The sequence below is a fragment of the Budorcas taxicolor genome, chromosome 17 (assembly GCF_023091745.1).
Source record: "Budorcas taxicolor isolate Tak-1 chromosome 17, Takin1.1, whole genome shotgun sequence".
Taxonomy (NCBI): Eukaryota; Metazoa; Chordata; class Mammalia; order Artiodactyla; family Bovidae; genus Budorcas; species Budorcas taxicolor.
The window spans coordinates 67,364,639-67,434,807 of record NC_068926.1 but is presented as its reverse complement, the minus strand read 5'-3'; the positions used below and the strand labels follow the sequence as shown (position 1 = coordinate 67,434,807).

General features: G+C 53.6%; 1 protein-coding gene across 1 annotated transcript; it reads left to right on the top strand.

The window, feature by feature from the left end:
- Positions 1-10,652: 10,652 nt before the first annotated feature.
- MN1 (MN1 proto-oncogene, transcriptional regulator) lies at positions 10,653-59,800 on the top strand. Its single transcript, XM_052655162.1, has 2 exons — positions 10,653-15,688; positions 56,840-59,800. The coding sequence occupies exons 1-2, from the start codon at positions 11,932-11,934 to the stop codon at positions 57,019-57,021; spliced, it is 3,939 nt and encodes a 1,312-aa protein (XP_052511122.1). The 5' UTR covers positions 10,653-11,931; the 3' UTR covers positions 57,022-59,800.
- The last annotated feature ends 10,369 nt before the right edge of the window (positions 59,801-70,169 follow it).

Here is a 70,169-nt window from a genome sequence, read left to right as displayed (position 1 = left end):
ATGGCTAATATTCCATTGCATGCATATACCACACTTCCTAAATGACTTATAATCTGTGGATTGATCACAGTCTGCAGTTTGAGAAACACTAAGTTGGGTCTTGCCGAGTGAATAGGAGTTTATTGGGCCCGGATGGGCAAGTAACAGTGAGACCAGACAAAAAGGCCCCAGAGTGGGTGGGACTGAACAGGGAAATCTAAACATCAGTGGTCCTTATTGGCCAGCAAGACTGTTGGGTTTGATTCTAATAAGTCTTAGAAATGCTGCTGTGGACCCCCAACCTTGCTGCTTTCTCGTAACTGGTGCAGTGCCTTCATTCAGCAAATGTCCATCGAGTTCCTATGTGTGCTCAATCCCCCAGTCACGTCTGACTCTTTGCGATCCCACGGACGGGAGCCCGCCAGGTTCCTCTGTCCTTGAAATTTTCCAGCCAAGAATACTGGAGCGAGTTGCCATAGCCTACTCCTGGGTATCTTTCCAACCCAGGGATCGAACCCATATCTCTTGCATTTCCTGCACTGGCAGGTAGGTTTTTTACCACTAACTCCACCTGGGAAGTCCTGAGTTCCTACATGGTACCTGCAAACAGCAAGGACCCAGAAGCAGGCAGATGCTCACTTTTGAGTGGGGTGGACAGAAATTCATTAAAGAGGTAATGCTACTTACTGGATGTCACACTATCTGGTCCTTGGGCTGGGAGAGCATCCTGGGAGGGGCTGGGGAAGACTTCTCTAAGAATGTGGCAGCCGAGCAGCGGGATGGCCGTGCCTTCTCAACTGGGCGAAGGGAGTGCGGGCAGGAAGGAGCCCTTCAGCCTTGGGCACAGCATCTGCCAAGTCCCGGAAGGGGGAAAGCAAGGACAGACTTGGGGCCAGTGTGGGCTCCACTGGGGAGACTGGGGTGGGCACAGCGAGGTCTCCAGGGCCCGGGCACAGAGGGTACGGGGAGAAACTTGATCTGTATTTTCAAACGGTGAGATCCACTGGCACATTTTAAGGATGTAGGTGTCGGGACAGGAGGAGGGTTGAGTGTGACTGAATTTGATGAGATTTAGATCCTGGCTGTTGTCAGGGCTGGGGAGGGGCGGGGCAGGACCAGGGAAGGGATGGAGCCAGGAGAGATTTCAACAGGACCTGGGGAGGGACAGGATGTGTGTGCATGCGTGTGTGTGTGCTTGTGTGTATGTGTGCAGGTCCACACATTCTTCCATGAGTGTCCACTTCGGGCAAACACCTTCAGGCTTCCCTGCCTCCCCTGGAGACTCCTCGAGGGGGAGAAGCTATGACCAATGAGAGGAGGAGGTCCAGTGCCCAGTGTGCCGCCCCTCCCTCTCAGCCCCGTCTCTGGAGCATCCCTGGGTCTCGGCCGCCACCCCCCACCCCCGCCCCCGGAGCCCCTGTCCTCTGCCGGCTCCCTGTGATTTAAGAGGCATTTTCCTTTCGGGTGATATAGATTCCCAAATGCCGCATCCATCTCCTGGGGCCTGGTGAAGCCCGCCTGTCTGAGTTATAGCACACTGCTTTCTGCATGTTCGAGGGGGGCGGGGGGTGGCGTTGCACTCTTCTGCTCGCTGGGCCTGGAACATTTGAGCAAACATTCCTGGCTGCTTCGGATGTTACCAAACCCAGATGAGCTCACCCGAGCCAGAAGTGGGGGGTGGTGGGGGAGGGGGTTGGAGCTGGCGCCTGGAGCCCACCCGGAGCTCACCAGGTGGCCCGGTGGCCAGTGTCAGAGGCTGCTGGGCCTCCAGTGGCAAGGCGGCGGCTCCCGGGAGGGTGGGCCTCGCACAGCTGGGGCCTGGCCGGGAGAACCCGAGGTGGGTGAGGTAGAGGGGGTGTCGCCCCTCCGGGAGCTGGCAGAGCATTGGCATCGTGAGGACTCTGGATGCAAGCTGGGAGCCTCGGGACCTCACAGCTGGGGTTGGGGAGGGAGCAAACGTGTGACACAGCCACCTCATCAATCCTTTTTGGGCAGCCCTGTGGGAGCTGGGCCCGCCCTGCAGGGGCCTGCTCCTGCAGCAGTAGCACTGCTGTTTATTGAGTGTTAACTATGTGCTAAGTGCTCTGTGCCGGGTGCCCCCTCACAGACAACCCTCGGAAATATCATTCTCCCCATTGAACAGATGGGGAGACTGAGGCTATGAGCGGGAAAGCCGCTCTAAGCGGCCAAGCCTGAGGCCGCTGTCCGCATTCACCCCTAGGCCACGCTGTCCTGCACGTTACAGACAACAGAAACAACGTTCAGAGGAAGATCTGTTTGTACTGTCATGGGCCAAACAGTGATAATTTGTGAACGTTTCCAAGGATCTGACTCAAATAAGCACATTACTCTCCCTGGGCTCTATCTCTTTGTCAGAGTGGGAGGGCATTCAAAGCCCAACAGCCCCGAGCCCACTTCACAGCCTGAGTGCAAGGCGTGGTGGGGGGGAGTTGGAGTAGGGGGAGTCTGAGCCTTCCCTGGGGAAGTTCTGTATGACTCCTGCCAGGATGCTTTGGGCGAACTGCATGGGCTCTGGTTTCAGAGGAACTCTCCCCATGCTCTCTCCCAAACTGATATGCAGTACTCTACATTCCCTTCTGCAAAATGGGCACATGCCTAGGACCCCTGTTGCAGGGTTGCTATGGCAATTGTTATAGGAGAAATAGCCCATGACAAAGACCCAGATGGAGCCCAGCACACCGTGATGCCTCAAGGCTGGAGACTGCTTCCCTCTTACTGTGAGTTGCTGGGGGAGGGTTGCATTTCCTACACAGGAGTTCACATTTCCAGAAAGTCCTCTAGAGGATGCCTCTGTGTCCTTATAACACCCCCTGCCCCACCCCACTTATCTCCTAGGGGAAGTGTGAGCCTGTTACACTTAATCCATCCTCCCAGGTGCCCGATGAGGAAAATGAGGCACAGGGAAGGGGATGACCTGGTCACAGCCCTCAGATCTACGTGGTGCTCTGAGTCACACCAGCCCACTCCTCTGTGACGGAAAGCAAAGAGGGATGGGTTAGAGTTGAGCAAACAGGGACCTACCTGATCACCCTTGCCCCTGCAGCTGCTGCTGATTGATACCTGGAGAGGTTCCCTCCTGGGAGACAAGTCTGTGACCCCAGGCACTGTGGGACCAAGTCTGGGTGACCTTCCCCTTGCCTTGGGGGTGATGCTACTAGCCCCCATCCCTGCCCCATGGAGACACCACTGAACAGCAGTCTTCCCCAGCAGGGGAGGGGTGGGGATGGGGGGAGCCACAGAGATGTGACTTGAAAAGCTTTGGCTAATGACTGGCTGGTCCAGAGTTTTCCCATCATGCATGCTTGTTTGGTTCCGTTTATGAAGCTGCTTTGCCAGATAGATTCTCTGTGGTAATGAGCCCGCATAGCTGATTGCTGCAGGGAGAGAAAACTGAAGAAGTGGGGGTGGGGGGGGATCATGCTAAATAGGTTTGTTGAATAATTATGAACGCTCCCGAACTTTCCCATTTTCTGACTAATTGTGTGGTGCGTGATGCGTGATGTATGATGCCTGTTTTTTTTTTTTTTTTTTTTTTTTGCTGAATGGGAACTTTTTCAAGGGGAGGCTGGACTGGGCTCTGGAGTCGCCGGGGCCTCAGTTCCAGCTCGTGGGGCTGGTTTGAGTTATTTTGGGACCAGGGCCTGGGTTCAGTGCACTCCGCTTAGAGAATGGAAAATAGAAGCTCATAGCTGGATGCTGTCTGCGGAAGAGAAATCGTCATAGATGGAGAAGTTTGCTGAATAGCCTCAGGACCCTGTGGACCCGGGCTTGGGCCTGGGCCCTGCCACGGACAAGCCTCGTGGCCGCCAGCAAGTTCCCAAGGGTGAAAGTGACACCATCTTCCTGGGAGTGTCTTCGAGATGAAACAAGATCGCAGAGAACTTCCATGCTCAGAAAAAGGGGAAGCTCTTATCGAAGTTGCTGTTCACACTTCCAGGCAGTGGTCCCAATCTCTGATCAGCCAGGATGTTGCCCTGCTATTTGGATGTCTGAACTGGTTCTGAGCTAGATCCTGAAAAAAGAGTGTGTCAGAGGGAAGACTGGGTTGCCAGGGAGGGTTCGATGCTGGGAAGCCGAAATGCCTCATGGAGGCCAGAGCTCTTTTCCTGTGCCCGCGGCCCTTCCCGGCCAGGTGAGCTGGGAAACAGCCACTTTCGATCCAGCTATTGTTCATGGGAAAGGGCAATGGCTTCGCCATACTGAGACCCTGTGTCAGGTTCCGGGGCGGGGTAGGGGGCCTCCTGGAAGCAGGAAGGTGCAGGAAGGAGCAGAGAGGGAGGAGACCCCACCTTAGGCTGGGTGTGTCCAGGGGAGTTTCTCAGGCCCTGCCCGTGTCCCTCCCCAGCCCCTGCCTCTGAGATTCAGACCTGGCCCACATTTGTTCAGACTGTGGACTGGTTTGCAGGCCAATAGTGGGGGTCACTGCAGGTCTGATGTGAGTCCCACTCTGCCTCTCGTTTGCCAGATGACCCCCGGTCAAGTCCCTTCATCTCTCTGTACTTTAGCTTCCTCCTTTATAGAATGGGAAAACTAACAGAACCTGCTTCCCTGGAGGCTCAGATGGTAAAGAACCTGCCTGCCAAGCAGGAAATGTGGTTCGATCCCTGGGTCAGGAAGATCCCCTGGAGGAGGAAATGTTAACCCACTATAGGATTATTGCCTGGAAATCCCATGGACAGAGGAACCTGGTGGGGCTATAGTCCATGGGCTGCAAAAGAGTCAGACACAACTTAGCGACTACACGACAGAACCTACCTCACAGGGTGTGAGGGTGCGTGTGTGTTAGTCGCTCGGTCAAGTCCGACTCTTTCGCAGCCCCATGGACTATAGCCCACCAGGCTCCTTTGTCCACGGAATTCTCCAAGCAAGAATACTGGAGTGGGTTGCCATTCCTTTCTCCAGGGGATCTTCCTGATGCAGGGATCAAACCTGGGTCTCCTCCATTGCAGGCAGATTCTTTACTGTCTGAGCCTCCAGGGAAGCCTATACAGTACAATAATAGAATCTATGATAGACTGTGGTAATATCTAGTCTATATAAAAAAGGTTATAGAGTGTAGGCGGGGTATTTTCCCACACTTTTAGCCCCAAGACACCCCAGGACACTGGTAAATCCAGAAAGAGGAGCTCCAGTCCAGGTCTTGCTCACAGTCATGTGGTTAAGGTGTGGTAAGCTGGGCTTTGAACCTAGGATGCCTCTTTTGTAAATGCTCCCTGGCCTCCCCTCCCCCGGCTGAGGGTGGGAAGTCTTACTCACTGGGAAGCTGCATCTCTCTCTCCTCGATGCTGGGGCCCAAGGAGACCCTTGTTCACTCAACCAACCCTGGGGTGGGAGAGTCAGCCTGTGTTGCCTTGATCTGTGCTGTTCCTTGGGGACAAACTTGGAACTTTCCATCTCCCAGACCTTGTTTCCAGGGAAACCAGTGAAGATGGCTTCTGGAGTCACCTTGAAAGGCAAAGAAGAGGGAGACCCTGAGGTCTCCAAGGTCCTTTTAAAACTCACCTCTATGTCACTTGGCTTTGCTTAAAACCCTTTCATGGCTGGTTCCCCAGAACAATGTCCAAAATTCCCCATCTGCTTATGTGGCCCTCCTGATCTTGGGTCCTGCTGACCTCTTGAGCTTCAGATCCTGCCCCTCCCTCTTCCGCTCTCAACAAAGTGCTGCCTGAAACTTTTGACATGCCTTCTAATCTAATTCCTCTGCTTGGGAAGTCTTTGCACCCTGGTTGGATTGTTAAACTCCTATTCTACCTTCAAAACCCATCTCTGGGAACACTTCTGGATTATCCCTCTCTCTTAGGACAGTTATTTTATTTCTTATAGTGTGTGAAATAGTCCCTTTTGCATAGAATACTAGGTTCCCTTTGATCTGGCTTGAAGGTTGGGGCTAGATCTCCCACTGTTTTCTTCTGAGTTCCTAGACTGAACCCTGATATTCAGGAGGCACTCAATATGTATTTATTCAATGGCGAAGAGACCCCCAAAGATAGCAGGCGTCAAAAATAGAGGGGGGGGGGGATGCTGTTGCCTAGCACCTGGCAGCCCATGGTTACATGGAGGTCTCATCCCTTCCAACCTCTAGCCAGCTACTGAATCCTGGGTTCCAGCCATAGCCAGACCTACCCCAAAGACTTCAGCCCTGGGTGCTCCTTGAACAGAAGCTGGGCCTGCACCCACTTTACACCAGCACAGTTGGGGGTGCGAGAGTTTGATGTGAGTACCTAAGACAGTCATCCTTTTTCTCACAGACAGGCTGTTGAGGCAGAACTGATTTGTCAAATAAACCCAGTTTCTCTGGCATCCTTGTACTGCTTTCTACGTCCCTGGACCCCAATACAGAAGAAATGATAATGTTACTAATGGTAATAAGAGGCTACCTTCTAATGAGTGCCCGCCATCTGCCACCCTCTGTGCCACTTTTGAAACATTGTCTCCAATCCTTATGCTCCATACGTACTGGCTATGAGTCCCCCTCCCAACAGGGGAAACTGAGGCTCAGAGGAGGAAAGTATTTTGTCCAAGGTCACACAGATCAGCAGTGGTGAAACCAAGATCTGAATTAGGGTGTGCAATGCCAAGGCCCACATACATTCTGCCACTAACTCAGGAGAAAGAGGTGACCGCCCTCAGGAGAAAGACCTGCCCTCCAGGTGTCCTGGGGGACTTTGTCTGCAAGAGAGGCCAGATCCACTCTGATCCTTGTGAGTTTCCAGCTCTAAAGGGCATGGAGGTTAGTGAGGAGAGTGCTGAGGATAAAATAATGTGTATGTGTGTGCACACACACTAATTTGAGAATGGTACTAATCATAATCACAATAATATTAATGATGATCACAATGGCAATAGTGATAAAAGTAGTCAATATTTCTTGGCACTTACTGCGTTTTCTGTGCTGTACTGATCACTTTACCTGAACGAGTACAGACACGTAGAGCAGGTAGTGGTTAAGAGCCAGGCCTCAGGGTAGGGCAGATGGATTTGGAATCCCAGCTCTGCCACTCTGCTGACAGCCATTTGATTAGTCTGAGGCTCCATGACCTCATCTGTAAAACGGGTTCAGAATCCTAACTTCGAGGAGTTGCTACAAAGGATGAAATGGGACTCTGGATGAAAAAGCCGCAGGCCCCACACACAGGAGCCGTCAGTAGCCTGCAGCCGGTGTGCAGATGCATCCCCTGTGGAGGTGTGCGTGTCTGTAACTGTGAGTGTGTGTGTCTGTATTAGTTTTGGGGGGGCCTGCCTGGTTTTGGCGAGGGTGACGGTTGTGTGTCTACTGCAGAAAGGGTGTTGAGGGTCGATTGCTTTGTGTTTTCATGGAGTGGGGGTGCTCACTAGTTTGGGACTGGAGTTCCTGGGGGCCATTCCGAGCAGCTCCCCACTTGTCAGCAGCAGAGAGCATCCATCTTCAGATCTGGGGCCCGCCGTCCAGCTGTCTCTCCTCCTTTCCTTGCCCGGGAGGCCCCCTCTGACCCAGTGCCCCTCTCCAGGGAAAGACTGAAAGAAGGGGAAGAGGAGGGAAAGAGCCCGAGGAGGTTGGATCCTGCCGCTCCTGTTGCTTGGGGCTGTGTGCCGCCAGCGGGCGGGGACTTGGAATTCATCTGAGCGCTAGGGGGCAGTGTGTCTGTTCCAAAGAAGCCGCCGGGCCGGTGCAGGCTAAGCGCACACACAGACCCGCGCAGGGGCGCCCACACCGCGGAGGCGTACGCACCAGCACATCCACGGGCACAGATGGGCACAGAAAGGGGCACAGGCTCTCACACTAGTGGGGAAAACAAGACCCACGTGAGCAGAGATACAGGCACACAAGATGCAAGGCCCACAGCCATGGACACACACACAGGTATACAAACACAGAGGCATCCACAGAGAGAAGCAAGGGGCTGGGGGACAGACAGGGCCCCTCACAGAGCCACAGCAACGCGGGCACACGCAGATGTGGACACAGACACGCTCGGATGCCGGGCACCCGCACCTGGGCGGAGACATGAACGCAGGCGCATGCCTGCACACCCGCATGCCTGCACACCCGCACAACATTCTTCAGTGTTAAGAAAAGGTGACCCAGACACACATCCTGCACAGAAACGCAGCCCGGCCCAAACATACCCTGCTTTCAGACACTCACACACCTTGTAGACTTAACTCTTGGAAACAGCCCCAGAAAAATAACTCCCACACCACCGCCCCCTCCTCCCTGTAACGCACAGAATTATTCCACAGGAAACCTGCCCAGGTGTTCAGGGGACCCCCGCCCAGCCCTGCGTGAAGTCATGCCTCAGCAGAGAGCACAGTCCAAGCAGGGTCTCCCCAGAGTGCAGGGCTGTGGGCCATTCTTCCCACTGCCTGCCCTGCCCACCCAGGGCTCCCGTCAGGCCCGGACTCTCTATATTCCCTCCAGACACCCTGAGATGTAAGGATCCTCACAAGGGGGCTTCCTGAGGCACCCAGAGCCCAGGGTATGTGGCCAGGTGTCATGGGTTTTGCACAGGTCTTTGCCCATGCAGGGTCCTCTTTCTGGCAGCCATTCCTTCTTCAGTTCCCCTTCCTTGCTCAGGGGTCCCTTCCCCTGATCTGGCCTGGGGCCCCAGGGTGGGGATTCTGGGGGTGGTCCCTGGAGGCCTACCCAGGCCCTTTATTTCTTTGTGCCGAAATCAGCCAAGCCTCAGTCTTTTCTCCGGCCCTCACTTTCCTGTCACTTTGCTAAGTAATAATTTCCATGTCCAATTCCATTTCTTTTCTAGTTCTGAAACCTCTAAGCTATCAGCAAGAGGATAGTTCACATGAAAACTAATTACACAAAATCAATATTTAATCACAGACCAACAACCTGATCCTGCAGAAAAATCCTTTTAAAACTCCACCGCCCTGTACAAATACTTCTTCCTGGATGCTTATTTATGGACCCCATTTTTTGGTGGGGGTAATTTTCATTTTTAATTTCAAAAAGAAAAAAAAAATCTGCAGACATCCACTACAGGGAGGTCCCACGAAGGGCCTGGGATCTGAGCTGGCTTCTGCTCTCTGACTTTTAAAGTTGCACGTTTTTATCATTTGCTTTTATTTTTTATTCTTATTGGGTGGTGGGGGGAAGGTGTTATTTTCTTCCAGAGTCTGCGAAGACCCTGCTTCCTGACTCCCCTCGCCCTAAATTGAGCCCATTTTCTTGGCATTTTTAGCTCTAGAACACCCAGACTTCCCACCAGTAACTCCGGGGAGCAATGAATCTGCTCAGCTCCTCCTGGTAACTTTTTAACTCCCCGCCTGCGACAGTGGAGTGCTTAATCTGAGGTTTTTAAATAAAAAGGGCTCAGGGGTTGGTTTTATTATAACGTTTATTTCATTTCAGATTTCATGCGCAATTTAGCAAACGCTAGACAGACTTGGGCGATAAACACTTTCTTTTGTGGGGGGAAAAGGCATTTTTATACACCATGCTTAATTTTATTTAGATTTAATAGCGATTTCAGGGGCACTTCGAAGAAGTTCCTTCCCCCCACCCCCTTCTCCTAAGAATGCTGGCCTGCTAGCAAAATCACCTCGTGCTATTTTATGGCAAGGAAAATTGAAGGCCTTCTCCCCTTTCCTCCCCTACAAACGCTTTAGGGAGGAAAACACACACACATACACACACACACACACACACAAACACACGCAGGCACACAGAATAAACACTTCCTCTACCCTCCATCGCCTCTAACTCCCAACTTCTAATTGCAAGATAGATTGCAGCCTCAGTGGGGATCAGGAAGATCTAAACATTTTAACTAAGATTATTGGGATAAATATTTCATAAAGAGCAGGGCAGATATTAAATTACTCCCATTGATTTTAGTATCACAACCCAATTCCGTTCCTTGGCCTCTTCAGTTTAATTGATCTCTTAAGGAGGCCAACCTCGCGCCGGAAGAGGGCCTGGGCCTTGACCAGAGTGCCTGAACTAGGGTGCGCTGGCCGGCCAGGGTGGCCCTCGGCGCGTTGGTCTTCTCGGGGCTCCTCGCTGCCTCGCCGCTCTGGCGCTGAGCTCATCCGAAACGCGCCCCCATAAAGTGGCAGAGTGGTTATGGAAGCCGGTCACTGAGAACCGGGAACCCTGGACAGCGAGGATAGGGAACAATTGTGCGCGCCCTATGAGGGAGGAGCGAGTCAAGCACCCCTATCTCTCGAGGAGATCCCTAACTTCGGGGTTCCCTGTCTGTTTTCACCTCCAGGAAAATCCAAGGGTCGGTTAACTTGGGTGCCACAAGTAAGCAGACAACGGTGGAGAGCCGAAGGTTCGCTCCAGTGCTGAAGTGCAGTCGACACCAAGCGACTTTCCGCGGTGAGTCCAGGATCTTTGCCTGGCGACCCCATTGTCTGAGCGCCCCGCACCGCTAACCGCCGGCCTCCCCGCCCCCTAGCCACCCCGCAGGTCTCGCTTCAGCTGGGGGTGGGGAGTTGGGAACTGTGGTGAATGGGAAGCGGGGTGAACAAAGCCAAGCTCCCGCCATTCTCCGCCTGCGCCCTCTCTAGCCGGGTGCGCGGGGAGGCCAGGGCGCGCCCGCAACGCGCTGGCACCGGACCCCGAGGTTAACCGGTGCGGGGGACCCCGGAGCAGGCGAAGTGAGGGTTCGTGGCGGGGGCCTCAGCAGTCAGCACCCAGGACCACCTTAAGAGCGAGCCCCGCCCCGGGCCCGGAGCTCGGGCTGCGCTGATTGGTGCAAATGTAATGGCTGAAATTGATTGCTGAAATGCAAAACTTGTTGCTGCTTCTCCCGGCTCTAGGCGAGAGGCAGACACAGAGAGGGGAGCCGAGACCCTCGGAACGCCCCACGCAGGGCCCCCCCGCCAGCCAGGAGAGGGGTGCGCGGACCCCCCAGAGCTGCCCCCGCCCCCTCCCATTCCGGGCTCCGAAAGCGCACCCGGAACGCCTTAGCCTGCTAGCCCAGCGTGGCCCCCCAACCCGCATACGCCCCCCTCCCCGGGTCCGAGGGCGACTTGCGAAGCACCTCGGCGCGGAGGCAGGGAACCTAGCCTTGGAGCGTCCTAACTCCTCGTCTGCTGCCCGCCCGCGCCTGGAACGGGGCTCGAAGATCCCCGAGAACTCAGAGACCGAACAGCAGAGGACAGAAGCGGCAGGCAGCGGACGTGGCCGCGAAGCGGCGCGCCGGGGTGCAGCGCACCCGCCGCGGAATAGGGGAGCCGCGCCTTCCACCAACCCTCGGTTTCAACCTCGGGCGCCCGCCGCTCCTCCTCAGCCCGGCTGAGCTCCCGGCTCGGGGGCGGGCACCAGTGATGCCGAGCGGAGCTTCCAGTCCTCCGACCCGCTGAAGAAGCAGTAGCCGCTTGCTGGGGCCGACGGGGACTGTGCGAGCCGATCGTGCTTGGCTGAGGCTCCGGCTGCGGAGCGCGGGGACTCCGGGGGGAGGGGGGAGGGACTGCTCGGTCTGTGCCCCGGCGCCAGCCACGGTTTTGAAGGGTCTCCCTGCCTGGCCCTTTAGCAGCTCCGCCACGGACTCCGGGAGGCTTCAGGCAGCGTCCAGGGGCTCCCCATCCAACCCGATCGGACTTAAGAAGGTGATTGCTCTGCTTTCCCTCCCTCCTTCCCGCCTCCTTCCCCCCACTTAACTTTTTGTCTTCAGTCACCCGCAGCTCCGTCCCCTCCCCGCAAACCCACCCGCGGCTGTACCAACCGCCCGGGGCATGGGCCCCCCAACACGGCTCCTGGAGGCCCCGAGGCGCCGCAAGATGTGAGAGGCCCGCGTCGGGCAGAACGAGAGCTTCGGGAGAGGAGCTGATAGCCCCAAGCCTTCACAAGCCAGGCGAGGTGGCGGTCCGCGCTGCGCCCCGGCGGAGCTGAGCGCCCAAGCCAGGGCCGGAACGAGTAGCTGGCCCGAGGCGCGCCGCGGAGAGCAGGCTGTCATGCCCTATTGATCCCCCCGCCCCCCGCCAAGTATGTTTGGGCTGGACCAATTCGAGCCCCAGATCAACAGCAGGAACGCTGGCCAGGGCGAGAGGAACTTTAACGAGGCCGGACTAAGCATGAACGCCCACTTTAAGGCCCCGGCTTTCCACGCGGGGGGACCCCCTGGCCCCGTGGACCCTGCCATGAGCGGGCTGGGCGAACCCCCGATCTTGGGCATGAACATGGAGCCTTACGGCTTTCACGCGCGCAGCCACTCGGAGTTGCACGCGGGGGGGCTGCAGGCGCAGCCGGTGCACGGATTCTTTGGAGGCCAACAGCCGCACCACGGCCACCCGGGAGGCCACCACCCCCACCAGCATCACCCCCACTTTGGGGGCAACTTTGGCGGACCGGATCCAGGGGCCTCGTGCCTGCACGGGGGTCGCCTGCTCGGCTACGGCGGCGCGGCCGGCGGCTTGGGCAGCCAGCCGCCCTTCACCGAGGGTTACGATCATATGGCTGAGAGCCAGGGGCCGGAGAGCTTCGGCCCGCAGCGACCCGGGAACCTGCCGGACTTCCACAGTTCGGGCGCCTCGGGCCATGCCGTGCCTGCCCCATGCTTGCCGCTGGACCAGAGTCCTAACCGAGCCGCCTCCTTCCACGGCCTGCCCGCCTCCGGTGGCTCCGATTCCCATAGTCTGGAGCCCCGGAGGGTGGCGAACCAAGGAGCCGTCGACTCGCTGGAATACAATTACCCGGGCGAGCCGCCCTCGGGACACTTCGACATGTTTTCCCCCTCTGATTCCGAGGGGCAGCTGCCTCATTACGCAGCGGGTCGTCAGGTTCCCGGGGGCTCTTTCCCGGGTGCCTCGGCCATGCCCAGAGCTGCAGGCATGGTGGGCTTGTCGAAAATGCACGCCCAGCAACAGCAACAGCAGCAGCAGCAGCAGCAGCAGCAGCAACAGCAGCAGCAGCAGCACGGCGTGTTCTTCGAGAGGTTCGGCGGGACCCGCAAGATGCCCGTGGGGCTGGAGCCTGGAGTCGGCTCCAGGCACCCGTTGATGCAGCCTCCCCAGCAGGCCCCGCAGCCCCCGCAGCAGCCGCCCCCGCAGCAGGCCCCGCCGCCCCCGCAGCAGCCGCCCCCGCAGCAGCCGCCGCCGCCGCCGCCTGGGCTTCTAGTCCGACAAAATTCGTGTCCGCCCGCGCTCCCGCGTCCCCAGCAGGGCGAGGCGGGCACGCCCAGCGGCGGCCTGCAGGACGGGGGGCCCATGCTGCCCAACCAACACGCGCAGTTCGAGTACCCCATCCACCGGCTGGAGAACCGCAGCATGCACCCTTATTCCGAGCCTGTATTCAACATGCAGCAGGCGCCCAACCAGCGGCTGCAGCATTTCGACGCACCCCCCTACATGAACGTGGCCAAGAGGCCGCGCTTTGACTTCCCGGGCAGCGCGGGAGTGGATCGCTGCGCTTCGTGGAACGGCAGCATGCACAATGGCGCTCTGGACAACCACCTCTCGCCCTCTGCCTATTCTGGCCTGCCCGGCGAGTTCACGCCGCCTGTGCCCGACAGCTTCCCCTCGGGGCCACCTCTGCAGCATCCGGCCCCGGACCACCCGTCCCTACAGCAGCAGCAGCAGCAGCAGCAACAGCAGCAGCAGCAACGCCAAAACGCGGCCCTCATGATCAAGCAGATGGCGTCGCGGAATCAGCAGCAGCGGCTGCGCCAGCCCAACCTGGCCCAGCTAGGCCACCCCGGGGACGTGGGCCAGGGCGGCCTGGTACACAGCGGCCCAGTGGGCGGCTTGGCCCAGCCGAACTTTGAGCGCGACAGCGGCGGCGCGGGCGCCGGGCGCCTGGGCACGTTCGAGCCGCAGGCGCAGCACTTGGCGCAGGAGAGCGCGTGGTTCCCAGGTCCGCATCCGCCTCCCGGCGACCTGCTGCCCCGCAGGATGGGAGGTTCAGGCTTGCCCTCCGACTGCGGCCCGCACGACCCAGGACTGGCGCCGCCCCCTCCGCCAGGTGGCTCGGGGGTGCTGTTCCGGGGCTCTCTGCAGGAGCCGCTGAGGATGCCCGGAGAGGGCCACGTGCCCGGGCTGCCCTCCCCTGGTCTGCAGTTCGGGGGCAGCCTGGCCAGCCTGGGCCAGCTGCAGTCGCCCGGGGCTGGGGTGGGGATGCCCAGCGCTCCCTCCGAGCGCCGGCCCCAGCCACCTGATTTCACGACGCCCGCGCTCGGGGGCCAGCCTGGCTTCCCGTTCGGCGCAGCGAACCGGCAGGCCACGCCGCACAGCGGCCCAGGCGTGAACTCGCCCCCGAGCACGGGCGGGGGCGGTGGCAGCACGGGCGGTGGCGGCGGCGGCGGCGGCGGCGGCGGCGCATACCCGCCGCAGCCTGACTTCCAGCCCAGCCAGCGCACCTCGGCCAGTAAGCTGGGCGCGCTCTCGCTGGGCTCCTTCAACAAGCCCAGCTCCAAGGACAACCTGTTCGGCCAGAGTTGCCTGGCTGCGCTCTCCACCGCCTGCCAGAACATGATCGCCAGCCTCGGGGCCCCCAACCTCAACGTGACCTTCAACAAGAAGAACCCGCCCGAGGGCAAGAGGAAACTGAGCCAGAACGAGACCGACGGCGCGGCCGTGGCCGGCAACCCGGGCTCGGATTACTTCCCAGGAGGGACTGCTCCTGGGGCTCCAGGGCCCGGAGGCCAGTCGGGGACCAGCAGCAGCGGCTCTAAAGCCTCTGGGCCGCCCAATCCGCCCGCCCAGGGGGACGGCACTAACCTCTCCCCCAACTACACCCTGGAATCGACGTCGGGGAACGACGGCAAGCCGGTCCCCGGGGGCGGCGGCCGGGGACGGGGGCGCAGAAAAAGGGACAGTGGTCACGTGAGCCCCGGGACCTTCTTCGACAAGTACTCGGCGGCGGCGGCGCCGGACAGCGGGGGCGCGCCTGGTGTGAGCCCAGGGCAACAGCAGGCGCCGGGCGCAGCCGTCGGGGGAAACTCGGGAGAGGCGCGCGGGGCGCCTACGCCTCACGAGAAAGCGCTCACGTCGCCGTCGTGGGGGAAGGGGGCCGAGCTGCTCCTGGGGGACCAGCCAGACCTCATGGCGTCCCTGGACGGTGGGGCCAAGTCGGACGGTAGTTCCCCGCACGTGGGCGAGTTCGCCTCCGACGAGGTGAGCACGAGTTACGCCAACGAGGACGAGGTGTCTTCCAGCTCCGACAACCCCCCAGCCCTGGCCAAAGCGAGTAGGAGCCCTCTGGTGACAGGCTCGCCCAAACTCCCTCCCCGTGGGGTGGGCGCCGGGGAACACGGACCGAAGGCACCCCCGCCCCCGCTTGGCCTGGGCATCTTGTCTACGTCTACCTCGACCCCTGACAGCTACGGCGGAGGGGGCACGGGCCATCCCGGCACGCCGGGCCTGGAGCAGGTTCGGACCCCGACGAGCAGCGGCGGTGCCCCTCCACCTGACGAGATCCACCCCCTGGAGATCCTCCAGGCACAGATCCAGCTGCAGAGGCAGCAGTTCAGCATCTCTGAGGACCAGCCCCTGGGGCTCAAGGGTGGCAAGAAGGGTGAGTGTGCCGTCGGGGCCTCGGGCGCGCAGAACGGCGACAGCGAGCTGGGCAGCTGCTGCTCCGAGGCGGTCAAGAGCGCCATGAGCACCATTGATCTGGACTCGCTGATGGCAGAGCACGGCGCCACCTGGTACATGCCGGCTGACAAGGCTTTGGTGGACGGCACAGAGGAGGACAAGACGCTGGCGCCCTGGGAGAAGGCCAAACCCCAGAATCCCAACAGCAAAGAAGGTATATGCGCTCGCTCCGGTTCCTTTTCTCACCTGGTGGATACACGCCCCACCCCCATCGCTGGCCTTGGCGTCTGCCTTGAAGGCTCCAGGAAAGGGGAGGGTCCCTCAGGGTCGGCAGGGCACAGGGCCTTCCTGACGCCCAGCTCAGAGCTGGTACTCTTCCTTTGGTTACCCAAGGGGCTCCGTGGACAGACCCCCTTCCCTCCCCCTAGGTGCTGCCAGGTAGACTCTAGTTTCACAGCTGTAGTAGTAACAACTTAAAGTGGCACCCATTTGGGGATTATTGTAGAGTACCCCCTGTCAAGTTTTAGCTGAGTTTCTGGGTGCCCTGAGGACTAGGCCTCTTCCCTTTCACACTCAGACCCCTCCTCACCCCTCAGCATTCAGGCCTGTTCCACTTTCCAGGAGTTTCCTACCATCCTCCCGCCCCCCTCCAGCCTCCACTTCCTGGCAGGACACCTGGGAAGCTGTGTTAACGCCTCCCCATCTTTTCCTAGTCAGCCAGCCTGCAACTTGAGCTCCCTCTCGTGTGCCAGCATCTTTGGGGGAAAAAGTTACCAGTTCTGGTGTCCGCAGCATCATTCAGAGGCAACGCCTAATTTGACATTCGTTCCTAATGAATAGCTGTTTTGTCCGTTCTTAACGATTAGAGTTTCATTGAAAAACTGGAGACCTGTCAGGGTTGTAGGAGGCAGGCAGCCTTTTCAGAGTGCACCTCCTTGACATTTGGTTGGGGCGGGGGGAGTGGCGGGCGGGAGTCAGGGTGGGGTCTACTTGGCAGAGACCAGACCAGTAGACCAGGGCATCATTTGTGCATGGGGATATGGATATATATTCTTAAGACACAAAGGACCCGAGTTTGTCAATATCTCGCCTGGCTTTGATGACAGATGTCGGCTTCCAGTTCTCCTTTGCATTCTAAGCACTCCCTCCCTGTCGGGCCAGGAGGCCTTTAAGGTGGGTGGGGTGGGGGTTAGTAAAATGGACCACCATTGCCGTTAAAGTAATAATAGTTTGTGTTTTTTTTTTTTAAACCTAAAGGTGACCTGGGCTGCAGTAGAAATCGGTTTTATTTTTTTATGGGGCCTTTTTAGGTAGCATCATTTTCTACCCCCACCCCATTCCTACCTTTTGCTTTTAAACCTCCCTGAATCCCCTTGGTCTCACCAGGCTATTACCTTGGAGTCTGTAGCTGGCGATTTAACTGTGTCTTAAAAAAAAAAAAATTCGTCCACTGATCCTTGTGTTCTCTTAGAGTGGTTCTCCTCTGCCTTCAGTTTCTACCTTCAGTTTCAGCCCACATCCTGCATCCTGCCGTCTTTTGACCCAGGGTTTAAGGTGCCTGTTGGTTTTAGGACCAGGGGATAGAGGCGGAGGGAGAGGGGGAGGGGACGTGCGGCAGGAGTTGGGTGGCTCAGAACTCCGGGCTTTCACCGCCCGTCCCGGGTAGCTTTCCCGCTTGGGTTTTCTAATTCATGAATGCGGCCTTGCTGCTTTTCTCTTTGTTCGCCTACTGCCCAGCCCGGGACGCCGCTCTCTCATTTGAAGCTGGGTGTTTAGCATGCACAGCAGACGCTGCGGCCAGCATCAGCATTCTCCAGGCTTCTCCCAGGCAAGGCCATAAATTGGTTAGTTTGGGACCCTCCGCTGCTTCTCCCTGGCCCCCCCCCCCACCCCCACCCCACCTTTTTAAAAAATGGAGTTGGACTTAGCAGCCTGGTCGCTTTGCCTCCCTTCTCTTTTATTTTCTTGTACACCACATCTTGGTCCTGCGATCGATAGCTGGTTAGCACAAATGCCAGCCCCTGTCACTTCTACCTGGCTAGGCCTGGCTGCCCCTCCCCCTCCCCCTTCTCCCTTCCCTCCCCCGCACCCATAATTAAGACCACATTGGCCGAAATGGTGTGAGAAGAGTCAAAAAGAAAAAAAAAAACAACCCGATTCAGAGAATTAATAAAGAAAAACCAATAGCACTTGGCCTGCAAGTCTTTTGAAGGGCCTTAGGTGCAGAGGAATTGGATGGCTGTAATGAGATTTTTTTTTTTCAAGGTGTTGCACTGTTCCCTTCTAAGCCCACTAATCTTCCTTTGCAGAAAAAAAAAAATGCAGACTGAGAATGAAGAAATGTCATTAAAGAAATGTTCTGTTTTGTTTGTTTCATTATCACCGTCAGGCGAAGGAAAATATTTTTTTGGAAACAGATGCTAGTCAGTTTTGGGGTTGATTTCCCCCTGTACACCAAACACAACCCTCCCCTGCACACAGGAGATGGGAAACTTCCTCCAGGGACCAGCTTCGGGGCTGGCTGCCTTAGAAGCCTCGGCAGGGACACCCACTTGACCTCCTTTGTTTTCCACTCTGTGATGTAGGAAGGACAGTTTCCTAGATAAAGCCCCGAATTGAGGTCACTCACAGCTTCTGCAGCCTTGGGACTGCTAGTTAAGGCTTTGTAAGATATCTGCATCTGATTCCTGCTCCCTTACTGGTAGTAAATAAGGACGATTAAACTTTTCATTATGATAACACCCCGCAGCTCCATCTGCACGTTGTATAAATAGGTACACAGAGCCTTCAACGGGCCCCCCGGTGCCCTGGTTGAAAATCAGAATGAAGTGTATCCCTTCAAAACAGAGTAGAGAGAGAGGGAAAAAAAAAAGAATTGAAAGGAAAGCATCCTGCTTTTCTGTAAACACAAGCCCAGGATCCCATCAGCCACGAAGCAGCTGTGAATGTGCCTTCTCTAAGTTCCAACCCCAGCGAGCACTCTTTCACCACCCGCCCCCATCCCCCCCACCTCAGGCAAAGCCCATTTTTTGTAATGATATTTTATTTTGTCACGCCATAAAACATGCCAGTACTAATGTGATTAAATATTAACACCGTTTCTGAAATTTCTTCGCTCCGATGACAAAATACTAGTTGGTCTTTAACAAAAATGATCCCGCTCAGATTGGAGAGGACGTGCCCATATTGTCTTGTGGGGTTTAGATGTCCTTCAGAGGGGAGGGAACTTGACTGGCAAGTTACACTTCTCACAAAGTCTAGGCCAGAATCACATGTGATGATGCTCTTTAAAAAAAAAAAAACAACAGGAAAGTGAGCCTCTGCAAATTATGCTTCCTCTGACTTCTTAATCAACCCGCCAAACAACTTTTATATCATGAAACTCTAGGTTTCCTCATGAGATTCTGTTTGCACAGAGTTGGGGTGGCGGAAGGGTGAGGTTGTGCAAAGAGGGGGGAAAAGAAAAACCAGCCTGAGTTTGGGCCTATTCAGACATCTATTAAATCAGTGAGGATTACCTGAATTTGAAATTAGTTTGCAAAATCATCCACCCATCTTTGTAATAGGTGTCTGGCTATGGAGGAATGTCAAAACCCAGAGAGAAGGGGAAATCTTAATAGATTGTAGATAAAGGGTATTAAGCTTAAAAAAAGTATGTCCCTCCGCCCCTGCCCACAGGTCCCTTATAGGTTTCAAAACTTGAATTAAGTCTATTCCCTAATAAGTTTATCCTTGCCAAACTTCCATTCTGTTGGCTGTTCTCTGTCATGAAATCCAGAGATGTCTAGAAACACTCTTTCACACACATGGAAACGGGAGGGGTCTCCGTCTACGCTCTGCATGCAGTCCGGCCCTTTTTGGAAGTATGATATTTTTACAGTGATGCGGGAGAAATTTTTGGAATTTCATGCTTCTCTCAATGTTTCAGTCAGAGCCCAGTAAAGCGGTGCTGAGTAGTACTAGGCAGGCAGGATTTGAATGCTGAATTTCCTCAGTCCTGGGGGCAGGCAAGGGGGAAGGCTCCTAGTGTTCTTGTTGTTTTTTTCCTAAGTCGTTTTCCCCACTCCTCACACTGTGGAGAGAGTTTTTAAGGCTCCTTCCAACTGGTTTTGGGATGGCGAAGCCTTGCAGTCCTATTTCCCCAAGAAATCACCCAGCACGGGTTGCATGCCTTCAAGTGACTTTTGCAGCCTCCGGAAGATGTAACCCAAAACTTCGCAGGTGTTAATCAGGGGTAACGTAAACAGATAGGAGCCCCCTTTGTGCAGCTGACGGTCTCGGCCTGCCTGCTCCCTGGCTAGTCCGGGACACACAGCTACTCTTCTTTGGTGCTCGTTTACTATTTCATGGTTGTAATAAACCTGTCTTCTCTGCCCGCCTCCCGACATAAAACCCCAACCTAGCGCACATCTGCAATTATACATTTCTACTAAATATTAATAAAGGACAAGGATTTCCAAGGGGCTGAAGCTTATCGGCATTGAACTTGTGGTTTCTGCCACTGGGTTTTTTTTTCTGTTTTGATTTTAAATAGGTTCTGCTTTCTAATATGGAATATACACTTATATGTTATCATCTGTATTGATGTTTACAGTATTTGTAGATGGAAGGCCTTTCCTCAGGATAGCTTTCTTTAGCTTTCTTAGTTTAAACCTAAATTCATTTAGATTTCTGGTGAGGCCCCTCAGACCGGAAGAGACTATTGAAATGTACTTCTATTTTATTGAGATTTCTAGGAAAGGAGTGAGGGCTAGTTAATCTAATTTCTCTTTCTAGCAATGAAATTCTATGATTCCTGATATGATTTTGTTTGCCTGACAGAGGTATTTAAATTTCCACAAAGAATCTTAATGGGTCCTGAAAATACAGCTGCCCTTGCCAAGAAGTTACTTGAGATTCTCTGGCTGATATAAAATATACATCTTTAATAAACAGTCTGGGAGGACCAGGTGAAATTAGAGGAGGGGCATTCTTCCCACTCTGGAAGGGCAAACATGAGCCTATCTTTGGGATTTCACAGAATCTCCTGAACCCACCATATGCTGGAAAATTTAGCAAAAATCACTTTCCTCTCCACTTGAGTGACAGTAATGTCGAGTCTTGTTCTTTGCCCAGGGAGTGATCTGCTTTACCGAAAGCTGTTAAGAGATAAATACTCCAAGTAAGAAATACTGTATTTACCTATGTTTGGTTAATTTTAGAGATTAAAAAACTATAGCTTTATGTAATAGGATCAAATGTCCAGGCAATGTGTGAGGGCCAGAAGGCCGCCCAAGCACACTGCGACATGAAAGCACCAAACCTCTTAGATCAGAGGGGGCCCGAATCTATGGGGGCCCCCAAATCTATGGAGGGGTCCCCTGTAACTAGTGGGGTCACTTTACATCCTTCCCTCAATGCCCCCCTGCTTGTTCCACCCACGTCTTCAGTCTGGAGGGGCTGGAAGAACCCCAGCTTCATCGTTTTGACTCAAGTCAGGATTTTGACTTGCCCAGGCAATGTGTTTGTTTTCGGACGATGTCTATTTTTAGGCGCGTCTTGGGTGGACAGATTCTAGTGTGGGTTTTGATTGCTAGTGGCAGAGATGTTGATATGTACACGAGTGCATGATTGAGAAAAGAGACATTTGGGGGACATTTTTCAAGTTTCCTCGCCTTCTGGTACACCTTGGAGCCCGGCAAAGTGGTCTGGGGGCTGGCTTGAAAGAGTGTGACCGACGTGCGATGTCTGGTCGGGGTCCGTCTGCAGCTCGTGGGAGGGGAGCAGGGCCCATGGCATTCTCGTGGGAAGGAACCCCTCCCCAGCATACGCGCATATACATATGCATGGCCGAGTATATTTCCATCAAATCATCCAGTTACTCCTTTAGTTTCCCCTTAATCTGCTTTCCGAAAGCAGAGTAGGGTTTGGTGGCTGGGGGGGGGGTGGGGGGGGGTGGGGGGGGTGGGAATGGGGGAAGCAGGGAGAGAAACCAAACCTTCAGTCTCTTTGGCCTTAGCTGACAGGTTCTGATTCTCTAAAGGACTGAATGAGCGCACGTCCTAAAAATAGAGGAGGATTTTGAAGATCCTAATTACGAAATCTCGGCCTCCTGGGCCTCCCAGGCTGTGGGTGACTTTGATCTGGAGTATTTCGGTAGCAGACGCACGTCGTCCCTCGCTGGGCTCTGCGCGTGGAGGTGTCTCTGGCTGAGTTCAGCTAACTGAACTCTCTCCAGCCGGGGAGAGGAATCTTTTGAATCAGGGCCCACCACCACCACCACCCCCTCCCCCACGCCCCCTCCCAGTGGTGGGAAGCGGACGCTGCTTCTCATTTATGGAAATTCCTCTCCTTTATTGTAATCTTTTGGTACCAACGCCTTGGCGGACAGGACGCTGGGCTTTTGAATTAGTCACAGCTTTGCGTTCAGTGTCCTGGTGTACAGCAGCTCAGCCAACGGTCCCCCCAACTCACAAAACGGACCGGAAGGGAGAGATGGTTCCGGAACCCTGGCCCATCACTTTTTGCAGGATGGGGTTGTCCAGGGCTGCGGCAGCCTTGATCATTTTTTGCCATCTTCCAGTGACACGACAGCAGGCATCCTCACGTAGCCTCGTGGGCCCATTGGTGACTTTAGGGTGTGGGTCAGAAGCTACCCCGTGGGTGTGCACATCTGGGGACCCGAAATCCTAACTTCACTTTGTGACCGGGATGGAAAAGCAGAATTCAGTTTCTTATACTTGCACAGAGAAGGGACATTTGCAAGCCATCATTCTCACGGGGTGTAATTATTGCAGGACGCCGAGGCTTGCTTTGTTTGCTGGCTTGCATTTTAATCAGCGGCCTCTGAGGTTTGGGAAGCAAGAGGAGGGTCTGCTCCCAACATGGTGTTTGTCCAGGAAGGACAGGGGTTGGCGGGGGGTGCTATGGAGAGGCTGCTCAGACTCGAGAAATCCAAGGGGCTCTTTGCTGGGCCCCGATGGCTTTCGGTTTTGGTCCCACAAGTCCCCTTTGGACTGCCATCCTGGGTACCTCCTCCCGGAGAGGAGGGTCCATCATAGTCCCAACATCCCACATTCTCATTTTTTCTTCTTGGCTGAGAAAGTCGGCAGGGTTTCATCACCTCCACTTCCTGCAAAGCGGGATCAGAGGGAGTACTTTACGGCGGTCGTGCGTGGAACTTTTCACGATTTATGTACATCACTGTAAGGACCCAAATGCCCTTTAAACATAACGGCAGTTGAATTTAACAGTTTGGAGGCCTTAGCACGTTCACGATAACAAATTGGCTCTCTGAGTATCCCAGAAGGAACATCATACGTGGGATAGACTATTCCCCAAAGAGGGGGAAACCTCCAATAAACATCCCCACGCAAGCTCACATGCTAGAGGGAAAGCAGGGTTTTATGTTCTGATCATTAAAGCTCAGGTGTCCAGCAGACTCAGCCCGCCCCACCTCCCCTGTAGCTGGTAGGATGGACCCTGTGACCCCAAGGCTCTGTCTTCTTCCCATCTTTGATGTCTCTGGAAAACCTTGGACCCTTTGGCAATTGGCCCTGGGATTCCCATTCTTAGGGGGAGAATCTCTGGTTTTCTGGGCCTCAGTCTGACTTACCTGTGCTAGTGTTCAGTTTAGGTGAGTCAGGTATGTTGGAAGATGGATTAGGGACCCAAAGAGACCATTCTGTGGAGGCATCTTTGGGGCCCACTGACTCGGATGGCCTTTGGAAAGTTGGAGGGAACCATCTCTTGTTTTTATCCTGCATGTCTCAAAAACCCTGTCCACGGCGACTCAGAAATGGGCAACATTATCATGCCTTTGCAGGAGATGTGGGCTAACTTGGGTCCTGAGACCCTTCCGGGCCTCCCCCTCCCTCCTCCAGAAGCCCTGTCTCTCTTGTGAGACCTAAGTGGCCCGGAGATGCGATCTGAGGATTTAAAATGAGTTTTCCCTTCTCATTGTTGATGATAATTTAAAGAGAGTTTGGGCATGGAGGTTTCCTTTGCTCTTAGAGCTCAGGTCAACGCTTTGACTGGAGCTGGGCAAGCTTGGGCCTTTTTGGCCTAGGTGACTTCGTGTGGTGCGTGACTGGGGAAAGAAATCTGTCTGCCCCAGAGGTGGGGGCCCCAGTGACAATGTTCCTGGTTGTATTTGGGAGCTCCTGCAATGAGAGGGGATGCGCACACATGTGCACGCACTTGTACACACACACACACAGATACACACACACACACACACACACACCCGGCCCCCTGTTCATCCAGTCTAGGGCAGGGTGTGATGTGAAAAAGACAGAACCCTTTAAAGTTACCGTGAAGCAGTGTTTTCAGGCGCCTTTGGATCTGGGAACACAAGCATTGTCGAGTGATTGGCAACGACCACCAGGAATAAAATACTTCTGAGGGACCATCTTACGATCAGAGAGGGGCTAGGAAAGTCGGCAGAAAACATAGCCTGCTTTGAAATCCCCAGAGCTCAGCCTTCCAGAGAAAGCCTGGCTTGGTTGAGAATTCACAGGGAAGAGAGCAGGTTCTACCCAGATCTCATGGGCTGTTAGGAAAGTCCTTGAAATTCAAGGGCCTGAGTCCTGATGTGGACACTCTGTTCTTTGCTACGAGCTGGAAGGCAGAGGAAGAAAATGCCAGCCGCAGTTAGGAACACTGGGTGCAGACTGGGGTGTAGCTTATTTTCTTTGTGGGGGACAGTGATTGAGGGATGGATGGAGAAGGGAGAAGTGTGCCCCTCAGAGTTGAAATGTTATTTACCAACACAGGGTTTAGGAATGGAAAATAATGTATAAGTGTTGAAGTCATTTATAATACCATCTCCTGGTCGAGGCTGGGGGTTGAGGGCATGGCTTGCAGGCTGGTGTCAGACCTCACAGAGGACAGAAAGTTCTTGGTTCAGCTCCCCACTGCTGGGCCTGGGGCTTCCACATGACCGCAGCTATACGGGCGAAATAGATGTAGGGGACTCAGCTTGGGGCTGATGACCACATTGTGGGTCTATTGGCAATCAGACCCCCTTTCTGTGCAGTCAGAGGCCAGGCTAGACGCGTAGGGCAGGGGAAGAGTGGAGATGATGGCCGGGATGGGCCCTGGACAGGCTGAGCCCTTGTATTGTGGCTGTGGCCAGCTTGTCCTACAGAGGAGCCGGTCCCAGGGGGCCTGTTTCGAAGCATCAGGTTTCACAGATGCCCCCAGGTCTTTCCTGGGGGGATGATGGGGGTGGGAAAAAGGAGTGACCTTTTCCCTGGTGACCCCATAAAGTGACCACTGATGCGTCTCTTCCAGCACTGAACCTCTTTAGGGATATTCTTGTCTGTGACAGGCCTCGCAGGCAGGTTTCACCGTCTTAAAAAGCACACAGTGCCCCCCACACAATATGTATGTATATATATGTGTGTGTGTGTGTGTATGTTTTTTCCCCCTTTTTTTCTGAATGGTAGGCGAAAAGGGAAATGCAAGTAAGTGACAAATTCAGCAAGAGAAAGATTTCCCTGACTTGAGATAAGCTTAGTGTGGAAAGGAGCTGGACACAGTAGAGGTTTGTCTTCCTCCTGTTTGGTGCGGGGGACCCACGGTCCAGCCATCAGCAGCCCTTAAAACTTCTGTAGCAAGTGAGACCTAATTGGCTGAAAACAAAGTGATCACTTTCATCCCCTGTGATGTAACTTTTAGTGGTTGTTTGATATTTGAGGGAAAAGAAAGGGAGGCTGGACCAAAATTTGTTTTTTGTTTTTTTTTTAAACCGGAGCAATTTCACGATCTTTATGCCGTGACTATTTCTAAATTGTCTGGGCATAAAGCTCTGGTTGCCTTTTGCTGGTTTCTGCTTGTTGTGCAGGCATGCACGCCCATACTGCCGTGTCCCCCCCCACACTCGAGTACACACACAAGCACATACACATACACCCACATGCACACATACAGGCCTTAGGAGTCTTAATAAGAGATGAAAAAATACATTTATTTTTTTTCTCCAAGAAGCAGCTCCTACAAAGTTTTGGCCCCTTTAAGTTTTAAGTAGAAGCTCATTGATCTCCGTGTGGTCAATTTTTGCCGAATTTGTAATCCTGTTAGGCCTCCGGCAGAGGCATGATTAATTTACTTGTACATTTCACTATTTTGGGTCAGTTTAGTTAATAAGCATTTATTTTGTGCTCAGTGTGTGTGAAGCATTTTGCTGGGATTAGAAGCATGTGTGCGTGTATGTGTGTGTATGTGTGTGTGAGAGTGTGTGTATATGCACTAATGGGCCCGCTTGCCCGTCACGGAATAAAGGCCCCCAGTCGAGGTTCCCACCACCTTCCCAGGGCAGAAAGGGAGGGTGAGGCCCCTCCAAGCATCACTTGTCTGGAAGGAGGGAGAAAAAGCCCAAGCCAGCAAACTCAGCCTCCCAGCGCCTCAGAGACGGCCAGAGAACATCCGCTTCCTACTGGTGTCTTGGTCCCTGGAAAGTTTCTGAGCATTAATTCTTAATTGACTGGGAGCTGAGCGCAGACGTGGAGGAGAGTGAGGGATCGTAAACCTCTTTGGGGGCTCCTTCCACGCTGCCCCTGGACAGACAGTAGTGCTGGAGTCTGTGTGTGTGTGTAACTTTTAGAGGAACGCCTGGCTTGACTTCCAAAGAAGGAAGAAAAAGCATGCGTAAGTCTCGAAAGCTGGGAAAAAGAAAAACAGAGCAAAACAGCCCACAACTTTGGCCTTTCTGAACACTGAGTCTCAGAGGGGAGCATGTGTCATTCTTGATGGTGCTGGGCTCTTCAGCTAGGCATCTCTGGGTACCAGTAACCCACACCTCTTTCTCCTCGGCCACCCTATAGCCTCCCTGTCTCTCTGCTTCTAGATGAGAGGTTAAAATTCCACTTTTATTATTATTTTTTAAAAGAGAGGTTTTGGCGGTAACAATTAAAGAGCAAAGGGGTTTCCTGAGCCCCCCTCCCCAGTTGCTTAATGCCTGGCACATCAGTTTCTACCGAGTCCTTGCCTTTGTAGAGCAAGGGCCGGACAGGAGTATTTTGGGCTCTGAGCCAGCCTGAAATGAACTCGAGGCGCTAGGGAAGCAGGCATTCGGAGAGATGAGAATACAATTTCTTTTTTTTATGTGGGCCCGTTAAAGTCTAATGGACATCGGTGTCTGGCCTTAAATTTGGAGAGGGTCTTTATCTAACCCTTAAAACCAGAGTCGTTTCCGGTAATTACGACACCCCTGGCTAGACCACTAAATCTTCCAGCAGCTTGTCTGGAAGGCGGGTGGCGGGGGGTGGGAGGGACAGAGGGGCACACCTGTTACCTGTATCAGCTATAATTATGACATTTCTGGCCTCCTGGTTTGAGAGGAGGAATTTATGGACCGAGTTTTGCCGGAAGAGAGCAGCCCAAAGCATTCTGGCTCATGACAGCAAAATCACGGGGGCCTGCACGCTTGGTGTCCATCACATCCCTTGCGTTTCCTTAATGAATTAATTCAGCTCCCCGACATTTGGTATTAAGTAAGTAGTTATTTTGGGAATCCAAGAGAGAAAGAGCTGGAAGACTTTAAAAAAAAAACAACTTTTTTTGGAAAAAACAGAAAGTATTGCTTTCTGAAGTTGGAGACGACTGGGCGTCCAGGGGGGACCCGCTGGGTGGGACGTGGCAGGCCATGGGTGAAACCGCCTGGCCTCATCCCCGCCTGTTTTTGCTTCTCTACAGAGGCGATTTTTCCATTGTGAAAGCCGGTGGAGGCCACAACACCCAAGCTCGATGCAGTTTGTTTGGAAGTATTGTTTAGATTTTTCTCACTTTTCAAATTGAGAGAAACTTAGTTTAATGGGAAAATAACAGTATTGCTATCTTGGTGTGTTTGTTTTAGTGTTTAAAAATAGTTTGTTTTCATATTCTGAATTTCATCCCTTGCTTGTTTGCTTGTTTGATGGAAACCCATGAGTGTATGTGTTTGTATGTGTGTGGGGGGTGGATACCAGCACACACAACTGCACACACACAGGCAGTCAAGTGGTTGCAATCATGCAGCCAGAATCAGTTGCGATTTTAACGCTGCTAAAGGGACCCAGAGCGCTTGCTTTTAACTTAAACCATCTTGTTCCTTCCTCCCCCATCAGCACACCACTCCCAACCCCCCTCAGCAATATTTATTTCTTCCTTAAAGAAGGAATGCTGGGCCTGTTTGCTGAGGTCCCTGTTGGAATAGATTTTCAGGGGTTATGTATTAAATGTGTTTGAGGGCGATTTCAGCCCTCAGCCTGGTCGTCCCACTACTAATGGTAGCAGGGCCTATTATAGAGAGGCAAAGAATATTGTAAATGGCTTATGCAGAAAAACCATTTAGATAAAAATGCAATTTTCCCGTCTGCATAGAGTGCTAAGAATTAATAGCACATTCTTTCTAAATGGGTATTTTTATATTATATTTTCCTCCTAATGAAATTCTTTTCCCAAACAGGAGCATGTTTCATTTTAAACTTTAGAGTAAAATTGATCTGTTTTTAAGCCTGCAAAAACTGGTGTCCCAGTTTTTGGTTGGCCCCTTCTTTCTCTGCTCTGCGCCCAGGATTTTTGAAGTTAGGTACTGCAGAGGGTGGAATGGTAATTCTCTTCTCTGCCCACGTTAAGGCTGAGAACAGGGAGAGGGGATGGGTGTACCCACATTTTTTTTTCTTCTTCCTGGGGTGGGCTTGGAGGTATTGGACGGTTTCCACAGAGAAACTGGTCTTGAGATGTGAACTCTTTGTGCTTGGTGCCTCTGCCCCCCTTACCTTCCCTGGGTAGGAGGCTTAACCTGTCTTGCCCCAGGGAATTTCCCATCATCCTCTTGGTGTGTCCCTTGATCCCTGACGTTTTCATTACTTCCTAGGAGTCCTAGGTGCCCACTGCCTGCTCCCCTTTTTGTGACAGCTGTGAAAAAGGATGCTTTTAGCTCCGGGGTGCCTAGTGAGGGGCGGTTCTGTGGGCCAGCTTTCTGCCTTTCTGCCAGGGCCTCTGTGGCCATTTTGGGAGGAGTGGAAATTCAGAACTTCTTAGAAGGCCTACTTTGTGCATTCCAGCAGAACTTTGCGGCGGCATCGTTGTGGAAAGTCTCTGAGAGTTTATTTTGCTGGCTGCTATGGGCCACTGTCTGCTGACCCAATTTTTCCTGCCAGGGTATGCGTATGTGGAGATATTGGGTAGACTTGTGCTGGCAACTCAGATGTCCAGACGTGACGGAGATTGAAGCTGTAGTGCCGTGGTAGATGGGTATCCTGGAAAACATGCTTGTAATTTTCGCCATTGACACACCACAAAGGTGAAAGCATAGGTAAAATTAAAGAGTGAGAGAAAAGCTTCTCTCTTTTTGTGCCTCTTCTCCACACCATTTTCCAGCTGAGAGATCTAAGGCCCAGAGAGGGCAAGCAACTCAGCCAAAGTCACACAGCGTAGTTGCACAACAAGCTACACTTCGGCTTCCATCGTGCCTTACTACCTCTTGACCCCGTACTTGGATGCTGAGGATCTGCAAACCAGGCTCCAAGTCTGCAATTTCCAAACCTTTTGTAGGAAGCACCGTGACGCATATTGTTAGCAGCACTGTTCCCCTTCCTCTTTCGGAGCTGTAGGAGATATAGGTTGTAATGGGAGACAACTCTTGACCTTGGAGAAAGCACCGTGGCTCTGGATCCTACCAGATGGGTGGTCCAGATTTCAGGCCTGGCTCTTTGACTCTTCTGGGCTTTGTGACCATCACCTCTTCAGGGCTCCCAGCTTGATTTCCTCATAAAGTTGAAAAAAAGGGGGAAAAAAATAGTGCTTATCTCATGGAACTATTGTGAAGATTAAATAGGACAATTTTAGCTAAATGGGACTATGATTCTATAATAATGTGGTTAAGAGCACAGGCTCTACAGCCAGACCACTTGGGTTCAGACCCAAGCAACTCCACTTCCTAGCTGTGTGCCCTTGGGCAGGTCTCTTAACCTCTCCATGCTTTCATCTCCTTATCAGGAAAAGAGGATAACAGTGTGTACCTCGTGGGGCAGGGAGGATTCGCTGAGTTAACACACACATGAGTAGATGCTTAGAAGCCTGCCCAACACCGAGGAAACACTATACCAGTCCCAGCTTTTATGCAGCCCCCCTCCTCCATGCCTGGGGTTTCCATTGTCCTGTCGTATGACCCCTCGGAGTGCAGGATGGTATAGCTGCTAGTGTTTGTCCTGTCTTAGGGGGTGAGGAAATGAGTCACGGAGAGCCCACGTGACTTGTCGTGGGCTATGGAGTCATGCCGGCTGGAGGGCAGCCTTGCCAGGCTGTATGTCGGGCCCTGAGCATGGGGCCTGGCACCCAGGCACATCTTAGTACCTGTTACGTGGCCAAGGGCTGGGCAAGGCTGGAACCCGCTGCTGCTGCAGCAGCCATCTCAGGCCTCGCTGTCAGACCCTGTCCTTGCCGGGGGGCGGTCAGACCGCGTGCACCCCTCGGTGGGCTGGCCCTGGCCTGGTGCGGGCAGCTGCGGTTTCAGGCCCAGGTCCTTGGCGTTGGGATGCCAACGCTCCGCTATTTTCTTTTCACCTGACAGCCCTCCTGGGCTCCGAAGGAACAGCTTTCTGATGAGTGTGAAGAATGGTCAGCCTCCTCGCAGAAGGAATTTGTGAAATGAGCAGGCCCCTGGCCCCTGAGCACCTTGCCAGGAGCCTGTGCTAGCCATAAACAGTCTGGGTGCTGGCAGCGAAGAAGTTAGACCCCTCCCCACCCCCCCGCCGCCGTCTGGCGCCTCGGGTGGGGCCCTGGGAACCTGACAGGCTCGGGCTGGATAGAGAGCGAGCGTGCCTGGGGGTGAGTGGGCAACCCCTCCCCCTGGTGAGGGTGGGAGGGCTTAGCTGTCACGCAGGCCCGGGTTCGAACCCCAGCGCTGCCTCTTGTGTGCTGCGTGACCCTGGACCAGTGAATCATAGGTTCCAGGACGCGTAACACAGGTGGGATCCCTGGACCTCTCTCAGAGGGTCGCTGAGCCCTGGGCCGTGGCGGCAGTGAGCAGCAGTGGGGGGAAGGTTGTGAAAGCAAGGACTTTAGGATCCACTGGAGGGGACTCATCCTCTGTTCTGCCCAGGGGCCCTGGGCCATGTCCCAGCCCCTCTCCCAGCCTCAGCGTTCTCAGCGGCAAACTGAGGCAAGTGACACAGTCCCCTGAGGGGCCCTGGCCGTGGTCCATACCCTGGCGTGATGGAACCCCTCCCCTCCCTCCAGGATGCCTGCCAGTGTCCACTTGTCACAACTACAGGAAAGGAGGCCACTCCTGGCGTCTGAAGGGTAGAGTCTAGTTGCTGTTCAGTCGCTCAGTCGTGTCTGACTCTTTGCGACCCCATGGACTGCAGCACCCCAGGCTTCCCTGTCCTTCATCATCTCCCAGAGTTTGCTCAAACTCATGTCCACGAGTCAGTGTTGCCATCCAGCCATCTCATCCTCTGCTGCCCCTTTCTCCTCCTGCTCTCAATCTTTCCCAGCATCAGGGTCTTTTCCCATGAGTTGGCTGTTTGCCTCAGGTGGCTAAAGTATTGGAGCTGCAGCTTCAGCGTCAGTCCTTCTGGTGAATATTCAGGGTTGATTTCCTTTAGGATGCTGCTCAACAACCTACAACACTCAGGGACTGTCTTCCTCACCCCATTTCCTCTCTGACAGAGAATTAACCAGCCCTAGATGCCCAAAATGCCGAGGTTGAGACCCCCTGAACTACACTGAAGGATTGAGGTGAGCTTCAAAACTGGATACATGGTAGTAAGGTCTGAACTCACAGCACTGACTCACAAAACGTGTGTCAAATGCTTAGCACATGGCAACGCTGTGCTAGGCACCTAGATTCAGTGGGGAAGCGGATAGACAGAAGCTCCTGCCCTCGAGGAGTTTACATCCTAAGGGAGAGGACAGACCAAGAGACAAACAACAAATAAGAAGGTCACAGAGTGAGCAGGGCCAGGAGCAGAGAATCAGAAGGCAATGGGCATGAGAGGTTCTAGACGGGGCTACTGGGGAGGCCTCTGTGAGCTGGTGGTGGTTAAGGCGGGCCCTGAGTGATGAGAAGGACTCAGCCCGTGGTGTGCTGGAACTGTTTAACAGCCTGCTCTCCAGGAAGGGAAAAGTTCTGCTTAGAGCATTTGCCGATTGCCGTGGTGTAAATACTCCTACCATGACCCATGTCAAGCTGTAACGTCAGCTGTCAGCCAGCTTGCAGAATTCCTGAGTATTTAACAATAGGTTCCTACACCCGGGAGCCAGCCCGGTCCAGCTCTGCAGGAAGGGTATTCCAGGCAGCGGGAGAGCAGGAGCCCCGAGGCAGGCCTGAGCAGGCAAGTTCCAGGAACAGGGAGGGGCTGTGTGTGTGTGTGTGTGTGTGTGTGCGCGCGCGCGCGCGCGCTCTGTGTGTGTGTGTGTGTGTGTGTGTGTGTGTGTGTGTAGCCTGTCCAGGCAAGAGGGGCCTGACCGCTGAGGTCTGTCATCACACTCAAGTCAGGAGGATGGGTTTGATTCGGAGAATGATGGAGTGAGGGGCTAGGGAAGGGCCTTGGGCACAAGAGGATGGAAGCTTAGGGCACCATAGTAGATGAGTGATTAATTCTGGTTGCATCTGAGTCTAGAGTAGCTGAGAAATGTCTGTTGCCCTTCTCTTTCTTCCTGTCTGGTCCCTTCCAAGGAGGCAGAAACTCTTTTCCAGTAGCGTGGTAGCACCTGGGCCATAGGTTAGGACAGGGGTGTCCCCACCCACCCCCAGGAGACGGCCCTCAGGCCCCAGGGAGCACTCAGCCTGCCGCAGGTGGGGGGCTGTCAGCGGAGTGACTGTCCTCTCCCCGATCTGGGCGGGGCATGGCTCACGTCCTAGCCCAGGGAAACTGTTTCCTTCTTCTCCCAGGCATTGTTCTCCAGGCCCTTCAGAGGTCACGGGACAGGAAGGTGTAGGGCCAGCCGGACTGAGCCTCCGGGTGACCCAGGCCTGGCTTCCACCTTCTGGAAGCCTTTCTTTTGCTTTCCTCCCTGACTCTCTGAGTCGCAAAGGAGTCGTAACAGGCCGTGGTCACTGAGCACCAATCACACCAAACCCCGTTTTACCACTGAGAAAACTGAGGCTCAGAGAGGGAAAGAGACCTGCCTGAGGTCACCCAGCTGGGAAGTGGGGAGCAGAGAGTGGATTCACACCTGGGCCTACCTGACTTGGGAGTCTGTGCTCAGAACCCGTAAGGATGAACCAGGAAGCTGATTTCTCACTGACAGGTGCTTGAAATAATCACTTTGCTGTGCATCAGAAACTAACGATACCATAAACCAACTATACTTCAATTAAAAAAAAAAAAGTAAAAATAGAGATTAGCAAAAAAAGAGAACCCCAAACAAAAATCAGCTCCCAGCCTTGCACCACCCCTCCTGACAACTGTCAGTCGTGCCATTGACTGTCCAGATCTTCGCCATCTGTCCCCTGTGGATGAAGGGGCAGCAGGCAGAGCCCCAGGCTTGGGGGCCAGGAGGTGGCTCGGTGTGACTTGGGTGAGGCTTGGCACCCTTGCTGAGCCTCAGTCTGCCTGTCTGTCAGGTGGGTCAATTCTGGTATCTCCTAGGAGCCCTGTGAGTGGGGTGCGTATGGCCTGTGTCCCGCACCGTGCCAGAATCGGTGCTGTGAGTAAAACAGGCATCGTGCTTGTTAAGAGAGGGAATTACCCAGTAAATATATAGGAAAAAGGGACACTTACGTTAATAATTCACAGGACACTGGCCAGTGTGAGGAGAGGGGATCTGGGGTGTGCCCGCTGGCCAGGATAGCAGGGCCTCTGCTGTGTAAATGGAGAATGAAGATGAAGAGGCACTTTTTCCCCAGCACCTGGCATTGGCCTATGGCCAGTGGGTGCCCAGAGATTGGATGAATGAATGCAGGGGGCTTTGTCAGCTGTTGGGGTGCATCCTTGTCTGGTCCTAGGGCTGGGGGTCAGTACCACCCCAGAACTCCTGACGCCTAGCAGGAGTGATGGTGGTGTCCTGCAGAGGAGGTGGGTGGGGCTGCTCCAGGCTCAGGAGTCCCAGCCCTCATCTCTGCAGGGCTGAGTGGGAACGGGAGGGAGCCTTGGGCATCGAAATTCCTTGTCCTAACTTCACTCGCCCTCCACTCCCGCCCGGACACTGGTCCTCACCAGCCCTTCTCTTCCATGGGCTGTGCTTGCCCGAGGCCCAGGGGCCCAGGACACAGCCTCTGTCTCACCCAAGGCTTGGGAAAGACATCAGGGTTCTCCTGACCCTGGAGAGGAGGCCGGAGCTTCCTCTGTTAGTGCCCTGACCGCGGACCGTTGGCGTTTGCACCCCAGGCCTTGGGAACGAGGACAGCGCAGGAGGCAGCGGCTGTAGTGGCCTGACCCCCGCCCCACCCCCCCGTCCGTCCCTTCACGCCCGGGCCTCAGTCTCTTCATCTGGTTTTGGGTTAAACAAGGGCCTTGGTGAGGATCAGGGGAGATAAGGGAAGCTCTCAGCCCCATGTCTGGCGAGTCATAGTGGTCACAAAACCCTGACATAAATACAGTGCTTTCCACCTTCTGGGCGGGACGAGTCGGGGACCTACGAGGGGAAGAAGTGGCATGCCACAGAAAAGTGGGCAGCAGGGTGCCCCTAGACAGCATCACTTCTTCCCTGTGGGCCCTGAAAAATCCACCTGCAGAGTTTTGGAGGTGATCTTGGGTGCTGTGGATGGTAACCATGGTGGCAGCTGGCAGAAACTCCCCAGACAGATGGCTAGATGTTTCGGAAGGCAAGTCAGTGAGAAACAGCTCAGAGGCAAAAACTGTGCCTTTTCCGAAGCCCCTTAGAGTTTTCAATACCCCCGCCCCGCATACCCACATCTGAGCGTCTCTGTTTATGTGGGGTTTTGAAAATCAGTTGCTTGCTAACGTTAGGGAACTTTCTGAAAAAAAAAAAAAAAAAATCATAGCAGCGATGCTAATAATGTGTAAAGCACATTAATCGCACTGTGTATGGATGGTGGCAATGTGTTCTCCATGGGCGGTTATGAAACAAACTGCGAGTTGCCCTTCAAAACTGTGCCTGGGGACTTCCTGGTGGTCCAAGAGTTAGACTGTTTGCTTTCATTGTTGGGAGTGCAGGTTCGATCCCTGGTGGGGGAGCTAAGGTTTCGAAAGCTCCGTGGAGTAGCCGAAAAAAATTTTTTTTAAATAAATACTTGAGTGGAATGTTAAAAAACAAAACTAAATAACTGTGCCTGGCTGGAAGGAAGCACCCTTAGCTGTGACTTGCTACATTGTCATTGGCCTGGGGCAACTACTTGGAGCAAAAAGACGGACACCTTCTAGGAGTCTGCCTCTTGCTTGTGTTTCTCCCCTGATCCATGTGACAGCAAGCAAGCCCGTTTGCTGGAGATTTTTTTCCCTAGATTTTGCTTTTGGAAAGAAATCTTTTCTGATTTTCCACTTCATGTACTAATTTATGGTTTAATCAAACAAAGCTGGGGGTGGGGCGGTGAAAAGGGTGCACATAGAGAGCAAGGTTCTATCTGCCCAGAGTTGGGGTACGTCCACATCCCCCCCTTGTGTTTTAAAAACTTTGCATGTCATCCCCTGGGGAACAGGAAACCGCCTCTGGCTGTGGTTCCCCAGGTGTTTGCCCATCTCCCTCTCCCCACCGCCCCCATCTTTCCTTCTGTCTTTCATGCCTGGAACAATCGTTCAGGCCAGTTCCTTTGGGCTCCTCCGCCTTCCCTGCCAAAAACAAAAACCATTCTTAACCCCGGATGACCAGGCCTGTAGTCATTTTGTCTGGTGTGTGGCGTGCGCCTGGGTTTGGTGGGGGCGGAAATGCATGCTTCCAATTTATATTCGGTGTGCCAGCTTCCAGGGGAGCAAGGGTTAGGGGAGAAGAGCCTTCAAGGAGCTGGGGAGAGGGCGCCCAAACCATCAGACTTCCAGAGAGGAGAGAGAAGGACCACAAGCTCGGGGTCTGAGGCCTGCCCAGGAGCTGGAAGGAGGTGGGGGCGCCAGCTAGCGGATTCTGGGTCAGGCCGACCCTGGCCCTTCATACCCCTTGCCCCCCTCTACTTGCTAGCCACATTGTAGACTTCGGATTTTCCTCTGTATTCTATTTGGTTATTATTATTTTTTAATGAGGTCAGACTGAAAATCCATCTGCCTGGGCCCGCCTGCCTAGGTTTGAAGGCAATTAAACTGGAGACCAACCTCTTAATTAGGGTTTCCCTGTGTAAATCTCATTTGATAAATTCCTTATCATCCTTGGCTTTAGCTGCAATGCGGCCGCAAGAGGGAATTGAGCACCCACCCCCCTGCCCCGGGGACCTCTAAGTGAATCCCCCCCAGACAGGGGCTCCGCCAGCCAGAGCCTCCCCCAGGAAGGGCTGGGAGAGAGAGGCCCTTTCAGGGTTAATTAATCAGAAAATGTAGTGGTGCCCAGTGATTCCGGAGAACTTGTCTGCCACCTTTTCATTCTTCTGTTTCCCCCCTTCTGCCTCCCTTCTAGGTCTTTCTTTAAAAAAATTTTTTTTTTTTGGGTGAACTGAACTCTGTTAAAGGAAGTCTGCAGCAGTCTGCCTCCTTCCTTGCCCACACCCCGATACCCACCCACCCCCCGCCCCCCACATTTCTACCCAAACTGTTTGTCTGTGTGGATGGTTAAATTTTTTTCCTTCCCTTTTTTAAATGCAAGTGCGGCTGGGAGTGGAAATGTCAGGGGTCAGGCTTCAGGCAGCGGGGAGCAGGGGGCAGCCTGTGGCTGTCTCTGCCATCCGGAGAAATCAGAGCTCAGCTTAACCCTTTGGAGCCCAGCCCCTGCCTGCGGGTTCCAGGCGCCTCTTTTTACTCTTTTCACTGGAGTCAGGGGAGTTTTGTCACCAGGACTTCTTCTTTAGGGTTTCGAGCTGAAAACAGGGGTTTCCTCAGTGGCTCAGCAGTAAGGAATCCGCCTGCAATGCAGGAGACACGGGTTTGATCCCTGGGTTGGGAAGATTCCCCTGGAGGAGGAAATGGCAACCCACTCTACTATTCTTGCTGGGAAATCCCGTGGACAGAGGAGCCTGTCCAGCGGGCTAGTGTCCACAGGGTCGCAAAAAGGTGGATATGGCTGAGCATGGAGGCACCTAGCATGCTGAAAACTACCCTCCGCTGCCCGCCCACCATAGTGTTGGTGGGGGGCAGGGGAGCAGGATGAGGGCTGGGGGAGCAGGATGAGTCCCATCAGCAGCCCTTGGAAGAATGCAAGGTGGGTCTAGCGTCCCCGGAGCACGCAATGAACCCCTGTGTTGTGCTGGAAACTGGACTCACGATGGTGCCTGTTTGGAAACGGGGTTGGTGGGGCAGGTCTGGTCACGTTCATCGCTCTGACTCCATCAGTGTGACTCTGATGGAAAAGTCTGATGCTGGGAAAGTTTGAAGGCAGGAGGAAAAGGGGGCAAGAGAGGGGATGAGATGGTTGGATGGCGTTGTCAACTCAAAGGACGTGAGTTTGAGCAAGCTCCGGTAGATGGTGAAGGATAGGGAAGCCTGGTGTGCTGCAGTCGGTAGGGTTGCAAAGAGGCGGACACGACTGAGGGACTGAACAGCAACCTGGTCAGCATCCCAGAAGGCTTCCTACTTCACAGATGGGAAGCCCGAGGCCCAGGAGGCCTGGTGATAGCAGGTAGGGATGCGATGGAGGCTCAGCGCTTCTTGTTCTGAACCTTTGATTCCTATTTACTGGAGACTGCCAGCCCTGCCAATCCCCCCTCCATCTCTAGGGTCCAGTAAGAGAAAAGTCCTGGCTCTAGGATGGTGTCTGGACTCCTTAACCACTCTACAGCCGTGGAAAGGGCAGGGGGTCAGTTTGAGAGCTGAGCTTGTGCCAATTTCTGAGTCACCCTCACCCTACTATGAAGCAGCTCCTTCTGTTGACCCATTTTACAGATGAGGAAGGGTGAGGTGCAGAGTGGTGAAGGACCTGCTTGTGGATGTGGCCGGCGGGTGGTGTAGCCAGATCTGCTCCCACCTCCTAACTCATCTTTCTGCCCACTGGGCCCGGCTACCCTAAGCACGGGGACACTGCCAATTCATGGAAAAAGGAAAAACAGTACCGAGCTCATGCCTTGGGACTACCTGGCCTCCATCACCCGTGGAGTTGCCCAAGGGCAACTGGGAGACCATACAGTGTTGATCCCCAAGCCTCAGTTCCTCATCTCTCAAGTGAGGATGATGGCAGTGTCCACCTTGTGGGGGTCCAGTGTAGCTGGGGGCTACACTGGTTCATATACATTAAGCTTTATGATCAGTGATTCGTACCTGCTAAGCTTCAATACACATTGTGTGTTACTTGCTCAGTCATGTCCGACTCTTTACAACCCCATGGACTGTAGCCCGCCAGGCTCCTCTGTCCTGGGGACTTTCCAGGCAAGAATACTGGAGTGGGTTGCCAATCCCTTCTCCAGGGAACTGTCGTTATTATTTATTCCTAATCACAGAGGGGGAAAAAATGTAGGCATCGATGAAGTCTCAAAGGGAAGAAGCTTCGTATTATGACCAGCACCTCTGCAGAGAGCTGGGGGCCAGCGAGAGCTGGGACCGAGGGGCTCCGCCCCAGCCTGGCTCAAGGGGTGGACCTCTGAACCAGGCTATGTGGCTCTGGGCAAGCCTGCTCCCTTCTCTGTGCTCCGGCGGTGGGGAGAGAATGCCAACCTCCTCAATGGGCAGTGGGATGAATCTGGACCTTGAGACTGCAGGGGGAGCAGAGGAGGCTGGGCTCCATCATGTTGCCTTTAATTCGGCAGCGGCTTTGTGTTTCGCCCTTCTGGCTGGGCCTCAGTTTCCCCATCTGGAATGGGGAAGCTGCTATGAAGCTTGGAGGAAGTGATCCTCCCAGATGTGTTTGGCAGCCTCTGAGAGAGCTGCTCAGATGTGGGAAATTATTATTAAAATGATGGGAAGTGGAAGGAAATCAGAGCACAAGGAATGCGTGGCACCCAGCATCTCCACGTCTGTCCAGGGGTCCGTTTGCTCAGTATCTGCCCTCGGGCGGGTACCATGGGGGCAGTGAGTGATACTGACATAGCTAAAAGGACCAAAGTGATGTCTGGGGGCCTGAGTTCCAGTCTTGGTGCCCTCTTGTGTTGCGTGGTCTTGAGTGCATCATGCTGCCGCCCTGTGCCTCAGTTTTCTCGTCTGTGAAATGGGCATAGTAGAACTCCCGCTTCCTTGGGTGGCTGTGAAACCTGAGTGAGGCATTCAAGGTGCCAGTTTGCTCCCCCGCCCCGCCCCACATGATGCCATGCACTTGGTCCCCAAGCCCCAGTCACTGTGACAACGACTCAGGCTGAGCTGAGCCTGAAAACGTCCTTGGAACCACCTGAAGCAGAACTTGAATTCTCCCCTTGCCGGCCTGTGGCCTCCCTTCCTCCCTCCCTCTGAAACCAAAGCCCAGCATCTGTTTCCCCAGGAGCTGTTTAATATTCTGCCGTGGTAAAATGAACTCATTGGAGCCACCCGAAAACAGCTGAATGAACCCCCGGCGCCCGGCAGCCTTTCAGAGCCGCTCCGGACCCCCCTCAGGCCTCGGGGAGGCTGGCGAGGGTAGCAGCTGTGGGAGAGGGGCCCCCTTTTCTTCCTGGTGCCCCAGGGGAGCCTGTGCCCCTAAATGGGTTGGGGGGCTCCTGGAGGACTGGGTTGGGGGGCTGGAGCCTGGGGAGGGGCGGCCTGGGTTTGTCAGTCTGTTTGGGGGCCCATTTGTACTTCTTGGCTCAGAGGTTCTGTGTGTGAGGCCTCCTTGGGGAGGCCGAAAAAGCCAGGCCTTCCTACTTCAAATTCTTCTCCTGATCCTCCCCCAACCCAGCCTCAAACGGGGGCCAGTGGAGGCAGGAGGCCCAGCCTGAAAGCTGTGCTACAGATGAAGGTGACGGTGAACGTGCCGGCAGCATCCTTGGAGCCCCCACCAAACGCCCACTTGTGCCAAGTGTCTTGTCTGCACTGTCTCATGGACTCTTCCAAACCACTGGGGCAGTTTGCTCTCCTTATTCCCATTTGACAGATGAGGAAACTGAGGCCCAAGCTGGCTTGTCCAAGATCACACGGCTAGGAGGTGGCCGGGCAGGGCTTCAGCCAGAGTCCAACTCCCTCTCTGACAGCTCATAGGTGTCTGCTCCTATTCCATTTGGGATCCCATGCCTCTTCTGTAAATGGGGGCCCTGGGGAGGGTGTGGTCTAACATGCCCACCTCCAGCATTGTGGGGAACTCAGTGATATCATCCAAGGAGCGTTTCAGTCAAGCATACAGTAGGCGCTCACTTTAGCGCTAGCTGTTATCTCTGCTTGATGACTTGGTGGTGCCCACTGCCTATTCCCAGTGCCCTCTCCCTTCTCTCCTCCCCTGGTTGCTCGTGGCAGGTGGGGCTCAGTGTTCACCCCAGCTCCCTGGGAAAGCCAATGGTAACAAAATGCTTCCAGGTAGAAGCTGAGTTAATTTCAGGTAATTATCCCTGATAAAATTAAATATTACTTACAATTAGTCTTGGGCAATTTCTGTACCGGGAGGTGGTGAAGCACGGGAGTGAGAGCAGGCTGGGTTGGTGCTCACTAGTCTGGGTACTGGCTTGTCGGTGGCTAGATGTGAACTGCCCCTGAGTGTCCCCATCACCAGGACTTAAACCCGCAGTGGTGATTTCTCCCAAGGTAGTGAGCCCTGCGGAGGTCCGAGCAGTTGGACACGCACAGCCCCTTCTGCATACTTTATGTTTGAGCAGCCTCAGCAAGCAGTACCAGGCTTGATTTTTCCAGCAGGTGGCCCTGCATCCATCCTGTCCTGTAATCTGCCCAGAAGATCCCAACAGTGGACCTCCAGAAACAGAACCTGAGGAGGTTTAGTATTCTCTCCCCAGGCTTCAGGTCCCAGCAATGCCACTTCCCAACTGTGGGACTTGGGCCCAGAACACCTCCTTTTTCTGAACCTCAGTTTTTCTCATCTGTAAAATGGGGGCAATTTTGATCATTCCATGAATTAAGGCAGGGGACTGTGGGATCCATCTGCTGTGCTGGCCAGAGAGGACTAGGGGGAGAGTCTTGTGAAAGGAGATCAGGGCTTGTCTTGGGTTGGAGTGAGGACTGTGGCACTGCACACGATCGGCGCTAGGCGCTCTGAATGCCAGTTACCAATATCAGAGTGTGATTGTCACTTAGTGATGATGAGTCCTTGGGCGGGTCCCCGTAGGTCTTCCAGTCTCCTTTTGCTCATTGTTCTGGACAACAGGAAGAGTGATTGTGTTCCTTACAGGTTGTCATGAGAATAACGGAAGGTCCTGGTGAAAAGTGAGGCTTGGGGTCAGCCATGGAGCAGGTGATCAATAACCTGGCGTTGTTATTGTTATTATTGCTAATATTACCTCACTCTCCTTAGTCTTTGGTCACTGCATTTCCTGGCTTCTTCTTTTAAAGATTTTGAACTTGGACTATCCAGAGCTTTCACGGGGTGGGGGTGGGGATGTGGTGGGGAGAACAGGAAGCCGGAGATGTGAGTTCTAATCCTAACGTGACCTTGACCCATCGTCTGACCTCAGGGAAGTCACTTTATTTCACAGAGCCTCAGTGCCTTCGTGTCTGTGATTGGGCTGGGTCAGACTTACTGATTCAGCGTCAAGCGCTGCTCTGGATGGATTGGTTCTGGCTGCCTAGAGCACTGTGTTGAGAAAGACTCTGAGGCTGGGTCCAGCTTCCACAGGACGGAGTGTCAAGGCTGACGAGCGATGTCTGCTGTGAGCTCAAGAGGAAATATGTTTCGGTGTGAGTCCCAGGTGGTTGATAATCCTGGAAAAGATGACCCCTGTGGCTCCTTCTGGCTCAGAATTTGCCTCCATCTATGGGAGCTTCCTGTGTGAGAGGCAATAGGAATTTCCTTTTGTAAGAAAGCTAGTAGTCACTGGTACAGATGGTACAGTGGCTAGATCGAGAGAGACTTGGTAGATTATACTTCTGGACCTGCTGTGTCCAGTAGAACCTTCTGCAGTGAGGGGGACTCCTGGGAATTCCTGTGTCTGTACTGTACAGATGGCTGTGGTTAGTTGTGAATGAGGAATTGATGTTTATATCCTATTTAAATTTAAAACATCACACGTATCGTGGCTACTATATAGGCCAGCCTGCTTCTAGACTCCTAGAGAGGCCCCCAAGGTCACCAACTTGTTATACCCCAAGCATACCGTGAACTTCGGCTAGGTCATCGGGTGAAAGCCTGTTGCTTAGCAACAGTACCTGCCCCCAGGCAGCTGGAAACCACCTCTGCAAGAGCTTTGCTCAGGTGGGTGAGCTCTGTGCAGGATGATAAATGCTCTTCCCTTCCGCTCCACTTTGCCTTCCCCAGGGCTCAGACTTTGCAGTGGGCAAGGCCTGGCCTGGATCAGATGCCCCCCTCAGGCCATGACATGAAGGCCACCTTCTTCTCATCCCGTGGCACCCCAGGAAACAGGCAGGTGTTCCCAGACACAGAGTGGGTTGTTGTTCAGTTGCTCAGTTGTGTGTGACTCTTTGCGACCCCACCGACTGCAGCACTCCAGGCTTTCCTGTCCTTCACTGTCTCCTGGAGTTTGCTCAAACTCATGTCCATTGAGTCTTTGATGTCATCCAATCATCTCGTCCTCTGTCGCCCCCTTCTCCTGCCCTCAGTTTTTCCCAGCATCAGGGTCTCTTCCAATGAGTCAGCTCTTCTCATCAGGTGCCCAGAGTATTGGAGCTTCCACTTCAGCATCAGTCCTTCCAATGAACAGAGTGGATGGGCCAAGACCAAAGGCCAGGCGGCAGCCTTTAGGAGACTGAGAATCATTTTTTATTCTTTCCTTCCCTTCTTCTCTCTTCCTTCCTTCCTCTCCCTCTCTGGCCTGGGGCAAAAGTAGCAAGCCTTTGGAAAACGACTTGTCTTCATCCTACTTGGTCCCTAGCTGTGTGATGTTGGGCAAGTCTCCCTACCTCCCTGAACCTGTTCCTAACGTCCATTAAAAGAATAACATCTGCACACAATGAGCCAAACCCAAGGGCAAACACGGAAAAAAAAGAAAAGTAAAGGAATAACAGCCCTGCCCTCCAAAGGTTAACAAGAGGACCCAATACACAGACGTGCAAGAAACGCATAGAATGGTGCCTGGGATGTGGTTCCTTTCCCTGGAAAAGGAAAAAAAAAGAAATGGTGTTAAAGTGTTGGCAGGTAACCTAATTGATTCCCATGCCTGGTGTGAACTTAAAGCGCATCTCAGAGGTTATTCCAGTGGGTCCAGGCTCAGGATCCATAGGCAGGAAGGTGTCTGGTAGGGGCGTGGGTCAGGAGAGAGGCCCTCCCTGGGTCATCTTCCTCCGGCAGGAGATTGCTGGCGTTTGTCCACTGACCCTTGAGTTTTTCTCTCCGTTAAAGCCACCTGCATCTTGTGCCTTTCTCAGACACCAGCGGGGCCTAAAATAAATGGTGAGATTTCTGACTTCCTCTTTGAAGGAAGTCTGTTGACTGGGTTGGGAGTCTGGAGAGTTAAATGGATGCCACCCCTCCATTTCTGGATAGTCTGGAGGGAGTGGTCCTTCTCAGTAGATTTTTGGGGAGGGGCAGTGGGCAGACCTCCTAACAAAGCTTCATTTCTCTGTTATCAAGGAAACCTTGAAAAGCCCTTATTCAGGTCTGTCTGGAGGCCCAGGTGATGTGATTCGAGTCTTCCTTAATTTTAATGATTTGTGTTTTAGAGTTTGTTGCAGTCAGCACATATGGTTTGAGAGTCAACCATGTACCCGGTGCCAGGGCCACAGGGGTAAATAGGAGAGTCAGGACTTCTGATTTCATGGAACTCCCCTTCTGGAGGCAGTAGCCCAGAACAGGACAATTCTGAGAAGTCATGGTTAGCCCCAGATGCTACAGTCTGGTGGGTATTGGAGCCCCCTGAGGGGCTCGGAGAGACCTTCGTGAGTAAGGAGAATGTGGAATTATTACTTAGGTGAAGGAAGGAAGGGTCCAGGAGGAGGGGAGAGCTGGCACGATAGCGTTGGCACACTTGGTGAGCGTGTGCTGCAGATGTGACTGGAACCTTCTGCATAAAAGGAGGACCATGTGCCGGCTTAGGCAGGTAGGCCCGGACCCTGGGCCACGCTGCTGCCCTGGACCTGCCCTCTCTGGCCTCAGCTTCTCCAGTGCACGGCGCCAGTCAGTCCGGTCTTCCTAGAATCCCGTTCTGCTTTCCCCAGAAGGTCACAGGGACGAGGGTCTGTGACCTCTGCCACGGGAATTGAGGCAGTGAGTCTTAATCCTGCTTCTCCATACCTGAGACATAAACCAGATCCAGAAAAGGCTTCCAAGAGGTGGAGTGTGAGTGTTGCGAAATGCGTCCATACCAGGGAAAATGTGACAGAAGGCGAGACTGGGGTCGGCTTAGTCACCTAGCCCCCACCCTTGTGCCTGCCTCGTCTCACGCTCCCTGCCTGGAAGGAATGCGGTGGCCCCCACCTGGCAGGTCAACCCCAGAGGCACGCTGTGGGCGTTGCAGGCCCTGTGAGAACGCTCAGGGCCAAGCCAGTCCCCTCCATCACTCGAGGCAGAGATTGGCTAACATTTCCCATCAGCCTGTAGCGCAATGTGAAGTGGGGAACACACAGGGTCACTGGGTCACAAGTCACAGGGTCGCAGGTCTGGCAGCGGGGACTCCTGACACGTACCATGGGGATGGCAGCCTAGAGAGGGCCAGTGATGCCCCTGAAGTCACACGGCTGGAGGAGAGCCCAGCAAGCAGGGAAAAGCAGGTCGGGGTTTGTTTCTAGTAGAAACGCCTCTTCCCAGGAAGCCAGGACTGGATCTGCTGGAACCCCTCCCTGGGAGGTGGGCCTGCCAGACCAGGCACCCCAGGAGCTTTGGTCCCTGTTGTTTGGATGGGAATGAAGAATGGCCAGCCAGCTTCTCCCAGGCCCTGACCAGCTTCTGCCGCTCCACCTGCCTCCCTCCCTGGGCCAAGCAGATGCCCCGGGGTGGCTGAAGGGATACGGACGCAGGTTCAGGTTCCAGCTCTCCACTGTCCAGCGGTGTGACCTCGGTCCTCACGGGGCTGTCGCGGAGACAAAAGGGATCGGCCAGAGAGAAGGTCCCCGCCCAGCCCCAGGGTAGAAGCTCTGCCGACCAGAGCCCTCAGGCCCCGCCCACCCAGCCTATCCTTCAGTCCTTCCCCAGTCAAGGCTGAGCTGAGATGGGTCCTCGGTGGGCCGTGAGTGCTGGGTGGCTGCCCATCACCTCCGGTCTGATGTGGACGACCCACCTTTCCTCGGAAAGCCCGCCTCTCTCTTCCCTCATTGCATTTGTGGATGCTCTTGAGAGTATCTTTATCAAAAAAAGAAAGAAATCTCTTTTTTCTGTTCTAGGTTTTTTTTAAAATTAGAGGATAATTGCTTTACAGTGTTGTGTTGGTTTCTGCCATCCAACAACCATGAATGGACCATATATGAACGATGTGTGAATCAGCCATGAATATACACATGTGCCCTCCCTCTCGAACCTCCCTCCCACCCGCCACCGTTCCCACCTTTCTAGGTTGTCTCAGAGCACTGGTTTCAGCTCCCTGTGCTACACAGCAACTTCCCACAAGATTTTTTTTTTTTTTTTAACAACAGCCCCTCTCCCCTACAAGCAGCATTTTTACTCTTTCTTTAATTTTTAAGTCAGTTTCTTCCATGGCCAGAGAAGGTAAACCAGGACCACATGAATGGGGAGGGCATTTCTGACTCCCTGCGGGTCACCATATGTGTTTTCACAGATCAGCAGTGTTCTTGGTACACAAATACCTTTCTTGGGAGCATGTATTGAGTGCCTACTGGGTAGCTGGCTGTTCCTTCCCGCTTGTGTGAACCTGGACAAGTGATATCACCCCTCTAAGCCTTAGATCCAAGGATTGGCAAACTTTCTCTGTAAAGGGCCTGATGGTAAATATTTTAGGTTGTGGGTTGTACAACCTCTGTCACAATGACTCAGCTCTGACACTATAGCATAAAAGCATCTATGGACAAGATGTAGACATGTGCGCATTATTATGTGCCAATAAAACTTTATTTATAAAAAGAGACAGTGGGCCGGACTCACCCCAGGGGTTGTAATATGCTAACACCGGCTGGTTCTTCATCTGTGCACTGGGCTAAGAGAATAGAAGCTGCCCTCCAGGGTTCCGCTGAGGAAGGAGTCAGTTTAAAAGAACAAACACATGATAGGTGCCAACTAGCTCTTGTCTGTGAGTTGCTTCTATCAGAGGTCAGTCACCCGGCAGCACCGCCCAGTTGGTATAGGCTCTCATTTCACAGATGGGGAAACTGGGAAGCGGAGGGATCAGGTAACTTGCCCTCAACCCTTCTGTTCGTCAGTGGATAACCTGTGCAATCTGCCCCTTTGTGCAGTTTCCCCACCTGTATCCTCAGAGAGGATTCAGTGATGTAAAAGCAGGGGCACAGTGATCACGTCCATCGTGCCAAGGGGATGTGGAAGCACAGAGAGGCGGAGTCTCGTGGGGGTCCACCAGCTGAGGCATGGCAGGGCTGGGATTAGGACCTGAGCTGGGCTCCTTGGGGAGTTGGGTTACAGGTGTCTGACTCAGAAGACGCCGAGGAGGAATGGCAGGTCCAATTGGACCAGCACTCTCTCGGAGTATCGTTCTCATGGGGCTGCCATCCAATCCCCATGCTTGCTTAGAGTTGGGGAGCAAGGGACCTCGTCTCCAACGAGGGGAAGAGTTTCTTAGTCGGGTGTCCCGTGTCAGGGCTGGGATGGAGAAGGTGCAAGCCTCTTATTAATTCTGACAGATTCCCAAAGTTCCTCCCCTGCGTGGAAACTTTCCTCGGGTCTCCTTTGCAGGAACAAAGCCAGGCTCCTCTCTCGGAGTCTCCAGTCCCCCACAACTGAATCCAGTTGAGCTTTGCAGCCTGCTCTTCCTCTGTGTCTCCCAGGCCCTAAACCGGGGTTCCCGGGCTGACCCCTTACTCTTTTGAAGCCATCACAGTGGGGTTGGAGCTCCCCTCTTGCTCCCTTCAGGCAGAGCTTTATGCTCATCCTCGAGGCCCCCTAGCGTGTCCCTACCTGTCCCCCAGGGATCGTCTCTGTTCTGCAGTCACGTGTTTTCCAGCACATCTCCGGGGGCTCTCTGAGCCCAGCACTCAGCACACAGCCGGGAACATGCATTTGCTTGTGATGTTTTAGCTTGTCATCATGTCGTTATCACCGTCTCAAGGACTCCCTCTTATTGGCTGCCCCCCCGCCCAGTTTGGGGAAATGATCGTGGTAACCAGAGATGGAACATACCCTGGGTACCAGGCATTTCATCCCCTCTCTGCAAGGCAGCAATGACCAGACTGTTTTTAGGTGAGGAAGACTGTTTTCAGGAGACTTGGGGAGTCAAGGCAGCTGATCGTGGGCCACACAGCCTGGCACTGACAGGTTTGGTGTTTGAACCTAAGCGTCTGTCTCCAAAGGGCATGACTGTCCCTTGACTGACTCCCAAGCAGAATCCTCTTGCGGGACACAGCAGCACTGTGGGAAGTTTCCTGGCCATGCAGGCCGCTTGCTGCCCCGCTGACCCAACGCGGGAAGATCTCAGAGCTTCTCTGGTGGATGGGTGACCACGGCAGAGGCCCCCAAGACCCTCTACCCAAAGCATCCACATTTCAAAAGCTTATTTTTAAAAACTGAGACCTGTCACTGAATCTGGTTTCTCTTCCCATGGGCTGACAGCATCGTGGTTCTAATTCTTTAGAAACATGGGTGTAGATTTGTCTTGTTTGCTAAAGATAATGGTTGAATGGCTTACTGCACACCGGGCAGAGTGGGGGAGCCCAGCGAGGTGTTGCCCCTGGTGTTACGCTGGCCCCAGTGTACAGGTGGAACACTGGGGCTCAGAGACAGACAGTGTCCTGCCCAGGGGCACACAGCATTGGGCTCAGTGTCATGGGGAGGCAGATGAATTGTGGGTGAGAAGGTGAGAAAACAGAGTGGGAGGGGCTGTGTTGGAGACTGGGCTGGAGTGAATCTCCAGTGTAATAATCATTGTGAAGAAGTAAGGTGAAAGTAGCTCAGGCGTGTCCGACTCTTTGCGACCCCATGGACGTTACAGTCCATGGAATTCTCCAGGCCAGAGTACTGGAGTGGGTAGCCTTTCCCTTCTCCAGGGGATCTTCCCAATCCAGGGATTGAACCCAGGTCTCCCTCACTGCAGGTGGATTCTTTACCAGCTGAGCCGCAAGGGAATAATCATAGTAGAAATACTAACAGCAGCTACTATTCCTTGGGCACCCTTGGTGCGTGGCAGTGTTTGAAGCACTTTGCTTGTTATTATCGCTGGACTCTCCCAACAGCCCTGTGAGAAGAATACTGTCTCCCACCCCATTCCACGGATGAGGAAACTGAGGCAGGGAGATGTGAACATCCCCGAAGACAAGCGCTCTGCATGGACTGCGCACAAGCAGCCTTGGTGTGTCCTCTGTGGACGCTGTCAGAAGGAAGGTGCAGGCTGAGGGGTGGGCTCAGCGCCCCCCCAGCCTGTCACATCTCGGCAGCTGGCAGGCTGGGAGAGGCCCAGGGGTGCACAGGGCTACATCCGTCACAGGTCACTGGCCACGTGGCCACAGGCGCCGGGAGGAAGAACCCTGAGGAGATGCTCAGGCTGGGGAGAGGGCTCGGGCTCACACACCGCCCTGGTGCCCCCTCCTTTGGGACTGGGGAGGGTCCCCGGAATTCAGCCTTCCACCCTAGTCCCAGCCCCTGCCCCCCGCCAGCTCTCAGCAGCCTGGTCCCAGCGATGCCCTCTCTGCTTCGCCTCAGTGGAGCCCTCGGCCAGTTCTCAATCTAAATGACAGCTGCCCTCAGCCAAGTCAACTTCAATTAATTTCCGAAGGCTTCCAGGGGCCTGGCTGAGCCTCTCCCCAGACAGAGCTGCCCCAGCGGCTGGAGTGAGGCCCCTTCCTCACACTCGTGGGGCCTCCCAATTGTTGGTAGGAGGCCCTTCCTTCCTCTTCAGGAGCCCCCCGTGCGGGGCCGTGTCCTGCCTGCCCCCCCCAGTCCAAAGGGGCTGATGTGGAAACGCTTGGTCAGCGTCCACGGAGAAGTCACTGAATGGGGTCTCGGGTCTTGTCCAGGGCTGCTGTATCACCGGGGGTTGTTCTCAGTCTGTCTGTGTGCTTTCGGGGTCCTCTCCTTGAAAGGGGGAGTGTTGATCCAGAGAGAGAGAGTGGGAGGGAGGGGGCAGAGGAGACAGGACAAGTGAGGAGGGTGTGGCCGAGAGAGAGAGAGAGAGAGACTGAGAAGGAGCGGGGTGGGAACGAGACTCGTGATGCAGTCGGAGAGGGTGTCCCCGCCCTTTGGCCGCGACATCTTGCTTTCTCCTGTGACTCTGGCATCAGGCAGGCCCGAGAGTGGCCTTGGCTCTGCCGCAGGCCAGCTGTGTGATTGTGAGCCAGTGACGTTCCCTCTCTGAACCTCAGCTTCCTCCCCCGTAAAATGCCTCCTCTCCCTGGGTGTTGGGTTGGGCTAGTGAGATTGGCCCGAGGCCCGGTCCCGAACAGAGCCCAAGGTCACTGTATGTCAGTGTATGTCCTTGCTTTCGGAGGCCACCTACCTCACCCTCTTGCCTTCATTGAATGTAAAATCTGACCATCCCAAAGGTATAGAAAGATCTGGGGGCTTGTACATCTACTCAGTTCAGTTCAGTCGCTCACTCTTTGCAACCCCATGGACTGTAGCATGCCAGGCTTCCCTGTCCATCACCAACTCCCAGAGTTTGCTCAAACTCATGTCCATTGAGTCGGTGATGCCATCCAACCATCTCATCCTCTGTCATCCCCTTCTCCTCCCAACCTTCAGTCTTGCCCAGCATCAGGGTTTTTTGCAATGAGTCCGTTCTTCACATCAGGTGGCCAAAGTATTGGAGTTTCAGCTTTAGCATCAGTCCTTCCAATGAATATTCGGGACTGATTTCCTTTATGATTGATTGGTTGGATCTCCTTGCAGTCCACGGGACTCTCAAGAACCTTCTTCAACACCACAGTTAAAAAGCATCAATTCTTCGGCGCTCAGCTTTCTTTATAGTTCAACTATCACATCCGTGCATGACTACTGGAAAAACCATAGCTTTGACTAGACGGACCTTTGTTGGCAAAGTAACATCTCTGCTTTTTAATACGCTGTCACTCACCACTATCCATTTCTGAGTGTACCAGATAGGGCCAGAGAGGGGGAGTGACTTGCCCAGGGCCACACAGCACACAGGGTGTCCCTTGCTTTCAGAGGGCACCTACCTCACCCTTCTGCCTTCATTGAATGTGAGTAATTCATTTAAATATTTCACGAATCTTTATCAGGTGCTTACTGCATGCCAGCCCCCAGAGAGACCTTGGGGAGCCCCTTGGGTGTGTTGGCTCTGGGGGGGGTCTCTGTCCAGGCCAGGCTTCTCTGAACTTTACTGGTGGGAATGTTACCCCTTCTACAAATGGGAAAGTGGAGGCTGGGGAAAGTGCCAGGGGCTGAGATGCAGACGTCAGGTCGTCTGATTCCCAAGTCTCCGCATGGTGTTTTCCATCTTTGGTGACCTACTGATAAGGAGCTGGGAACTCAGGATTCCCTCTCTGCCAGGGGAGGTGTGTGGCCACTTCACTGTAATTGGTGGGGCAGTCGCTGGTGGCATCATTCCTGTTATTGTGGCTGGTGGCAGGGGTGCTGTCTGCAGCTGGGGAGAGCTGGGGCCACATCACCATGAGGCTGACAAGCCAGGTCGATGGTAGGAGTCAGCAGAGGTGAGGAGTGCGGTGGGGGAGAGGGGGTGTTTAAGGCAAAAGAAATATCAGGAGCAGAGGGGTGGAGGTGGGAAGGATCAGGCTTCTGTGAGAGGCTTTATAGCTGAGAGATGAGGCTGGAGGCCCAAGAAGGCAGCAGGCGAGGTCAGGGGACGCTGGAGATTTTATCTTGGGGGCACTGGGGAGCCATGGAAGGTTTCAGCAGGCGGGGAGGGGCTGTTCTGGTTGGTGTTCTAGAGTTTCTCACCTGACTCTCGGGGAAGAGGAGTGTGTGTGCCAGTGTGGAAGCAGACAGTGGCAAGGTGGTCCCTGCAGGCAGGTGTGGGGGACCTGGACGAGGATGGGAGCAGCAGGGCGGGAGAGAAGTGGGTGGTGAAGTTTGGAGGCAGGCTCTTCCTTCCCTGGTGCTGGACTTTAAGCTTGGAGAAGACTGATGCCCAGCATTAGCCTGGGTGCAATGGCCTGGCCTTTCCAACTAGGAGCTAGGAGCGTCTGTGGGGGGACATGGATGTGTCTAGGGGCCCTAAGGGACTCCCAGGCTTCAGGACAGAGGTGCTGAGAACAGGTGGCTCAGCGGCTCAGCCCTGTGCCTTCCAGGCCTGCTGGCTCTGCTTCAAGGCCCAGCAGCCCAGTCCCTAGCTGAGTGGCAGCTGTCACAGACACCGGCGTCTCACACCCTCCCCGCCCCCCTGCCCCCCGTCCCTTCCAGGTCCAAATAAAGGAAAAACCAAAATACATTTCCCTTTGTCGGAATCCGGCGAGGGTGAGCTGGTGAGCCGGGCGAGTCATTCGCTGTTGTGTTCTGGGGCCCACACTGCTCCTTACATAAGCTTCGAGTTAAAAATACGCTTGGAATTCTAATTCGCCTCTCTGCCTGGGATTGTACCCTGGAGGGGCACCCCAACCCCCAGCCTCTGGCGGGCAGGGGGCAGGGCAGGCCCCTGGCCCCCAAGGAGACAAAGAAACTGCCCCAGGCACAGGGCTGGCGCCTGGCCGCACTAGCTCTTCCTGCCTCCAAAGCCCTGGGCTGTTGAAGTGTCGTATTATAAAAATCCTAAGAGCAGCTAACCTTTTCTGAGAGCGCATCGCGTGCTGAAGTCTTCACCCGTGGGATTGCACTTTCTCCTCCTCCAAGCCCGTGAATACTTTCCCGTTTTACAGCCCAGGTTAACACCTTGCTTAGGCCACACCCTGAATTAGCATCCAGTGGGGCCTCTGACCCGGGTGCTATCTAGAGCCCACCCTTGACCCCCATAATCTGGCCTTCCTTCTGGGGAGGGGGTGCTGAAGAACAGGAGGTGACCAGTCAAAAGTCCCCTCTTTGAGGGTTCAAGAACAAAGTGGTGGCTGTGGGTACTGCCGAGGCAGCAGTTAAGCTGCCATGGGGGATTTGAGGGGGGGTGGTGGGAGGTGGGTGGCAGCTACCACCCTCCAGAGTTCTGGATGCCTGAGCACATGGCTGACCCAGACTGGAACCCATTCCCGAGGATAGTGAGTGCAGAGCAAAGCAGTGACAAGGCCTGCTTTGCTGACATTAAAAAAAGAAACACCCATCCCCCTTACATGGGCAGTACCTCCGGAAGTGAAATTAACAACCAGACTTCGAAGACAGGAGCATCTTTTCCCTTCTCCCTTTCACCCCAGCCGTGGCCGGCCAGCCCAAGGGTCACCCAGCCATCCCCGTTAGCACTCTGACCAGCCGTCCCAGCCCTGCCGGTCCCTGCAGGGCCAGTCCACAACCATACGGGGCAGTCCTCCTGGCGATGGCGGGAGCGCTGTGTGCTAAGCACTTTACATGGATCATTTCACTTAATCCTCGTCCCTGCCTCCGTGACGGCCAGTCCTATTATTTCCCCCGTTTCCTGGGACTGAGGTTCTGAGAGCTGGAGGGGTGATGTGCCCGAAAGTCCCACGTTCCGCAGTCGGCAGGCCACGACGGTTGCAGAACCCACCGGAGGAGTGGAATTCCATCCATTATTCATGCGGTCACTTTCTGGGCACTGGCTCAAGGTTCTCTCCTTCTTCCCTTTGTGGAATTTATGGGATGGGGAAGCGCCGAAGACAAAATCCGACGTGGCCTTGTGTTGGCGTCAGGGCGAGCCCGAAGCAGCTGGTATCTGGGTAGGGTGATACCAGGTCTGTGGCGTTTAGGGAGGGGTGGCTGGGAAGGGGCTGGATAGTTCAGCCAGGGCTTGTGCACAGGGGGAAGGGGTGGGGAGAGCCTTTAGGGAGAGGAGAAGTGAGGCGTCCCAGCTTCAGGCCCTGCCCTGTGCGTGCAGACTCAGGTGGTACCTTCCGAACGTTAGAGTGCCTGCGTGCTCACTTAGTCATGTCTGACTTTGCGACCCCATGGACTGTATCTCACCGGGCTCCTCTGCCCATGGGATTCTCCAGGCAAGAGTACTGGGGTGGGTTGCCATTTCCTCCTCCAGGGGATCTTTCCTACCTGGGGATCTAACCCATGTCTCTTGTGTTTCCTGCGTTGTCTAGGCAGATTCTTAACCACTGCACCACCTGGGAAGCCCGGCCAATTAGGGGGATGACCTTAAAAACTGCCACTCGGTCCTTCCTTGCTGGGCAGGCACACCACCCTGTCCTGTGAGCCGGAAGCCCTCATCTCAGCCCTGTGGCTGCCCGGGATGAGGCACCTCATGGTTATAATTTTGAGTCGATGCCACCCTTGCCTCAGGAGCTGACCCTCACAGCAGGGCGTCATCAGCTCTTTCTCTTTTATATAAGAATTTTTAGTAAGTTCCCCCCACACACGTGATTTTATTTATGTAGCTAGTTTTGTCTGTGCTGGGTCTTCGTGGCTGTGTGGGCTTGTCTCTAGCTGCAGCGGGTGGGGGGTTTGCTAGTTGTGGTGCGCAGGCCTCTCATTGTGGTGGCTTCTCCTGTGGAGCTCAGATTCTAGGGCTCTCAGACTTCAGCAGTTGCTGCACCTGGGCTCAGGAGCACAGGTTCCTGAGCTCAGGAGCACAGGCTCAGTAGTGGTACGTGGACTTAGTTGCTCTGCAGCACGTGGGACCTTCCTGGACCAGGGATAGAACCCGTGTCTCCTGCATCGGCAGGTGGATTCTTTACCACTGAGCCACCAGGGAAGCCCAGCTCTTTCTCTTGCATGGCCTCCTCCAGCAGCCTAGAGCCAGGCCCCTGGGAATCACTGCCACTCCCCTAAGATATAGATGAGGAAACTGAGGCCCTGCAGGAGGGGGCCAGTGGCCCAGGTTGGAGGATCTGGGGTTCCATCTCAACCCAACCCTTCGAGGAATCCCAGGCTGAAAGGAGAGGGCGGGTCCCAGAGCTGGCGACCTGGCCTCGGGTGAGCCCTGGGCAGCTCCTTGTCCCTTGGGGCCTCAGTCTCCCCATCTGTCAAATAGGGCTGAAAGTCCCTTCACAGTCAGGGTGCCCGGGGCCCAGCTGAGCTGAACAGGCCAGACCCGCCCCTCCCGCACGCAGCCACAGTCTGATGGGGGAGGCCGACAGCCAACCAGACAACAGCCAGCGGATTCTGCAGTGTCTGCCAGTGCCGGGCGCTGAGTAACCCCAGGGTCTCTCCCAACCCTGGGAGCTGGGCGAGGGGGGCGGCTTTTATCTCTGGGTCCTGGCGTGGGGGCTGGCCCGTCTGCTGCCCCCGAGGAGGGTGGATGGAGGGCCCCTCCCCGCCCCGGGCCGGGGCAGGCCCTGACTTGAGGCGGCTCCTGCGGGACTGATTTATCGGCAGCCCAGGGGAGCCGCGGTCCGAGGGCGTGTTGGGTCCCCCCAGCTGGAATGGACCCGGCGGGAGGATGAGTTTGGTCATGCTTGGGTTGTCGAGAACTGAAGAGTCATATTCTCTGCCAGAAACGTTCCCCGTGGATACCAGACTTGCTCACTTGTCCCAGGCAGAGGGGTCTGGAGACCTCCTCCCACGCCCATGCTCTGTGATGCCAGGCAAGCCCCTCACCCTCTCTGAGCCACAGGTGCCCCCTCTCAAGTGGAAGAGAAGGGTCCCCCCAACTGCTGGGTTTGCTGGGGGATGGAATTAGATAATACACGGACTTGTTCAGCTGTGTGCCTGCCACGCCCTCATTAAATCCACCTCAAGTAAAAAGAGCAGCTGTCTCTGGTTTTGGCGCATGGCGTGCGTTTGAGTTGTCTGTTATCTTGGGAAGAGAGCATCTTTAGGAAACATGGCCATTTGGGGCAATCTGGAACCACCGCTGAGCCAACCCAGCTCCTGTGAGAGTCCCGGCCCTCCTGTGTCTGCCTTTCTGGCGCGTCAGCCACAGAGCTGGGAAGCCGGGTGTTCGGAGCTCACGTCTGGGTCTTGTCTGTCTTTAGCTGTTGCAGGTTTTGGCAGGGGTCTCCGTTTCCTACCTGTAAAATGGGCACAAGCTTTGCTGTGTTGGCTCCTTGAAATAATGTGTAAAGTGAAATAAGGAACCCCTTTCAGAATTTCTCTCTCTCCCCACCCTCTGATAGATGCTACTTCTCCCAAATCCAGATCTTGCAATGCTCAGAACAAAATACCCCCAACGGTGTTAAGCGGCAGGGTGTCACTGGAAGCAAGGCAAGCGTGGGCTCAAGAGCGGAGATGTGAGGGCTGTGCATCAGCGTGGCTGGAATCCAGGGCCTGCTGGGGGTGAGAGGACCCTGAATCTGGTGTCTCTAGCTTCCTGGGGTCACAGCATCACAGCTCTAACTGACACTGAAACCTTAGGCTCAGCTTCCTTGCCCACAAAATGGTCAAAGACTCCCATTTCATGGTCAGGGACACACCCAGCTGGCCAGTCTGAAGGAGGGGACCAGGCTTGAAGGCTTCTAGATGCTTGCAAGGGCTGCCTCCCCAACCCCAGACATGAATGACAGTCTCTGCCACCCTGCCTGGGGATGTGTCTGTGTGCCAGGACACCTGTGACAAGACCCCGAGGGAGACGGCATCACCCCATTTTAGCGGTGAACAGAACTGAGGGTCAGAGAGAGAAGAGTGTCAGGCCCTGTGCACACAGCGGTGGGGCTGGGATTCGGGCTGCAGCCTCTGACTCCAAAGTGCCTGGGCTCTGGCGCCGTTTCCCAGCCTCACTGTCAGATGCAGGAGGAGGAGGAGGAGCAAGAAAGTGCCTTGTCTCCTGCTGGAGTCTGCAGGCTCACCACCACGCCTGGCACGTAGTAGGGTGGCAGTGAAGGCTTCGTAACTGAATGAAGGAAAGAAGAGGGAGAGACTCTTCCCTCCCAGCCCCAGCTCCTCCCAAGAGTGCAGGTCCCCAGGCGGGATGTCTTTGGGGCTTCAGGGTGGGGACCCCAAACCCAGTTAGTCACACCTGGCCTTGGCTGCCTGGGCCCGTCCCTCTGGAAGGATTGTTCTCTGCAGGCCGTGGCTCAGCTCTCGGGGGAAGCCTCCCCCCCTCCACCCCCCCAGATCCCAGAGGGCGGGATGGGTGGGGTGACTCCTGCCTGGCGCAGGGCCCAGGCTGGGCCTGCACAGTGTGCTGAGGAGGGCGGGCCGGTCATGGAGTTCAGTATCTGGGCGTGCTCCCTCGGACGGAGCTGGGCCCCCACCCCCAATTCCGGCTCTTCTCACTTTTCGCTGAGTCAGAAGTTCACTATCAGTCTGTCTTCAAACCCCACTCTGCTCCTGGCTGGCTGTGTGACCTTGGGCAGGTCACCTTGCCTCTCTGAGAGTCAGGCTCTGAAAATGGAACAATGAGAATAATCATGATTTAATAGGCCTCAGAACAGAACTATGGGTCACTGGGCAACAGTAAATTAGAAGTCCTCTGAACTGACTGCTCTCTTCCTCCCCTGCCCTAGGACTCCCAATTCCTGTTGTCTTCTAATATAATTTAAACCAGGTGTGAATGGTTGTCAAATTTCTTTCCCCTCAAGGATGTCTAATCGAAGCCTGGCTGTGGTCTGCGCTGCTTCTGGTGCTGTATGACTGAATGAGAAGGAACTTAAGGGGATTTTCATTGAGGGTGTAGGAGAGCAGTAGACTCCCTTACCTCTATCACCGAAAGTCCTTTCCTGCAGCAGCTGGGGATGGGCAAAGGCACTCATGTGGCTGGGGAGCCCACACTCTTAGTGTCTACTGCTCTGAGCAGTTTGGCACTTCATAAGAGGGTTACCAGCACATAGCAGCCCCTTAGCAAATGTCTGTCTAGCAGATGACAAGAGAATGGGTTATATTCTAGACCTGGATGATCCTCCCCACTCTCATTTAATTCACTGCATCTGATGAACTCCTACATATCCCTCAACACCCAGTTGAGATATGCCTCCTCCAGGAAGCCATCCTAACTTATTACAGGAGCAGTTAATCTTTTGGGAACTGTAGTCCATCAGAGATGGGCAAACACTGAGTTTATCCTGCCTAACTCTTCTATTTTCCAAGGTGGTGGGGGAAACCAGACCCAAGAGGGAGGGGTCTTCCCTTGGCTAAAGCGTGACAGCACAAGTCAAAGGCAACAGCGCGAGGATTCAAACCAAGCGACTTTAGATCTCCTTAGGCTGTCTTTAGGCATGAAAAAAAAAAGGGCCTGGACTTGTCCTCTCTTCTCCTGCCTCTGCCACTCTGTCCCCATCAGGGCCTCTTGTAGAGTCAAGCAAGCAGCTAACATTCTCTCTTCCTTCTTTCTCTGCAGCCCACGACCTCCCTGCGAACAAGGCCTCGGCACCCCAGCCCGGCAGCCACTTGCAGTGCCTGTCTGTCCACTGCACAGACGATGTGGGTGACGCCAAGGCCCGAGCCTCTGTGCCCACCTGGCGGTCCCTGCACTCCGACATTTCCAACAGATTCGGGACATTCGTGGCCGCCCTGACTTGAAGTGACAAGAAATACCCCCTCCCCCACCAGGCCCTCCCTTCCCCCTTTCTCTCTCCTCTCCCCACTTCACCTGACCCCACCCCTACCTGCCCCCACCACGTGAATTCGAAAGGGCCACTATTGCTGAGTGGGTGATTTTTTTTTTTTTTCTAGGTTGGTACCTGCTCAGTGGCATATGGACCGGAAGGGGTTAATTTAAAGGGGTGGGGGGGAAAAAAAAAACCTCAAAAATTTTTTTTTAAAAAAGAAACTCGTCTGCCACGGTATGTTACCAGTGTTAACCCTTCTGCAGTTAGCAGACTTTTGCTGAAGCATTTTCTTCCTGCTAGATAATTCCCATTTTTTTTTCTGTAATCTTGGCATACGTTTTTTTAGATGACCTCTTTCCTTGTTTTATTTCCGTGCTGCTGTATGTCCAAGTATTGTATTTCATAATAAGACAAGAGTTGCTTTCCTTTTTAATTCTCTTTTAGTCTTGTTCCTGCCCACCTCCTTTTTTTTTTTCTTCTTTTTTTTCCGTTTTCCTTTTGCTTTGTTCACTGCTTATTAAAATGGAAATCCTGGAGAATAGGAGTTCTGGAATATTGCCGGGTGAGAGTCAAATTGTCATCACAATATTATATATTGACACCCAACTGTCATCAGTCAGGCAGGAGCCAAACAATTAATGCCCCCCTTAGGTATTCCGCCTGAGATTTTGTTTTGTCTGTTCCCTAAGAAAATAGACGTATATATTTTTGTTCCTACAAACACACGCTCAGCCTTCAGCTCCGTTCTCTCTTTTGCTGGGAGCTGCCTTTCACTGCAATGGAGGTGATGACGTGTCCGGCCCGCTTCTGTGGGAAGCAGTTGGAATATTCGACTGTGGTGTTTCCTCTCCTTTTCTAGGCCTCTGCACCAACGCCCAGGCCCTGAATTTTCACGCTGTGCGGAGCATCCCTGTTCCGTACGGGGATGGTGGCAGGCTCCCGCTCTGCTCTGGGCCAGGTCGGCTGGGTCTGGGGTGTTGGAGCTTAAGGGTCAGGTCTCAGCCTTGACCTTTCCCACTATCTGTTGCCAACCAGGCATCAGGGCAAGAAGGAGTGGTTTCTGGGTCATCCCCCACTTATCTCCGTTCTGGGCCGCCCCCACATCCCTGGGAAGGACCAGCACTTTTTGGAGGAGCTTGTCGAGTAAAGGAGCCCCCAGGCTCTCTCGGCCAAGCCCCCTTTCCGCCTCCCAGCCTGTGTGTCTTCTGTGGAGGAGTTTGCAGACTCCCACGGGCCAGAGAGGAGAGAAAGGGGCTGCAACTAGTGGCTTTGATTCTTGGGCCTTTTTCTTTTTTTTTAAACCCCAGAATCCCCCCTCCTGCTTTTGGTGTAATCTCAGCCTGCTGCAAAACCAGAGCCATGTCCTGAGCAATCTCCTGAAGGAATGACTTCTTTGAGCAGAGGTGAAGGAGCGGCTGGGTGAGCAGGGACCCAGCTGAGGCTTCTTACCTGGTGCTTCCAGAGCAGCGGTCAGCAGAGGCCCGGCGCTGGCAGGGGAGGCTTTCTTTGGGTGCTGCTGATGACTGCAAAGGGCTTGTGTGATTCACGGGAGTGGTGGGGGTGGCCCAGATTCCAGGGTGGGCCAGACAAGAAGTGACTGACACCACGTCACCCAAATCTGTAACTCTTCTGCTCAGTGTCAATTTCTGAGCATCTTACTAAATGCTCCATTTTGAGCTTCACACCCCCTCCATCCTTCCCCCCACCCCCGCCCCATGTCCCCAGAGTTTGCAGACCCGACTTTTTTTTTTTTTAAAAGCAAGTGACCTGAAGGCTTTGAGCTCACCGTACAACACCCACGTTGTTTATTTCAAAGAACTTTTTAGCAAAGGGAGAAGAGCATCCAGAAAAATCTGGCTCTTTCCACTTCCCCCTCCTCGTCTTTCCTCCTGCTGGCCCTTTTGGCTCGGGGTCTGAGTCTGGACCATCCGAAGTTCCTGCATGGGCAGTTTGACCCGGGTTGACCCCGGCCCCTGCAGAAGGCAGGGTGGTGTGGACTGATCAAAGAGAAGAAGGTGGGAGCTCACCCAGTAAAGGAGAGAAAGGGGCAGGGAATCTCCCCTCCTGCAGTGGGCTGCAGGAGGGCCAGCCATAGTCTGAGTGAAACCCCACGCCGCCTCTGATTCTGCAATGTACAGCTGTTTGAGAGCTTCATCCTTTTATTTCTTAAACAGGAATGATTTCTCCTTAATTGCTTAAGGCCGGGGAGCCAAGTGTCTTGACTTCTGTCTTTGACTTTCCCTGCGTTGAGGCCATCAGCTCATGGTCCTGGCAACCTCGGAAACCCCTGAAGTTTTCAACTTTCTCGCTCCCCACGACCCCAGAATGGAACAGCTTTAAAAATAGCCTTAAGCAAAAGGATGTTATTTCACTAGATTTGGTTTAATGGAAAGAATAAAAGCAAATTAAAAACACACCCAACCCACAAGACTCCACAAACACTGGTAATCGGTACTGCATAGCAAAACTCTTCGGGAAAGAATATGAAAAACGTTATTGCACATGTAAAATATGGAAACTTAACTCTGCTGTGTGTTAGGCAATCCTGTAATCTTTTTTGACTCTTAAAAGAAATTCATTTCTGAAATGCTTGGTTGGAAGACTGTGACAATAGCTCATGAAATTGAGTGTTATTTTTTTCTTTCTTTTTTTAAAAAAATATGTAAAGTGCAGTCTTCTGTATTCATGCATATTGTATATACCTGTATATGTTTTCCTGAGCAGCTAAATAACAATAAATATGACGTTAATGGTGACTGTGGTATATTTGTGGGCGGGGCTTGCATTATTTTTCCCCATCCCCTCCCCTTTTACCTTGTGTTAGTCACTCAGTCGTGTCCCACTCTTTTTTTTTTGTGACCCCATGGACTGTAGCCTGCCAGGCTCCTCTTTCCAGGCATGGAATTCTCCAGGCAAGAATACTGGAATGGGTTGCTGTTCTCTTCTTCAGGGGAACTTCCTGACCCAGGGATCAAACCCAGGTTTCCTGCATTGCAGGCAGATTCTTTACTCTCTGAGTCACCAGGGAATGACTCAGGATGGGGGATGGGAATGTGGGTCTGGATGCTGTAGCGTGTGTGTGTGTGTGTGTGTGCACACGCACGTGCCCGTGTGTGCATTGATGCTGTTCTAAGTTGGGTCATCTCAGACTCTCTGTGGCGGGGGAGGGGCAGCTGTCCTGGGCACTGCAGGGTATTTAGCGTCGTCCCTGGTCTCTACCCACTAACTGCCGGTAGCATCTCTTCTCCCCCCACTTCCCTTGCAACAGCTCCAAATGTCTCCAAGCATTGCTCAATGTCCTGTGCAGGACATAACCCCCTGGAGCTGAGAACCACTGGTGCAGGAGGGAGGCAGGGGCAAGGGGCTGTGCTGGGTGATGATTATTCTTCTGGGTCCCAGTGTTCAGATCCCAGGAAGCTTCCAGGTTTCACAGGTGCTCGGCGCCTCTGTTTCCTCATCCATGATGTGAGCGCTCACGGAGTCGTTCTAGGAGACGGTCCGTGTGGACGCAGCACATGGGAGGGCTCCATATACAGAAACTGTTAGCGTCATGTCGATCAGCTCACCGTGCAGCTGATGGTGTTTTGGAGGCGGGCGGTTCTGCATCGGGGGCTGCTTCCTTGGCAGCCCTGGGCCATGGACAAGTGGTTTACCCCACCTCCATTTTCTTATCTGTGTGTATGTGTGGGTGTTAGCTGCTCAGTTGTGGCCAGCTCTTGGCCAGCCCATGGACTGCAGCTCGCCAGGCTTCTCTGTCCGTGGGATTTTCCTGGCAAGATAGTGAAGTGGGTTGCTATTCCCTTCTCCAGGGGATCTTCCCAACCCAAGAGTCGAACCTGGGTCTCCCACATTACAGGAAGATTCTTTACCGTTTGAGCCACCAGGGAAGCCCTTTCTTATGTCTAAACTGGAGCAAATGAGGGAATTCCTTGGTGGCCTAGTGTGTAGGATTCTGCACTTTCACTGCCATTGCCCGGGTTCAATCTCTGGTCTGGGAACAAAGATCTTGCAAGTTGCAAGGCATGGCCAAAATAAATAAGTAAAAATTTAAATAATAAATAAAATGGAGTAAATCACATCTAGCTTGAAGGTTACCATGAGCACTAGCTCACAGGCCCTGTAAAGCCCTGGCTGTCCCATGGGCTTCCCTTTGGACAGCAGGTTCACTCTGGCACCTACAGCCTTAGACTTGAGGTCATAGCAGACCTTTAGTCTCCAAAGGGGGAAATGTGGTGGGGAGGAGACTGATAAGACAAATAAATTGACAGGTACCAGTGAGGAGAATATGCCCAGTCACCAACTGTAGGACGAGGGATGAATGTCACTCCCAGAGATCGATGAACCCCACATTGGAGGCTTAGGGAAGGCTTCCTCCAACGGTCATGCCCAGGTAGGGTTCTGAAGGATGAATAGGAGTTCACCTTATTCATCCCAGCATACAACGGACCCTGAGTTGGCAGAAATTTTGTTGTATTTTTTTCCCCTTCAGTTTAAAAAGTTTTCTTATACAGTTGACCCTTGGACAGCATGGGTTTGAAGTGTGTGGGTCCACTTAGAGGCAAATGTTTTTCAATAGTAAATACTACATACAGTCCTACACAATTGGAACTGGTTGAATCCATGGATGCAGAACCACAGATCTGAAGGAACCAGATATAAGGAGAACTGACGATCAACGACATGCAGATTTTCAACTGAGGACAAGTCAGCACCCTGAAATCCCTTGTGGTTCAGGGGTCAACAGTTACGCAACAGTGTCTTTGTCAGAATGTAAAGTCTTAAGATGGTGACCTCTCTATTCACTATAATCTGGAGGAGCTCAAAAATCTCCTCAAGCTTGAAAGGTCTTCTGTTCGAAGTGGCAGTGGTGCGTGACCGTGTTTGGTACCCAAGGAAGGGAAGAAGGATGAGAGAATGATGCGCACTGAGGTGCGGGCGTTTGAGAGCCTTCGGGTTGGTGTGAGACGAACGGATGAGAAAGCGAAGGGGTTCACGTCTCCGAGGATTCATGAACCAAAAGGGCCACCGACTGGCGTATTGAGGGGAAGGCATGGGATCATGTGGTACAGATGGGGCTTCACACTGAGGTGTGTGTTGGCCCCGAGGAGGGCAGGGTGGGACTCAAGCTTCAGGCTGGTGCATCTGGCAGGTTGGTCTTTCCATATTAACAGAAACACTGTCTTGCCATCGACTGAATGATGAGTGGATAAACAAAATGTGGTATATTCATACGATGGAGTATTATTTAGCCATAGAAACGTGTGAACTTTGAAAATATTACACTAAGTAGTCTGACACAAAAAGTCCACAGATCATATGATTCCATTTATATGAAATGCCTAGAAAAGGCAAAGCCATAGAGACAGAGTTGGTGTTCAGTCGCTCAGTTGTGTCCGACTCTTTGCGACCCCATGGACTGCAGCATGCCAGGCCTCCCTGTCTGTCACCAACTCCCGGAGCTTACCCAAACTCATGTCGGTTGATTCGGTGATGCCATCCAACCATCTCATTCTCTGTCGCCCCCTTCTCCTCCTGCCCTTGATCTTTCCCAACATCAGGGTCTTTTAAAAACATCAACGTATGTTGTTCTAGGGAGAAAACTCATAAAATGTGTCTGTTAAATTAATTGTAAATAGTAGCGAGAGTATAATGTGAGCAAAGGCTTAGAACACACTCTGCAAATCAAATAGTCGCTAGTCACACAGGGACTATGGTAATATCAGTGGAAGAGTCCTATCAAGATCCCCAGACAATCACCATGGGGCAGTGCCACCAGCAGAGGACTCTCAGGGTCCCCAGCTCCCTCCTAGAGGGGAGTCTCAGCCCAGAGGAGGCAGTGAAACAACACTGAATTGCTGAGTAGGATTTCATCGTATGGCTATACCACAGTCTGTCCTTCCACTTACCTAGGAATAACACTAGTGTAAAGATCTGTGTACAAGTGTTCTTTGCGCTTGTATTCTTAGCTGCCCCAGTCGTGTTGGACTCCTTGCGACCCCATGGACTGTAGCCCACCAGGCTCCTCTGTCTGTAGGATTTTCCAGGCAAGAATGCTAGAGTGGGTTGCCATTTCCTTCTCCAGGGGATCTTCCCGACCCAGGGTTAGAACCCTGGTCTCCTGCACTGCAGGCAGATTCTTTATTGTTGGAGCCACTAGGTTTTGGGGTGGGTCATATAGAAGGTGTATGTTTTCCTTCTTAAGAAACTGTCAAACCATTTTTCAAAAGTGGTTGTGCCACTTTGCCTTCTCGCTGGTGACATCTGAAAGCTCCAAGTTCCTTCTAACATCCTTGGCAACACTTTTTATTATCTGTCTTTTTAACTTGGCCATTCTAGTATATGTGTAGTGATATCTTATTGAGGTTGTAACTTTCATTTCCCTAATGATGCTGTGTGTATTTTCATGTGTTTATTTGCTTCCTGAATATCTTTTTTTTGGTGAAACGTCTGTTGAGATCTTTTGCCCACTTATTTGTCCGATTGCTTGTCTTTTTGTTATTGAACTCTAAAAATTCTTTATATATTCTGGACACCAGCCCCTTCTCCGTGTGTTGCAAATGTTTTCTTCTTCCAGTCTGTGGTTTTTCTTGCAGTGTTCTCTGAAGTGCAAACGTTTAAATATTCCACAAATTCCACGAAGTACATTTCATCAAGTTTCTCTTTAGGGCAAAAGCCATCTGTGTCTTCCCTGGGATTCTGCTTTCTTCTAGTAGCTTTATGGTTTTATGTTTGGCTTCCACGTTGAGCTTCCCATAATACATTTGGATTCCCATAATACATTTGAATTGAGGTTTGCATACGGCATGAGGCAAAGGTGAGGGTTCTTTCTCCACGCTTCCAATGCAAGGGGTGCAGTTTCAATCCCTGGTCAGGGAACTAAGATCCCACTTGCAGCACAGGGCAGAAAAATACAAATAATAAAAAAGAGTTCTTTATTTCTAGAATATTCCATTGTCCCAGCACCACTGGTTGAAGAGATTTTTCCATTCCTCCATTAGGCTGTTTTGGTACCACTGTTGAAAATTATTTGACCATATTTGTAGGGAGTTAATTTTGAACCCTCTATTCTACTGATTTTGTTGCCCCTCTTCTGCTACCTGTATAAATTTTAGGCTGGGGCGGAAATTTTGGTAAGCTCTTTCTGAAGAATGGACAAGAGAGGGAGTCTAGAAGAGATTATAGTGTGTCCTCCACAATTCTAAAATAAATGAGAATTTGTTTGCCTTGAGGGACTTCTCTGGAGGTCCAGTGGTTAAGACTTTGCCTGTCCATACAGAGGGTGTGGGTTCGATCCCCGGTCGGGGAGCTAAGATCCTGCATGTCTCGGGGCCCAAAACCCCAAAACATAAAACAGAAACAATATTGTAACAAATTCAGAAAATACTTTAAAAATGGTCCACATAAAAAAAATCTTAAAAAAAGAAATGCTGCTGCAGTTTAGACGCGAAGTTCTGCCCGACTCTTTGGGGCCCCGTGGGCAACATGGCAGTGTCACTGGCTCCAGCTGAAGGGCCCCGGCCTGAAAACGTCCGTCTTTTTTGAAAATGAGGTCAGCTTGCCCGAGAGAGATGTTAGAGACGGAGTAGCAGTGAGTGGAGACATCCTCTTTGCAGCAATGGAAAGGGCTTGGAGAGAGCTGGAACAGCAGTGACTTCATCACTAGGGGGCTAGGGATTGCTCAAGGCTCATTTGGGCACCTCATGTGCCATCCTGCCCCAGACTTCCCAGAAATGTTACTCAATCTCTCTATTTTACACGCGAAGACTCGGAGGCTCAGAATGTCCAGTTCAAGGCCAGGCAGCCGGGCAGCCACAGAGCCAGAACCAAATACCCCGCCTCCGGTCACTAACTGTGCCTGTCTTCAGATGTTGTCCCAGGCTAACGGAAGGGCAGGGCAGCGCCACGCAGAAGTTTGTTTTGTTTGGCTCAGTATCTGCGGCGATTGGCACAGGCCTGGCACACAGTAGGACTGCACTAGATACAGGAGGAATAAAAGGGGCCCTTGGTGGCTCCCACCTTCTTGCTCCGAGCCCCCCTTGTCAGGTTAATGGATGGAGAACAGGGCTCATGTCTGGGGGTGAGAGCTGATTGCTAAGACTCAGACTCTGGCTGATGTATAAATACACTTCTGGTGCCACTCATGGCTGCAGTGACAAAACTCACAGCCGGTCTTGAGTGAATTCTATTAGGAGGCTAATACAGCTGGGAAAGGAATTAGGGATGGCTTAGGAATGCTTTGCCCAAGAAGGCCTGGGGAAGAGACTGAGAAAGTTGGGGAGCGAGCCAAGCAGATATCTGGACAGAGTGAAAGCACGTGCAAAGGCCCTGCGGTGGTCAGGACGAGCACATTTCAATGGGCCCAGAATTTGTAGAGAGGCAAAGCAGCAAGAGGCTTTCAGAAACTGGTCCCTGTCCTCCAAACCTCTTCCTCTGGTGCATCTGAACTGAAGACAATAACTGAAAAAGCATCCTCTCTGTCTCCCTGTTCTCTCCTGGGCTCCCAGAGTTTGCATTCTGACCCCACTTGCTACCTGATTCCCTGGGCCTGATGCATGTCCCAGGGTCTCTGAGTCTCTGGCTCTCCTCAAAGTTCACTAGTTATCAGCCATTCCCCTCACTTTATTTTACTGAAAGGAGTGATACAAAGATCTGTGTGATATCTGTGTGTGTGCAGGAGGCTGCCAGGCCCAAAGGGACAGCACTGGGGTCTGGGGATGTGGAGAAGGGAAGCCTCCTGGAGGCTCCAGGGAAACAGCTGTGATGCTCCCTGGTGTGAGCTGGAGGCTCTACTTTTTCAATCAGTGGTTTGGGGGTCTCAGTGTCCAACTCTGCAACCCCGAGGACCATAGCCTGCCAGGCTCCTCTGTCCTTGGGATTTTTCAGGCAAGAATACTGGAGTGGGTTGACGTGCTCTCCTCCAGGAGATCTTCCCAACCCAGGGATCGAACCTGGGTCTCCTGTGTCTCCTTCATTGGTAGACTGATTCTTTATCACCGAGCCACTTGGGAAGCCCTTGCAAAACAGACCTAGTGATAATAAACAATAGTAGGAAACACTCACACAATGCAATGTGCAAGGGCCTGAGCCAAGCATTTTACTCCCACAGACGAGTTATATTGACAGCACTGAAGACTGGCTCTGTTATGAGCCCCATTTTCTGCAGAAGGAAGTTGAGGTGAAGCCACTTGGCTGAGGGCAGCATGTGGCAGCTCCCCCTCCTGGGACCATGAGGATTCAGTCATGCTCAGCATAGGGCCAGGATTGGCTAGCCCCTAATGGGTGACACAGATGAAGCTCAGAGAGGCATAGCCACTTACCTGAGGACACACAGCCTGCCAGTGGCAGAGTACAGGTGCAATTTGGGTCTTTCGGGTTAAGGTGTCAGGTCTTCTTTTGTTCTGCCTGCCCTGCTCTGCGCCCTGCATAGAGTGATCACTAGATAAATGCTCTGTCCTCTACCCAGGACAGGGCGTGGTCAGATCTCCCATCCTCTGGGCTGCTGTTGGCTAAGGAGGCTGGGAGGAGAGGCTGGGGAGGAGGAGTCTCCTGATTTTAGTGCCTCCCCTCTCTCAGCCTGGGCTAGGTGGGTGTTCCCAGCAGCCCCCTCCTGCCCACTGTTGGGAGGTAGGGATTGCTCCTCCTGGGGCTGGAGCCCTGCAGATCCGGGTGGTGGGTTGGGGGCTGGAGTGGGGGCTGTGGGGATGCAGGTCAGTGTTGCTGGGCACCGAGGCCAGCACCTTCCTCTCACCGTGACAGCCCATCCCACTGTGTTGTGGGAGCCAAACCCATGAGAATCTCGCCTGCGGGAGCACGTTCTTCCTGGTTGTGCCTCTGGAGCCCTGCCAGCCACCCCAAGCAGCCTTTGTCCCAACAAGGAACCCTCAGGAGTTCTGAGCCCCTCGGAGGACAAACGGCTCACTGAGGCTCCAAGGCTAGGTGGGGGATGAGTAGAGCGGAGTCCCTGACAAGAGCTGACAAGGCTGCTTGTGCCCCACCAACCCCCCACAACACTGAGGACCTTGCTTCTGGGAGCCTTGACTTACCCATCTGTGAGATGGGGTGATTGGGAGGTGCTGAGAGTCCACAGTGGCTGGTGATCACCTGTAACTGTCGTATTGTATTTATAATGTACTGGGTTGAATATTTTTCATATAGTTACTGTTACCATCTTGCATCCAACGCTTGGGGCCAGCTGTGTTTCCGAATCTAGAATTTGGGAGAACTTAGAAAGTGGGTAAGGTAGGACCTATACCGGACACGACTGAGCGTGCACACACACACCAGCACACACGCACGCACGGGACCTATACCACAGCTCAGTGACCCACCCCACCCCACTCCTGGGTGGTGGTGGGGCTACCATCAAACATTAGAAACCATCAGAATGCTCTCATTAGCAGGCTGAAGACCTCCAGGCATGCGAATTTGACAACTTTCTGTTTTTAGAGCCCTTTTGGATTTCAGGATTGCACGTAACAGAATATAGTCCTTTATTTCTATAATTCATTCATTCACTCGTTCATTCGCAAATAGTTCATTCATGCTCAGATAGTTATTGAGCATGCCAGACGCTGCTTCAGGCCTCAGGGACCCAATAGGGAACAGAGCAAACCCCTACCCCATGGCCCTCACACTGAGACGTGTGGGGTAATTGGCTGTACCTGTGTCTACAGGTACTGGGAGGCTTGCGGGGTCATCACACCTTGTTTATGGGGCTTCCCAGGTGGCGCTCTTTGTAAAGAACCTGCCTGCCAAAGCAGGAGACCTGAGAGACACAGGTTTGATCCCTGGGTTGGGAAGATCCCCTGGAGAAGGGATGGCAACCCGCTCCAGCATTCTTGCCTGGAGAATCCCGTGGACAGGGGAGCCTGGAGGGCTACAGTCCACGGGGTTGCAAAGAGCTGGACACGACTGAGGGACCTAGCATGCACAGCTTGTTTATGGTGAGGAAGCGCGTGTCACACACGCTGAACACTCAGGTTTTCGTAGAATCCCTTCCCTGTGTCGTGTTAAAGGTGGACATGGCGATGGAATAGTGATGGTGTGAAGTGGACACCACGGTCACGGTCCGCGTGAAGATGAGGAGACAAGTGTGGCTGGGAGATGACTTCATGGCAGGCAGGGCAGGGCCTGAACGGTCGATGGCCCCAGGGTCTGGCCCCGTTTGGGACTGGACGAGTGCTGTGTGGATGCTGGGGTGTTGCGTGGGATTTGAGTCCTGTGGGACCTTCTGCTGGTCTTGTGACCTTGGGCGGGCCAGACTCTTGCCTTCAGGGCCTCCGTTTCTCAGCTGTGAAGTGGGCTCAGGGATTCCTTAGGAGGCCTTGCAGCAGGACTGGGGTCACTGAGCTGCATGCAGAAAGCCTGTAGCAGCCCAGGCTCCGGAGCCAAGTGCCTTTTCTTTCTGGGGTCTGGAGAGCAGGGTTTGCTGAGCAGCTGGATGGCTCGGAGCAAGGACAGGGGGACGTGTAAAAGGCCGCAGAGGCCCCGGTCCCTGTCCGGATGCTCTGACCTGACTCTCTGGATGTGGAGTCTGACATGCCGGCTTCTGGGCCAGGTGGTGAAACTCAGGTTGAGAGCCCCATCCGCCAGCACCCTGTCCTGATGGCAGCTGACCCTGTGTAGCAAGGAGGGCAGGGTGGCTAGGCCAGCTTCCGAAAGAGATGGAGGGCTAAGGGCTGCGGGCAGTGAGCTCAGACATAGCTGGGCTGGCTTCTTGGCCACTCAGGACAGGCTGGCTACACAACTTTGGGGGCCAAATGCAGAATAAGAACATGAGTCCCTTGTTCAAAGAGCAGGAAGCAAAACCCACAAAAAAGGCACTGACATACAGAACTTCTCTCTTTCTGCTGCGGTGATTCCTCCGACCGCTGGTATTTTTTCTTTGCTATTTAATGTGGGTCTAAGTGAAGAAAAATCAAACTTTTAAGTTATTAGCATGAATTTCGCCACTCAGTTTCATGTTGTGCAACACCAGTTCAAAGCACAAATACAAGAGTGTTTATGTGCGGAATCATCGAAATTACACAACTTGCATTTGTGGTTGGTACAAACGCATCGAAACCAGAACTGTGGACATGCTGCTCAAAGAAACGAACCCGGATGTTTTCCTTTCACTTCGCGATACACGCACATTCTTCCAGGACCCTGCCTTTGGAGAGAGGCTCACTGAAAGGAGGAGGAGGAGTGGGCTACTCTCCCCTTCCTTCACCACCATTTGTGGCGTCAGTAAACACGGGTCAGGGAGGTTGCAGGGACCCCTCGGCTCTCTGTGTTTCTTAGTGCCTTGTTGCTGCATGTGAAGTAAGTTCGGGTGGGAAAGGGGGCTTCTCCCAGCTGGCAACCTCCTCTGCTCACTCAGTCTTAGATGCGAACTCCCCACCCTGCACTTGATTTGCTTCTTGTTGAATCCCCATGCCTAGGAGGCGTCCACTTGAACTCTGCTCGTGGGGCATCCTGAAAGCTACACGGGCGCCGCGCAGCAGCAAACGGCAGCGGACACCCATATCATATGTGTCTCGTCCACTTGCACGCATGCTCCTTTGTCCCAAGAGACTTCGCTTGACAAGACACGTTTTCGAATAAAACTATGAGGAACTTTAAGACAGCAACAGCAAAACATTGAACCAACTGTGGGGCCTTGGAGAGCATGGGGTGTGTAGCCTGGACATGTCACAGGCTTGAGAGGTTGGTCCTGTTCCGGAGGACACTGTTTCCCTTTCAGAGGGGGAAACTGAGGCCCACGGAGGAGCAGGGGCCCAGGTGAGGTCATGGATGGCCAGACTGGGACCTTCCTGGACCTCAGCACCCTCCAGATTGGATTGGAGGTCATCAGATTTGCCTCACGGGGATGGGGTGCTGGTGAGGAGCAGAAGCGGGATTGAATTTGTCACTGTTGAGTTGCTCAGTTGTGTCTGACTCCTCACAGCCCCAAGGACTGTAGCCCGCCAGGCTTCTCTGTTCATGGAATTTCCCAGGCAAGAACACTGGAGTGGGTTGCCATGCCCTCTTCCAGGGAATCTTGACGATCCAGGGATTGAACCCCGTCTCCTGCATTGGTAGGTGGATTCTTTACCATTGAACCACCAGGGAAGTTCTGGGATTGAGGTTACAGAGGCC

What these genes read in the sequence shown, in the direction of transcription:
- MN1 (XM_052655162.1), top strand. Translation starts at nt 11,932, where the DNA reads ATGTTTGGGCTGGACCAATTCGAGCCCCAGATCAACAGCAGGAACGCT. An exon ending in GAATCCCAACAGCAAAGAAG is followed by an intron (nt 15,689 to 56,839) that starts GTATATGCGCTC and finishes CTTTCTCTGCAG; the next exon opens with CCCACGACCTCCCTGCGAAC.